Source organism: Vicugna pacos, chromosome 11, assembly GCF_048564905.1.
Source record: "Vicugna pacos chromosome 11, VicPac4, whole genome shotgun sequence".
Classification (NCBI taxonomy): domain Eukaryota; kingdom Metazoa; phylum Chordata; class Mammalia; order Artiodactyla; family Camelidae; genus Vicugna; species Vicugna pacos.
In genome coordinates, this window is record NC_132997.1 from 42,157,987 (window position 1) to 42,230,075 (window position 72,089).

A 72,089-nucleotide genomic window follows, 5' to 3' on the forward strand; every position below is an offset into this window, starting at 1 on the left:
ATGTTGCAGGTGTGCTTTATACACAGGCACATATATGTTCACACACACACACAGACCTCACAAACATACACATATATGTTGGTGGGCATGACGGTGGATTGTGTCAGCTGTATGTATTGAGAATATTTTCTCCAAGTCTGTGTTTTTTTTTATTTTATTACTGATGTCTTTTGAAGAGATTATTTGATTTTAATGGTGTCTAATTCATTGACTTTTTATTTGATGGTTAGTACTTTTTGTCCATCCAAGAATTTTTACCCACTCCAAGATCACGAAAACATTCACCAATGTTTTTATTTAGACTTTTCATTGGGTTAGCTTTCATGTTTATTTGTATTATTATAAATTTATTATAAATATTTTTATTATATTATAAATCTCACATTAATCTTTATGTCTGGTATGATGTACAGGTCAAATTTTTTTTCATACAAATAGTAGTTTCAGTGCCATTTAAAAAAAACGACTATCATTTCCTCATTGAACTACTTTGGAAGCTTTATCAAAATCAATTGACGTTATATGTGCAAATTTATTTCTCTAATCTGTTCTGTTACTGTTTTCTTAACCTTCAATCTAGTATACCCTGTGTTGAGTTCTCTAACTTTCTTCTTCTTTTACAAAATTGTTTTTCACTTTGGTAAGTCTTTTGAATGTCCATGTAAATTTTAGAATTATCTTGTCAATTTAATAAAAGCCTGCTGGAGTTTTGATTGGAATTGTCTTGAATTTTTAGATCACTATTCCTCAAACTTTTTTCATTGTTGCCTCTCATCCTGGGGATTGAACCCAAGACCTCGTCCTTGCTAAGCACGCCCTCTACCACTGAGCTATACCTGCCCCACTTAAAAAGTCGTATTTTCCAATCATTTATTGTTAGTGTATAGAAATATAATTAATCTTACTATATTGACATTATAACACTTGTTGTTACAATCACAATTCTGGTAATAAAACTGATCCATTTTTAATGAATTCCTCCCTGAGGATTTTAAACCTAAACTACCAAGTAGTCAGCAAATAAAGGCAACATCCTCGTATCTATGTGCCTTGTTTTTTGTTTTTTTAGTAACATCTTCCTGAGGGGAGGGTTATAAAGGCTTAAGTGAGGGAACACCTTCTAAAGTGAAAAGTAATAAGAATTTTGTTGTTTTCCCTTTTTAGTCTCCTCTCAACATCAGCCAACACATCCATTCTTGCCTTTTTTCTCTCTTGGGAGCACTGTGTCTACCAGGACAGATGGACTGATTTCTAGATCGCCAAAGGTAGGACCACTAAGGTTCTCCTTCATTAGACGACAGCTGAGAAAAAAAAAAAAGAGCCTTCCCAGCTGGCCTCCAAAAGAGAACACAATAGAAGAATTTGGCCAATTATCACAAGTTTGTGTAAAACAGTGCTTTTTTTCAGGCTGCCTCTGAGAGGGCCCCTGGAGTACAAGTACATTGTAGTTCATAGCCGGAGTCTCTCCCAGTGCTGGTCAACTTTGATATCCCAGGGGGTATGTGAGAAACTGTGGTCCTGGCTGAATTAAGGTCAGGAGAAATGAAAAAATGCAATTACATTGGAGATACATTCCATTTTCTTAACATCTTTTTTTGTGTGTGTATGACTGTGTTCGCTTCAGTATTGTGCAAACTTGATAATTAGTTCCTTTAAGATTTCTGGTACTGACTTGAATTAAACTGAGGAAAAAGCTTTCCTCAAATATTGTCAGATCTGGGTATAGAGGAATGAATGTGTAATACAATGCGAATAAAGGAAAACAGAAGTAAGTGCACAAGAGACTGGAAATAGAATGAGGCAGTGAAAGAGAGTATAGGTAAGAAAAAAAGAGCTGAAAGGAAGTTCCAAAACATATCCTGAAAAATCTGTCACGAATCAGATATTTTATATATTTTTCTTGCCTTTTCATAACCTTTTCTTAACTTAATCAAAGGCAATCCATGTTTATTTTTTAGCAAATTTGTAAATTATGTTTGTCAGTTATAATCACAAAGATAAAAATTGCCTGAAATCTGTTACATCGTAGTTAATATCATGTTGTTTTGTTTTCCAGTTTCTTTGACACGTCTCATATCTATTTCTGCCATCTATTGTTTATCTATGTATCACAATTTAGACCAGAAAGAATAAGTTGTTCTGTATTCTAGATGTTACTTAACCTTATACTTTTAATCAACTCTGTTGAGGTACAATTCATATAAAAATGCTAATCCTTTGAAATGATTTTGAGAACCTTTGAATCAGTTTGCGAACTGATACATTTATGCACTTGTTAACTGTAACCCCATTCAAGATGGAGAGCATTTCTGTCGCCTCAGAGAGTTCCCTTATGGCTTTTGCGTGCAGTCATCCCTAACCTCTGATTCAGGTAAATGCTGATTTCTAAAGCCAAACATTAGTTTTGTACACCAACTATGTATAAATTATGTATAGTTATACATTAACTATACATTTTTATACATTAGTTTTGCAGATTCTACAATATTACAAGTACTCCTGCATGTCTGATTTCTTGTGCTTTGCATACTGTATTTGATATTCATTCATATTCCTCATGTGTGTGTTCGTGTATATTCATTCTTTTTACTACAGAGTGGTATTTAATTGTATGGATATACAACATTGCATTATTTCTTCACCTGCTGATGTTTCCATTTAAGACTACTATGAATAAAATATTTCATTTTTCATCATAAATTTGAAGTTATCTGTAGATATTTTGTAGGCGCCTTTACAAGTTTGAGGAACTGCCTTCTCTTCCAAGTTTGATCAAAGTTTTTCCTTTCTTTCATTTTTCTTTCTTTCTTTTTTGTTTCCAACCATAAATGAGTATTGGGTTTTTCCAAAATGTTTCTTCTGCCTTTGTTAAGATTATTGAGAGGTAATAATGATCATGTAATTTTTCTTCTTTTACATGTTGATGTGGCAAATCACATTTTGATTTCCAAATGTTAAACCAGCCTTGCAATCACAGGGATAACTGTACTTAATCATTTTGAATTATTATTCATACATAAGTCTGGATTTCATTGGTTACTATCTGATCCGGAGGTTTGAATCTATGTTCATGACTAACACTAATAGTCTCTCTTTTCAATAATTTTAATAATTTAAAATTTCCAGGAAATCTTTGTCAGCTTTTGGTGTAGTGTTTTAGTGTTGTTCTCTCTTCATAAAATGATTAGAGAAATATTCTCCATTTTTATTATTATTATTATTATTATTATTATTATTATTCATCATCATCATCATCATCATCATCATCATCATCATCAGAAAGCTTTAAGAGAGCAATCTAACTCCCAGTATGAATTCAACAATTTCTTAGATCTCTGATTTATGGAAAATTTTTATTCTTTCTTGTTTTTATGCACCATTCCTCACACAGTATTCCATGATAGAGGAGAATTTTTTTATACATTGATAAATTATTTTCTTTACAAAAAAGATTATTGATATTAACTTTTTTTCAGTTCTGTATTACTTATAGGATTATTTGGAAGCATTACTTCAAGTTTTTCCCTAATTCCACAATAGGTCATATAACATAAAAGAATGCCCATGTCAAAGACTTGAAGTAAGTCTCTTGATTTTTTTTTTCTCAGAGAACCTCAGTGGATGCATCCTCTGTATTTTGATATGTAGTTTTCTCACAGCCATTTTTTGGGAATAATAAACAATTGCAGTTTGGTTTTTTTAACTCAGGAAAAAGTATGAGAGCTTAAGAGTTTGACCTATAATAGTTTTGCCTTCATGTCCTCAATGGAATATGAACATTAGGGAAAAATTAGTATAGTAGCAAGAATATTGTTGCAATTAGGGCCAAATTTGTGGTGAGAATGCTTCTTTTTCTTATTCGTTTTTGTTTCAAAATCTTGAAACTGCTTAAGAGATTATTTTGAATATCCAAGTGTGTGATTCAGGACAGAGTGAGTGTCCGTAAGGAGGTGGGAGAGACACCTTCTGGATGACATTCTTCTGGATGACGAAGCTAATTTGGAGCCTGGGAAAAGGGGGAAAGATAGCTCTGTGGATTCTCAAACAAAAGGGAGTATATCCCGCTATCTAGCTAATGCTGAAAAAGATTTTTTAAAAGAACTAAAAAAAAGGGTAACTGAGTTTTTTGGCTTTGGCTAAATAGTCTCTCTTTTCAAAAGCAGAGAGCTCTCAATGAAAAATTAGAACCGGGGAAATTGTACATCTCATGGTTGCCAGGCTCACTGATGCCTGAGGACCAGAGTCTCCCCAGTTTATTGAGGATAGCTAGTTCTCAGAATACCATACCTGAGAGCTAGAAGCCCAGCGGGAGATAGAGATGAATGTTTCATTTACCGTGCAGATGAGAGCGGGGGAATCATAGCTAGTTAATTCACTGGACATAAATTAATCTTTCTTGAAAATTTGAAACTAAGCATTGCAATTTATAACCACTATTTTCTTATAATTTAATGAGTTCATTCTGTCATATCCTTTAGAATTTTGTTAAAATTTGGCATGCTAAAGATTTAGAATAATGGATTAAATTCTACCACTTAACTGGTATTTCTGTTCATCTCTATTTTCAACAGCTTTGCTTTTTGTTTTGTTTTGTCCTTTGTTATTATCTTCCTTGTCAAAAAAGACCGTGGCCACCGTGTCTTCACTGTGGATTTTACATTTTACTATATTTACATTCCAGTATTGCGCTTACTAATATAAAATAACTCATCTTGTTTAATGCCTTAAACCCTACTTGTTTGTTCCTGACTGCCCTAAATCTGTTTTTGATCATCTAATATGTCTATACAACTGTTTTTCAAAATTAATAATTCTATTTAAGTGTATTATATAAACAGCATAAGATAAATGTTTTCCATGCAAAGATTACCTTCATCTTAGAAGATTTTGCTTATGTTATTGATTATATTAACTGATAAATAAAAATCTTTTTAAAAAAAAATTATCCTCTATTTAAGGAATCTGCTATCTACAACCTGTGGACCAAGAGGGGTCCAGCACCTGTTTTTATATGAGCTAGAATGTTTTTGCATTTTTAAATAGTTGAGAAAGAAAGGAAAAAGAAAAACTATGTGAGAATGACCATATGTGGCACGTAAAGCTTAAAACATCTACCCAGCTGGTACTTTACAAAAACCGTTTGCCGACCCCTGCTCTGTTTTATTTCCAAACACAGTGTTTAGCAGATGTTATCACGGCCCTACTCATCTTCTCTCTGTGCTTATCCGGCTGCTGGTACCTGTGACTCTTGACTTAGGGAGCAGGGGTTCTGTTCTCCATGCCCAATGACTGGAGCAGGCTATGGGTGTTAAGGAATTAATGCTCCCTGGGAGCACCCTGGATGTCTGCTAGCAGATAAACATCCCCTGTCTCGCTCCTCAGGAGAAAGAGCTCTAAGGTATGCATTCTGCACTAGCCCACAGTCCCCAGAGTGACCAAGTTCTAGGAGATCATGGCGGAGCACGCGTGATACTACGTACTTCATGGCTTCCTTCTGTTCCTGGTCTCACTTTCCCCTGTTTCCGGTCTCACGTCCCCACTCCTTCTCAGCGTTTGCTGGTGTTACCTCTCAAATAAGCTACTTACACTCAATTCTTGTACCATTACCCAAAATAGACTTTGGAAACGCTATCTTCTATTTTTTTTTTTCCTGCTTCCTTGAATTTTATCCAGTTCCTTAATTTCATACATAATGCATTCCTGAAAACACGTACAAGTTAAATGTGTATAATTTGAAACGATAGACTTGCATTTTATAAGTCCTCAGAGAACCAAATATGTCATTTCAAAATTTCTCCTGACAGTAACCTTCAGTCACTAATTTCAGAGGCATATTTTAGGTATCTTAAAGTTGATTTGTAATGTTTGAACTTATTTTTCTTCTCAATCTCTCACACGGTTGACTATGTTCATCCAATGACTAATTGAGGCTAAAGATTCATCTCTTTTAGACACATTTGCTAGTTTTTATCTCTGTCTGAGTTATATTCTATATATTATATTGGTGCTGCCTGACAGGTAACTGCATTTTTAATTTTCTTCCTTTTCTCCATTTTTAATTAAAATAATCAGATCCAATTGAAAGTAAGTTCTCAAATAACTGGGAAAATACTATTCACATAAAACAACAATACTGCTGCTAAAATGTGTGTGTGACAAACAGGCAGTTTCCCCTTGAAATATTTCAATGTTGTTTTTCACCAGATGAAGAATGAAAACCATAATTCACTTGAGAAAGGTATTTCAGAGAGAACAGTGCATTTTTTTAAAGAATGCCATACATAAAAGTTAATTTTTTAAAAAATCAAGAGCCCCCTGCTAGCTTTTTTCTCTGTTTCCTCCAGGAGTCCCTGTAGTTTTATGTTGCAGTAGCTTTTTAAAATTCTAGTGATTTTTCTTGCTCTGCTTATTCTTGCAGAAGGAGAAATTTATTTACCTTGTGTTTATTTAGGGCAGTGGTTCTGAACCACGACTGCACAGTGGAATCTAGGATGCTTTAAAGACAGTACAGAGGCCTGGGTCACACCTCCAGAGATTCTGATTTAATTAGACTGGAATGTGGCCTGGGCGTTGGGACTTGGGAAAGCATCCCGGGTGATTTTAATTCACAGACAGAATCAGCTTGGAGTTCCGGTGGATTCTATTGGACTTGGATGTGTTCTTGTTTGAATCTTTCACGTTACAAGAGGAAAAAGGATGCAGTACGTATATTCAGAGTATAGTCCCAATAGGGGGCTCTGTTTCTCTTCTAAAGTGTTGCTTTCTCGTGTGTTTTATTTGAAGTATGGAAGTTGCATGTTCCTAGCTCTTTGCAGAGTGTGACCTGGTGCTCACCTACTGTGTCTCTGTCTACCAGGAGGATGCTCCTGGACCACCAGCTCATTGCTTGGCACGCCTACTCTGAGCACCAGGAAACCAGCGGCTTTCTGTTGCCACTGCTATACCGTAAGAATTGACCCTATGTCTAGACAGATTCCAAAGGGTTGTTCCTTTAAAGACCTCCCTTCCTCAGGTCTCCCTCTCATCACCCCTTTGTTGTCAGGCATGTCTCTCAGACTGCAGAGCATACGGGTTTTCCTAGACTCATATCCACTTAATTCTTTGATTATCCAAGGCAGACGTGGTCCCAGTGTTTCCCTTTTGGAGACGCTTTGGGCAACCATTGCATCAGAAGGGCACTAGAATCCTTTTCTTGCACCTTCTCGTGTACAGCAAACGTGATGCTGTTACCCACCTCATGTGTTTGAGAGAAGCTGCTGGAGGTTGTCATTATGACTTTGGGGAAAGGTGCAGAACTCCCTTCAATTTAATCTGATTCAACTTTTATGAAATTTTGGTAGATGGCTGCCAAGATGCCCTCATTGCTAATGGCAGTGAAGGTTCTCTTTAACTCCTGTCTTGTTCACTTCAGCGGTGGTCTAGGAGTCAGGAAATACCTGTGGCTGCTCTCTTATGTTACAAGGAAAATGCAATCAGTGACTTCTGATGGAGCAGTTTGGGTGGACAGAGTCCCCTAGTGGGATGTGGTACGTTGCCGACGAAGCCAGCAGACACGGGTTCATCCCACCAGGGTGGTCTGTTCTAAGACCAGAGGAGCTGCACAGTGGCAGCCTTGCTGTGTACGTACATGACACGTACATGTACTGTGTCAGGGATGGAATTTGCCCCCCCACTCCCTGCCACTGCGTCATGCAAATTATTTCATGTAGCAGACACTGCTCTTTCTATCACTATTAACATCTGCCTGAGCAAGATAGGTCAATCATAATAATTCACCTGCTAGACACAGTTCATTGGTTTGTGGATGATCTAAGTTGAACCAATCAGAAGCCTTTGCATGATATTTAAAGAGCTTCAATCCTGGTCTCTCTAGTGATGAAGCTTGAAAATGTAAGACACAGGATTCATCGGTAGCTGGCCTGCCTGCTCTGTGGATGAATACAGTTGACAACTGATACTGTCAAGCAAAGGGAAGGAATGAGGCTCAGAGAATGTCCTAGGTAAGTCAAGTTTCTGAGGCCGGACCACCCCCTTATATCCAGATTTCCATCTCTTCTGTAGCCAGTCAATTCGTTTTTGCCTCAAATGGTTTAAGCTGGGTCTCTGTCGGTTCCAGACCAAAGAGTCCTGAGTAATAACAGGACTCCAAGCTTTAATCAGAGGCTCTGAGTTTGAGACCTGCCTCTAACCCAGGGAATTTATATTATAGGCATTTCTGCAAAATGACAATAATAATGCCAGCACATTAGAGAAAAGATGGGAAAATTCTTGCCTCGGGGTCTGGTGTATATTTACAGAACAGAACAGCAATCGCAAATGAGTTACCTTCCTCTTTCCTTTTCCACTCGTCTCCAACCACCATCTAAAAGAGCAGCAGTGGGGTCCCAGAGAAACCCAGCAAAGTGCCTGTCCTTCCTTTTAATCCCCTGTGAAAGGGTCTGCTATGCATGTTCCAGTCTGGGATCCCGTATGGCTTCACCTTGAATCAAGCCCTCCACTGTTAAAGAAAACTATAAAAGCGAGTCTTTTTGATCATTTTCCTTGCCTGAGAATCCATACATGTCCCTCCTTTTCTTAATGTGCATGATAATGAGCAGATCTGTAAGCCATTAACTTGCTCCCCACGACTGACTCCCTGTTCAGCAGAAGAAACCCTGGCAAAGGCTTAAAACACCCCCAGAAATCAGACAGTGCAACCGTCAACAGAAAAATAAAAGAACATTTCATGTCATTCAATTTCAACAATCTCTGTAAACATCTTGAGGAAGCCAAAGCCTTCTATTGATCAGTTTAGGATGTCATTCTGCTCCAGAGGAAAATGGTAATAAAATGAATGCCATGAAGTGTTCAGAGACCACATCACAATATACTATGTGTGACAGGTCCCTCTGCGCTTAGGGTGTTCCACATTTATAAATGAAAATCCTCCCGTCCGCTTCCTAAAATCGTTTTTTGCTATAAAGTAATATCTGTGTAATTTTATATTTCAAACTCTTATCTTGTTCTCATTTGTGCATTTTCCTCCCGCTTCCACTTTGGTGAGGGTGATGATATATTTCTGTCCTCACTCTGCGCGCAGAGACAGCAGAGAGAATTAGATCAACACACCAGGGGCCTGACAAGGCCATGGAGTCCCTCGCTCTGTTCCTGTACCGCTGCCTTCTATCGCAGACATGCACTTGTCCTTGGAAAAGTATCTCTTTATTTCCTACTTTTGGATACTTGTGTCTTTTTGCCACTGGACTGCCAAAGTTCCGTCAGATAAAAGACAGAAACGAAGCCAGTAAAAGCAACAGACAGGCTTTGGGGTCTCAGAAACCACATAGACTCAGTCAGTTAACATGGAAAGTCATATCTTTGCATTCAAATATAAACACCTGGTGCTTTCTGCCCACTGATCTTTAGAAGTAAGATTACGGGCCCTGTAGTCAGTAGAGAGCCAGTTCAGGTCCTATGTCTGTTGATTTGTCTCTCTAATGAAAAGTAATCTATTCCTCTGAGCACTGCATCTTCGCTTTTTGTAAAATAGGAATAATTGGTTCGAGGCAGGAATGAGACAATGCATGTAAAATAAAACCTAAAGCATTTCGTAAATAGCATATTTACGAGAGTCAAATCAACCCAAGTAAACTTCCCGGAAGGATCATTGCTATTACCTTCGGGAGAAATAGTCCTCACGAGCGTCAAATGGCTTCCTTCTTTTAGGGGAGGAGGGCGTGAGCTAAACCACATAATTAGCCATCCATATTTTTTTGCTACTCAAAAATCTCGCTTTCCACTGACATTTGAATGACCCAAGAACACTTCGGAGTTGCTAATGGCAGAGAGGCACTGAGGCGACTGCGGCAAGAACACCTGCTCGTTTCTCTGCATTTGGGGGCTGTAACAGAACTGTTACTCATAATGACCCCAGAATCAAGAATCGATGCCCCATCTATCAGTCAAATGGAATTCTTACTTGGCGTGGAGTTAACCGAGGGCGCTCTTGAGACTCTTAAGAAACCATTTTAGAATTGATCACATGCAGACTTGACAGTTTGCAACGTGCGACTTCAGAAAGCCGGAGTGATGCTTCTGGGTTCCGCCTGCTGCAGGGGCTCCCCAGTTAGGGCCTAATCCTTCCACAGGATCCCCCAGCTCTTTTCCTTCTGGCTTCATCCCCTCTCCTCTCACACCACCGTCCCCGCTGTAGGCTGGCCTCTCCGCATTTCTATGCACGTCATGGCCTCAGTGCTGTGTGTCAAGGGGGACTGTTTTTGTCACGCGGACCTGTATTTCAGTGTCTCTCACGCTGCCCTTTCCCAGCAGGGAGCAGATAAGTGCTGATGAAGCAGCCTGTAAGAAGTGTATGTCCTATTTCAATGTGAAAAGTACAATCTTCTGAGACAGCAGAGACTTGATGGACCACCTTTTCGCTTTGCTTCGGCTGTGTGGCTGTCAGGAAGGTCATTTGGGCTGCTCCAGCTTCCCAGCTTGCTTTGGAAAGTCATCTGCCTTCTATACCACCAGGCAGATGTCACTGAATCCACAATCCTTTCTTAAGTCGTAATTTTAATTATCCTCACATTGCAAAAGCCAAGGATTTGGATGTTTGACCATCTCATTACCAAACAAAGGCAGGCAGTCATTTATAAAATATGTAAGCCTCTGAGAGTGGCAGGATATGATTCAGAAAAAACATAAATCTTGGATTAAAATTTAAAGCTTGTCATACATTTAAAAAGACAGTAACTCACTGTAGACTCCTTAGAAGTCTCTTTTTTAGGGATAAAAAATTGCAGAAAATACTATATACTGAATCAATATTTCACTAAATAAATAAATGTGAACAGAAAGAACCCCTCAGTAAATTTGGAAATGGTTATAGAAAAAAGCTTAGACTGGAAAAGCTGTGGTCATCATGTTCAAAAAACATCTTTGCCCTGGAGTAGAGATGGGCCTCAGGCTGGACGGTACAGTTAAGCTGCATTTGCCTCAGCAAGCTGCTGAGCTGAAGATCAGCTGTAAATCTAGGATGTGAACATTTCTTCTTCTTTTTTTTGTGGGGGGGAGTGGGGGAGGAAATTGGGTGTACTTATTTATTTTTTTTAGAGGAGGTACTGGGGATGGAACCTAGGACCTTGTGCATGCTAAGCACACACTCTACCAGTTGAGCTATACCCTCCCCCTAGAATTTTTCTTAATTGTATGCAATACAGCAGGATGCTAGCCCCTTCCACATCACATTTTCTGATCTGTTTCAAGATCTTCCTCTCTAGGAGAGAATTTGAATCTATCTATAACTGAAGCTGAGATACATACATATATATATATATATATATATATATATATATATATATATATATATATAAAATCATACCTGGTGGGCTTTTTTCACCAATGAGAATGAATATACCAAAATTGCAGCAAAGTTCTGGATTTAAATACGTCAATGCCCTTCTGTTTGATTAGCAAGAAATGCAGTCTTTCCCTGCACCCTGCTCCGTCGTTTTCCCCCTGGGGAATGTGTGGTGGTGGAGCAGATGTACACCTTTGTAGGGCTCCCAGATGTCCTCAGACCTACCGTGCGTGGGGATCTCTCTGTTCCTCTGGTGTCTGAGGTTCTCGCCCTTGGCTCTGTTGGAGGCTATACCTGGGGTTCCACGCTGCTGGTTGTGCTGTTTTGAGCTGCTGATGTACTACATCCTCCTCTCTGGCCAGCGACATAGCTGTTTGTTTCTCTCCGTCTTTCCAGGTATTGTTTGAATAAGCAACATTTAGGAGCAGGTGCCCATCAGGGAGCTGTTGAACTCGTGGATCACAGGCATCAGGGGGAAGGAGGGATAACGGTGGAACTTGGCGAGGGCCTGGGGCAGGGCGGAGAATGGTCAGAAAAGCTTCCCACTCATCCGAGAGCGCTGAGATTTAGGGGGTTAAGAGCAGGAGCCTCCGAGTCAAATGTCTTAGTTTTAATCCTAATTAGCTAGCTCTATGACCTTGGGTAAATTATAGAATCTCTTTTGTCCTCAAATGTAGAGTGTGAGTAGTAGAAGTTCCTGCCTGATGGCCTAATGGAGAAGCACTTGGCCTTATTATTGGTACAAAGTGAGCACCCTTAGAAAGTCTCCTTAATATACAGCCTTCTAATGTCAAGTGCAGACATGATGGTGTACCTTCGTTTTTTTCCATTCGGGTATAATTGACATGTAACATTATATTAGTTTTAGGTGTGCAACATAATGATTCAATATTTGTATATATTGAAAAATGGTCACCATGAGATGTCTCGTTAACATCTGTCACCATACACAGAAACAAATTTTTTTTCTTGTGATAAGAGGTATACTTCCAGTTTTAATCATTATTAATCCATCAGCAACCTATATTTGATGAACATTTCTTTTTTATTATGGGCCGAACATTGCCTTTCATTAATTTCATTCATGAATTCTGCCACCAATTGTTACGGTAAGTGAGGTTTTACTCTCTTCCACATACTGGTTTTTAAAAAAATCTGAAAGCAAAAATTTGTAGATACTGACAGGCATATGTAGAATAGATAAACAAGATTATACTGTATAGCACAGGAAAATATATATAAAAGATCTTGTGGTAGCTCACAGTGAAAAAAAGTGACAATGAATATATGTATGTTCATATATAACTGAAAAATTGTGCTCTACGCTGGAATTTGACACAACATTGTAAAATGACTATAACTCAATAAAAAAATGTTTAAAAAAATATCTGAAAGCAACTATCCTACCCTCAGGAGTTTTCATCCTTTCAGGGTAAAATGAGCCACTATTTCAAAAGAAAAATATCAAGTCCTAAAGCCATTTTCTCCTCCCCCTCCTCCATATACTTTCTAGTTTATTGGTAACTAATTAAAGTGCATCACCCAGAATATTGCAAGTGTGCCCAAAAATACACAGTGCAATTGAACTTCTGTTAATGCACTTTAATAGCACATTAGTCTCTCCAGCACTCCCAGCACAATGATAATGCAAAGTGAGTTGTACATTATCTAAACCTCTAGAGTTTTTCACATTTGTGTATATCATGCACTTTTGCAACTGATTGTTTTGAAGTTACACACCAGATTCGCCTTGGTTGAATTGCAGTTACCAGATTCAGCTGTTTCTACCTGCTGAGAAATTTTGGATCCCCGATTTGATCATTCACTATGTGTGAACTCTGCAAAATGGTCCTTTTGACTTTCAGTTCCTCTTCCTCATCTCATCCATCTCAGCGGTTGCCCCTCTACTGACTCTGTGGTCCTGAAGCCAGCCTGTCCTCCTCCCCAACGTACACTCCAGTTTATCAGTAACTTGTTAAAGTAAATGACCCCCAAAATTCCAATTCCAAATCAAATCAGTGTTCCAAAGAGCACTTATTTTTGAAGAAATTGAATCAGAGAGGTCTGGATTTGGGAATACCAATGGAAATTAAGGGTGGAAGGGAGGTGACATACTGAAAGCAGAGGGATGCATTTAAAAGTATCAGAGTGAATGATGAAACTATCCCCCAAGGACCATTTTTCTTTTTCTTTTTCTTTTTTTTTGCTCAGATTCAAAATGTTACAGCAAGATTGCTATCTCCAGGCAGAAGATTGGGAACTTCTTTTCCAGAGCACTGACTGTCACAAAAGAAAAAGTTTAGAGACACTGAAACATAAAGCGTCCATTGAGCTTTCCAATGCCTCCCTCAGGTCTGAATAAACAGCCAAGAATCAATAAGTATATAAAGAAATCTACAACATAAAAAACATCTTCTATTATATCTATTTATATTATCTGTAGAGCAATGATAAAATATATTAAATCTGTGAAACAAAAACATATTCATAGACTATGACAAAAGAAATAATTACAAGAAAGAGTTCTTGCAAATTAATATATATGCAAATTTTTAATGCAACCTATGACTTCGTAAAATTAAAACAACTGCCTCAGTCAGTTGCTAGGTGGACAACACTGATGTCACAGCATCTCTGTTTTGGTTTCTCACCTACCTGCAAAATAAGGATACTGGTTTGTTATCACTAACTCGTACATTGTATGAAAGAACACACGCAGGGTAGCTCACAGAGCCCACACCAAAAACATGCATGATTAAGTGCTGCTAAGGTGTATCTCACATGGTAATAGGTGGCTGGCAACTATTACCTACATTCAGTGGTCTGATATTTTTGTTTTCTTGCCGGGCTGGCTTTGTCTTAATACACATTTTTCTTAACATGTATAAACACAGCAAGCTAATCAGTGTAGCTCTTTTGGGGGTTCAGAAATACATTCATAAGGTAATGTTGAAGTCAGCATTTGTAAAGCGAAGTTAAAACAAATCTCGTGAAATATTTAAAGAAGATAAATGAGTAACACTTTAGCTGGCTTCAATTTTTATTCCTCTAGAGCAAAACGTACATCAACCTTCCCATTAAAATTTCCTCTGAGCACCTTATGTATTAGGTCTTAGGAAAATGCAGTTTTTCCTTATACTCTAAATTGTCATGAATATAAATACATATTATTATAAACAGATAGACCCTGGAAATTGACTGCATTTATAAAGAGGGGAAATCACATAGCAATAACCTTCTATTACCATGACTGTGTAGGGAAGAAAATCCTATGTTATTATGGTGAAAGAACAAAAATGTGTTTAGCGATGAAAGATAAGTCAGAGGTGGGAGTCCTGGGAGAGCTGCCTGTCTGTTCCTCTGACTAATGTTCCAACCATATCTCATGCTTGCGTCTTTGCAAGCCGATCAAATTCATTTCTAGCCCATTTCTGCTTCTGAGTTAACATTTTAAGATTGACTGTGGCTTGGATCATCTGGCTTTCCAAATAGATCTGGGGGTGTGTAAGCGCATACCAATGAGGATTTACAGTTCATTTCAAATAAAGCTCAGGGCCATGGCAGTAAAAGTCCAGGGCCATCACGGAAAGTGCCTGCCCCTTTTAGGTTTATTCTCTCTCCCAGTTTGCCTGTATTTTGTGTTTCTCTCCCGAGTTACCGTTAGGTATAACACACAGTCCTAGCGTTGTGGGGAGTTAGAGAAAGAAGTGGCTGGCATGATATTGTGATGATTATAATACAGCCTCCAATTGTTGAGAGTAAGATTTTGATTGGTTTAGCTTTGCATTTAGGATCCCTGTAGCTGCTGTCTTAACAATGAGGACCCTAATGACTCAATGACATACCCAGGAATACTTGTTCTGTGGGGCTTTCTTCCAAATTTCAGAGACTAAGACAATGTCATAGCTGCCTTATTTTGACCATAAAGTCCTAACCAAGCTTTCAGGTTAGATTCAGAAGTAGTGGCATTAAACGGGGAGAAAGAACCATAAATTAAGAGCTAAAAACTGGGTTTCAGTCTTGTATTTCTATGATTTTGGACAGTTGCTCAACTTCTCTGGATCTCCTAGGCTCGGTTGACAGAGTGACTCTCCATTCTGGAGGGGATGTGTATGTACACACACACACACATATATTAGAGAAGTCTGTAAAATATACACAGGCTGGCCCAGTCCCAGATTGGTTGGTGAGAATCTCTGTGGGGGAGACCTGAGAATCCATGTGCTTAAGCATCCCCTGGGGATGTTCTGATGGAAGCCGGGATTAATCCCACCCTCAGGCTAATAACTAAGAGCCTTTCCACTCGCTGTGGGTGGGGGACTTAGTCTCCCTTCACCTTTTATGTCTTTCCACCAGCTCTTTTAGTTTTCCCTTCCACTTACTATCTTTTTCCTTCTTATTTGACTGACTTACCAACCTCAGTTCTAAAGTTTTGAGCTCGTGTGTATGATGTGTGGCAATATCAACCTATAAGGACTGGTAAAATCAGAGAAATTTTCTAAATCAATATTTTCTTCACATGAAGGCAAAGGGCTGAGTTTCCTTCAGTTTCCAGAGTTGAATTCAGTCCCAGAAAAAGCATAGTTATCTGGCAAGTGGAATGGGGTAGACATGGCTCTCATTTGGTCTTTTTCTGAGTCTTCTGATGGAAGAATTTCTTTGGGGAAAAAAAAAAAACAGAGATAACTATTTGATTGAGCAGTTACTTCCTGTTGAAAAATGTCCACAATTCTTTTTTGTATCTTTAAAAATAAATTGCTTTGGTTATACTGTGCTGTTTATGAGCTGTGCTGGTGAAGACCAGAGTCCTCACTTACAAGGGATTTAGTTTCTCCTACTAAAGAAATCCTGGGGCACATACCATTTTATATTCTGATGGTGAGACTCTGAGTTGACAGTCTGGATTAATGCAGCTTTCAGCATCCATCTCAGGAGATTAGCAAATTGTAGGGAGCTGTGATTGGTGGGTAAAACATTGTTATCTGATGTGCTCAAATTGACACCTGGTGGATAGAATTTTTTTTTTCCTGTGTCATTGCTTATAAAATCCTTGTAGATCAAAAACTCTAATAAAGAACTCGCTTTGTTATTTATTTTGGCTTGATTTTACCAAATTTACTGCAACCAGTCATCATCTACTTCATTTATCTCTTTACAGCCTAGAATGAATAACCCTAAATTAATCAACTGATTACAAATTCCTTAATTGTGTGCATCACATTTCTCATTCTTTGCAGTTCTTTTAACTAAAACTGAGAATTAGACTCATGGGGCTGTGCTGTCAGTACCAGCTAGGTGTTAAGTAGAGACAGACTTATATTGTTTCTATGCCTCTGGGAGTTTCCAGGAAAGACAGAATTACATTCACTAAATATCTGAATTACTTGGAAGGAGACAAATTCTGTCGGGTCATCTCCTTGAAAAGTTCACATTTTTATTGCCTCACTCTCCCTCCAGTGGCTCTTTGGGGAGTCAGGAAGAAACCAATATGTCAATCCTTTTTCCTGGTTAAATAATCACACGGAGCACTAAGTAATTATCCCATTCATTTATTTTTTTCAACAAATATCCATGAATGCTGACTGTGTGTCAGGCACTGTCACAGGCCTTAGGGATGAGAAATTGACTGCACAGAGACTTGGCTTCTAGGATTCGACTAACAGAGAAAAGCCAAGTGGCACTAAATACCGTGGAAGAAAATAAAGAGGGTGGTGACAGAGAGGGAGGGAAAAAGTGCTGTGTGGTATCTCCAGAAGTCAGGGATTTCACCTCTGGTATAGTAAAGCTTGAGCAGCATGTGAAGGAAACAAAGAAATCAATCAATGGGAGATCTGGGGAGAAGTTTTCCAGGTACTGGTGACATAGTGTGCAAAGGCCCTCAAGCCCCAGAGTTCTTGTGTTTGAGGAACCAATGAAGAACCAGGGTTGCAGAAGAAAAGGTCAGATGTCCAACAAGGGACAGGTCATCAGGGCCCCGTAGGCCATCACAAGGACATTGTTGTTTGTTCTGAGAGAGATTGCTGAACTCCCGCATTCTCATTGTCAAAGGATTAGTGTGATTATGTGATGAGAATCCACTTTGACGGCAGTCATGGGGGCAGAGAGTCCAGTTCAGAGGCTTCTTTTGTGGGTCAGGTGAGCAATGATGGCGGGTTGCTTGGGAAAGTGTGACGGGGTGGTATCAAGTGGTCAGACTCTGGACTCATTTTGAAGATAGAACTGGGAAATTCAATGATGGATTGGGTGTGGTATGAGAAAAGGAAAAGAAGTCAAGAAGACTCTTAGGTTTGCTCTACAGATCATTGTCTTGAGCTCTAATTGTGGAACCATCTCAAGCTTGGGAGTGGGAAAAGAACAGGATTCAAAATCTTCTATAAACTGTGGAGGATTTTCTTCAGTGTTGTGAGGCTCAGTGTCTCCAAAGGTACCTTAGGAAAGATTGCACTGAACACCTCAATGTGTGTCTTCAGGGTTTACATTAAGTAATAAGCTTAACTGTATTAAATTCTATATTTACGTCTTAATTTTCACAGCAACACTATGAGAGAAGTGATGTTATCCCAATCGTATGGATGAGAAAACTAAAACAGGAAGGGATTACAGAATTTGTTCAACATCATACAGAGTTAGATCTTGGATTTAAAATCAGATCTTTTTAATACTCAAGTCCCCAAACAGTATATTGACGACCATAAAAATAATAGAGATCATACTAATACAAACAGCTAACGGTGTACAGTATGCCCCACCTTTTGTTTATTTCTTCACACACATTATTTCTTTTAATTCTTGCAACTCCTTATCAGGTCCATGAATTATCTTTCTTTTACAAATGAGGAAGGAGAGGCTTGTAAGTGGCTTGTCCATGCCACATAGGCAATAAGCTAGCACACCTGAAAGCCTGGCTTAAAACTCGGGTCAACACTACACAAATTCACTTGCTCAACATTAGCCGAGCTGCCTCTCTACACCGAGGATCAGTGTGTGTTCCTTCTGTAGATGTGGGGGCAGAGGAGTAGGTGGGAAGGCTGAATGAGGAGACTCATAAGAACCCCTGAAGCTCTGAGGAGCAGAAAGTACCTGCCCATAGAACATGCCAGAGCAATAAGCAGGGACTGGCCACTTCAACTCTCTAGCACACTTCTCTGAGGTTACTGTTGCAAGATGTTAGTCTGCTTTGCCCCCTAACCCAGAATTTATTGCATTTTTTCCATGGCTTTTATTTTGCAGAAATGATGAAGTCTTTCTCAGAAGTCACACGTTTGCAATTCATAAGTACTCTGCTTTTCACCAGCAAATCCAATGGTTTCATGTTGAGAGGAAAAAAGAGCACAAGTGAAAATCTGGCTATTGGAATCTTCTTCCCCCTTGGAGAAATGAAAGAAAAAAAAAACCACACCAACTATTGCAAAGGTAAAATCTAACTGCAGAGGATAATAAAGAAGAAAAATCTAATTTATTATCAAGCAACAGTGCTAGACTGGTTTCCTTTTGTTTCAACTTCAGTTGTGATGAAGTCTCAACATAAACCCAGCTGAATGGTTTTTCAGGGGTCTTGTAGATTCTTCTTGCCACAATTTGATCAAAATCTCGAAGGAATTAAACCAGTTCTTTAATAACCTACTTTTAGAAAGGCAGACATTAAGGCAATCTTAGAGACAGCAGTGGACAGAACTTACTACTGTCCTCAATCATTTAAGATGGATAATCCATTTATTCTCATGGTGAAATGCAGCTACAGGGCTATGTCCATGCAGTCTGCAGGACCATGAAAAAGTCTATAAAAGGAATAGGCAGGACGCTTAATAGTGGTTGAGGTAGAATGTCTTGATTTCTAGAGTATTAAGGATGCAAACATGTGCGGAACACCCTTGATATACCTGACCCATGACTAAGCATTCACATATGCTAATTTAAACTTCACAACCACCACCAGAGCAAGAGGGGCCTTCTCCTTCCCATTTCAGAGGTGAGGAAGCAGTCTCAGAGAATTGAAAATGTCTAAAACTCATATGGACTATGAGGGAGCTGCTGGGCTGTACACACCCATGTCCGCATGACTCCTCCCCACGGCTGCTCTGCATTGCAGTCCCATTTCTTAGCATCCTAACCCTCCACTAACGTCTCTGTAAAATGGGAGTGTGTATTTCCTGAAAAGATTAGCTTTAGATAGCATGTGTAAAGTATCCAGTAGAATGCCTGGCATATTTTAGGAAGTTCTGTGATTTTTTATTTTTACTGAGAATACATGACCAGAGTGCTAAAGGGCAAACCATCAAAGTTCCTAATGATCTGTTGACATTGAAAAGTAGAGAATTTCAATTATTAGAGTTTAAACTAGTAAAGAGAGATTAGTTATATATATATATATAATATGTATTTTATATAATGTTTTAACCTTTAAAGTTTCATTTGGTACATGTGCCAGTCAGAGTTGTACAAGAGAAGTAACCAGTAAGATGGAGGTATATATACTATAATATTATACAAATATAATATTATAAAAGATTATAATATTATAATGATATATAAAATTATAATGTTTTGCATATCTCTTAAATTATAATGTTTTACGTATGTATTACATATATCTGCAGTCCATAGGAAGAATTTCTTCTTCCTCGGAGTACTTTACTTTCCCCCTTAAGGGCCTTCAACTGATTGGATGAGGTCCACCGAGGTTACCACAGATAACCTTCAACTGATTGCAGAGGTCAACCACATCTACAAAATACCTTCAGAGCAACACCTAGATGAATTAATAACTGGTACTGTTGCCTATAAAGTTGACACACAAGACTGTCTATCACAGTACTTATTTCCCTCACTGTGCAACAGCAGGAAAGTTGCTTGAATCACTTTATCACACTTGATAATCAAGATCCAGCATGTTAGTATTTTTTAAATTATCTCCCATGGGGGTGGGAGAACCCAATGGAGGAAGAGAGACTGTTTTTCCTTGTGTCCGCACATTTTCCCTATAAAGTAACTATTGTAGTATTTGTTCTTGCTTATTGAATTATTTGCAAAATGCCCTGAACTCAATATTTTCTTGAAGGCAAACACTTGTTAAATTATTCATAGTGCTACTTTCTAGGAATAATTAGATTACCTGCTGCCTACATCAGCTAGGAGACTGTAGAACCAAAATTTGAGATTTACAATGTTTTATGTGCATTTTTCCTTGAGTAATCTAGCCTGTATTTAGAAATGGGAATAGGATAAACTCTGAGAGCAATTTATGGAGTATGCTTTATGCTGATGGGAGCTGAGATTTTAGAAAAGGTAATCAGAGAAAACCCTGCTGACAAATTGACATTTGAATAAACATCCAAAAGAAATGAAGAGGAGAGTCATGTAGACATCTGGGTAAAAAGTATTCTAGGCAAATTTCCTCTGATTGGAGTAGGTCTGGTGTGTCCTAGCAAAAAGGAAGAAATGGTGTGGCTAGACAGGAATTAATGAGAAGAAAGTGGTAATAAATGAGAGCAGAGATAAAGAGAAGCCTGATTCATACAGATGTGTAGGTCTTGTTGTTAATTAGATTATTTTTTGATAATATTCTCATCCTTACTTGCCCCAGTTTTGTTGACTTGGCAATGTAACTGGCATTGTAACCAAGTAAATATGCTGCTCAGATCTCCTTCAAAACAGCCTGCTTCAGCCATCATAACTGGGTCTAGAGCTTCTGGAACTGCCCCTCTGGTACATTACCTTGTTCCCCTAGAGGGTTTACTTCTACTGGACTGTTCTTAGCCAATTACTGAGCATTGCATCGGCACAAGTGTCATTTTGTGGAATGCAACCTCCCTGGTATGAGACCTTTCGCTCAAAGCTTCCATTATTGGTCTAGCTGAAACTTTCTTACGACTGCACTACAATTTGGTACTCCCACTGCCCATTTCTTTTTCTCTCCCTATTCTTTATAAAACAACTTTGCAAGTTTGCACTGTAAATTCTTCCTGCCTATTACTAGCCCCTCAATTTGCCCTTCACTGGCCTCCTCCTACTGAATTTCTTGCATATCTAATCCCTTTATGGCATTTGATTTTTAGTGAACATACTTGACTTGGCTTCATTTTGTTATATTGTACTCCCTGCATCTTGATTTTGGCTTGTCATGGGGCATGCATTGACCAAAGATAAGGGGTATGTGAAGCAGAACTGGACCCAGTCTGTAACTTGAATCAATTGCAGCTGAGCCTAGACTACCACCGTAAAACCACCACAGCCATGAGCATATAGATTAAGCATTGCAGTTTTAAGCCATTGAGATTTAGCATAGTTTGTTACACAGCATTATTGTGACAACAGCTAATGGATACACATAGTAAAATTTTGACGTTTTTCTCTAAATTAGATGGAAAACTATTGGAGAGGTTGAAACAAAAGATGACATAATATGAAAGATCCTGTTTTAGCAAGTTTATTCTTATTACAATGTTGATAATAGATGAAAAGGGATAAAGGGCAGAAACAGAGAAGTCCACTATTTGGCTTATGAAATAATCCAGTCAAGGAATAATGGTGGTTTTGACCAAGATGGAGAGAAGTGGTAGAAATCAAGATATTCTTCAAGGATAGGAAAGACAGGATTTATTGATGGGATAAAGTGTAGTGTGCAATAGAGAGGAGAAAATGATGACACCTTGGGTTCTGACCTGAGCAATTGGAGTGATGGAGTAGTCTTAACTGAGAGAAGAAACAATATGAAATCAGGCTTTACAGATCCTTGAACTTTTCAGCTGCAATCATCTGTATTTCCATCACACTTCAGCCACCCTCTCCCACGGTTATTTCCTGGGCCTGTCACCACCAGTAAATATATCACGTCTAGAATCTAGATTCTAGGTATGCCCCACTCTGGTAACTATCTCTTCTTTTTCAAGTTTACCAAATCCAGTAATCCACTTTGACGATGTTTCACTGTTATCAGGAATTACAAACTTTATACTATCAATCTCATAATTTTTTTCCCTTCTAACATAGGACACCATCCTTATTTACTATAAAGACTTCTAATATTCATATCCCTCAAGAATACTCATCCACTTGGTAAAAACCAATCCTGCTTAACTGTCCACATTCCAAGGCCAGCTCCTTACCCACGCTCAAGCCCCTATTACTCCTGCAGTTATCCAATCAATCTACCAAATGACCAGCTTCTGCTTCACTACTAAGTCATTTCCATCAGCAGGTAAGTATGCCTACATAGGTCTAGTATGAACTATCTGCTCCTCTTTCCACCCAGCCAGGATGCCTCATGATGGAAGACAGAGATCAGACTAACCACATGAAGAAAACTGGCCACCAGCCAGACAACAGCCTGAGTCTCGTGAGTCCTGGGTATTGGGACTCCCTCAACTTCATTCACACAAAACAGCCCCAGCTGCCATCCAGGGGCCAGTGACCCCTGTTGCCCAGGCAACAACTGGGTGTTACCGCTAAGTCACTGCATCCTTCGAGTCAGCTTGTCACAACACGGACGACTGTGGCTGTGCTGGATGTGCGCCCAGAGCTGCGATACTACGTATTGATGGCATAGCTTATTGGAGCTTCAGCTATCAGATCAGTAAAATGGGAATGATAATGTAACCTAATCCAAGAAACAGCTGTGAAAATTAATTGTCCTTATGCCAGGAATAAACTCTTATTTTATTTTAGGAACATCTACAAAGAATTTACAATGTTTAGATAGCACCGGGAGACATAACCAGTAGCTAAAATGATCGTGTGAAAAATACATTCAGCCTAAATTTGGGAAACATACTGAAATAGATCAAGGTAAGATAGACATAAAGATAGCAAATGAAATATAGATATATGTAGTGACAGATGGATATTCTAAAATAAAGAACCATCTCTCAGGAAACATCTCATTGACATGTTATCAGACAGAAATTAATACATGGATCCAAATAGCAATTATGCTTCTGTTATTTGGCCCAATATAAAAATGTGTAAATATCATGACCAGCAGATGAGACTCATGGCATCTATAAGAAAATTTAGGACCAACAGCCTAAAATAATAAGACCCATGGAATTAGAGGTTTGTTTGTATTGGGGTTTCATGGCCCAATTTAATTCATTCACATATGAATGCATTATTTAACATTAGAAATGAATTAATATAATTCATCTCAATAATAAATTAACAGAATTTAAAATAATTGAAGAGGTTTATAACTTTTCCAACAGGCATTAAAAAGGCATTTGATAAAAATCAAATTTCTACCTTAAGGAGGACTAGAACAGAATTCCCCTGGCATTATGATCTACGATAAATTTTATGCCTAATTTTGAAACTGTAGAACTATTCTACTTTGGAAAACAATTTAGTCATTATCTTAAAATAGAAAATTGAAAACCTATCCTAAAAGCCATGCACAACAGTGGTCACTGCTTCTTAATATTCTGCAAAAGTTAAATGCAGTATGATAGGTTCGCATGATAAGAGTACGATGCATCTCAAGGAGAGCAAATCTCAAGACACAATTCTAGGGGAAGAAAGAAATTTAATCAGTTAGGTCCCAGTGCAACATCAGTGTTGCCAGGCTAGTTTTGAGCATCAGAACCTTACTACTTAAAACAAAAAAAAATGATTTAAAACTAAGACTATACATTTTATTTTATTTGGAACTATGATAAATTTATAGTGCCATATACAAATCTAAAGAGAGATTTTATATATGGCAAATGTGGAAGGTCTTTGAAAAACTTTTGATGTATGTAACATTCTAGAAATAAGATTAACAAACTTTTCTGTAAAGGGCTAAATAGTAAATATTTCAGTCATTGTAAGCCACAAATGAACTCTATCGTAAATTCTTCTCCATTATTTTTTCATCCAGCTAGCCTGTTAAAAATTTTTTTCTTAGCTCTTTTATCTGATCCAGTGTAAGGACACACAATAATCCATTAGGTCAGTTGGGTCCTTGAAGGGAACATTCAGCATACTTAGTTACTGTGATTGTTTTATAGGCTTTATTCTTATAAAAATTTCTGGGGTTTAAAATAGGAGTTATTCATAAAAAAAAGTCTTCACAGAACTTATGTTCAACACTCACAGTAATTCCAAATAAATAACTATTGTTCCTCAGTGTCTGATATATTGTACAAAATGCATTTGATTTCAGAAATTAAAGTCTGAAAAGTATAAGATAAGTTTTTAGAATGCTAAGCACTGCAGTGGCTTCACCCCTTTGGTTTCTCCTTCTCCACCAAGCTTTGTTCTTCGAAAACCCTTCTGTCTGCCCAAATTTAACAGCGCTGGAAATTTCCTTACTTGCATCATTGCAATCTGTTTTTTATGTCTCTTCTCCAACATTTTAATCATAAAAGAGAAAAACCAAATAATGATGGTGAGAAAAAAGTATAGAAAAGGTTTGGGGATTTGTTATTTAAATGATATCTTGTTGGCCATCAGCACATTGCCACACCAGGAACAGAAATGATTTATTTTCTCAGTGGCGAAAGAGAGTTATATTTAATACCTACCAAATATTTCAGGAGATTTATATTTGAATTCTCATTTTGCTGTAATGAGAGTTCAGGACTTTGATACTGTTGAGGTGTGCCATACGTGACTGCTGAGGAAACTGAGTTTCCAGGAGGTTAAGGAACTTAATGGAGGTCTCTTGGCCTATCAGGCTCCCCTTGCTCCTCAACTCAGCATCAGCAAAATGTTCTGCATCTAATTGGAGCTGAGGAGATGGAGATAGGGGTGTTAGTGCGGTGTGGGCCAGGGTACCAAGCTCAATTCAAGACTTTTTAAAAATAAAACAGGACAATAATAGAAGACAATATTTTTCATTATGTAAGTTGCATATTAAGTCAATCAATAAAGATGTAGCGTGTTTCTACTATATTCTAGGGCAATGTTAAGTTCCTTGGTGATGGCAAACACTGTCCCTGACCTCAAGGAGTGTATACATGATCTGGTGAGCAAAGACCAATAGACACAGTTAATAATTCACAGCAATTTAATTGATAGATCCACCTGATTGGACCTAAAATAAATGTTGTATGTTCAACTGGGATATTTTACAAATTCCCCATTGAGAATAAGCCTGTCACATCACTTGCCCTTTGCTGTGCCAACAGACATGATAAAATCTGAGCAGAGGCAAAGTAAGCTAAATGATTGACATTCAATTAAAGAATAAAAACAGCTCCCTTTGGAAACAGTAAAGCATAATATTGCTATTCAGCTATGTGTTTAGGAAATATTAAATAGTTGATGCCTTCGGGTTTTTTTGTTTGTTTGTTTTTTTCTTACACCAACCAGTCCTCTGATTCCCCAATGAGCATCTAACAATTCAATTCTGACACTAATTATCCAGCATTAGCCCAGCCCCTTTGGGTTAAGGCTCAGTCCCATAAGCCTGCCCTTCATTTCAAACATCAGCTGCAAATAGGGTGTCCAGGGTGCCCACTTTTGTACCTCACCAACTACAAATTCAGGGGTCCCCACAACACCCCTCAGGTTTGATAATTCACTAGAATAACCCAAAGAATTCAGGGAAGAGTTTTACTATTACTATTTATTATAAAGTATACAATTCAGTTTAGTATCAAGGACACAGTACAACTTGTTATAAAGGATACAACAGCCAGATGGAAGAGACGCACAGGGCAAGGTACAGGGGCTGGGTTAGGGGTGTGTAGCTTCCACGCCCTTTCTGGGTGCACCACCCTCACAGCACCTGGATAGGTTCGCTGCCCAGAAGCTCTCCAAACCCCATCCTGTCGGTGCTTTTCTGGAGGTCTCATTACATAGAAGTTCTTGACTAACTCATTGACATTGGTAATTGAACATCACCTCCAATGAAGGTGGGAGGTGGGGCTGAAAATTCCAACCTCTAACCACATGGTTGGTTCCTCTAGGGATCAGCCCCCTTCTAGTGCTAACTAGGGTCCACCAGTAGTCACCTCATTGGTATAAACTCAGGTATAGTTGAAAGGGGCTCATTATGAATAACAAAAGATATTTCTTTCACTCAGGAAATTCCGAGGGTTTTAAGAGCTCTGTGCTGAGAACCAGGGATAAAGACTAAATATTTTTACTATACCACATGACTGAATAAAACATCTTTAGACCAACTCTTTATTTATTGACAAGATTATCAAACAATGTTTGAAGAAATAACTACAACATATCATTTTTGATAGCTAATAGAAAGAAACCCCTGGCTCTTCTGCAGCAAGCATATGCGTTCAGATTTGAGATTGAGAACAGGGCTATGCACTCCCATCCTATAAAATTCAATATGTGTCTGGGCTAATATATACATATATTTTCTATGAATTACAAAAGGGAAACTTTTTTTATTATTAAGTTTCTGCCTCTGGGCAATTTTCTCTGAGTGGAAAGTTAAAAAATAGAACTGATGAATCAAGAAAATTTATGTGCTACAATCTGCATGCTATCCTGGATAAATCTCTGCACTTTTCTCTTTGTTTCTATGCTGAATTGAGCACAGATATTCTTCACATCCTTGTAGACTGTTAAGTCTACCAAATTATAATCAAAAACTTTCCTTTTTCCACTACTGACAAGTACCTAATTGATAAAATCTTTTTGCTCCAGAATAGTGTTTGAGGTTTGTATTAAGAGGGTTTTTTTTTTAAAGGCAAAGAAATCTTAGGGTCACTAAATTTGTGGATTTTAAAAATTGCTTTCTCATTACCATTTTTATGGATTTTTCATCATGGGAGTCTCATATTATAAAACAGGTGGTCTTGCATAATGACCTTAATAAAATTCTTTCTATAAAGGTTCATGGATCCTAGATTCAATTAAAAATTACCTATTATTTAAAAAATGACCTATATCAATATTTGATTTTATACTTTATCCAAATAAAGTATACTTTATGTAAAAATTTCATAAATCTCTTGAAAAATGCCTTCTTTGGATGTTTGGTGCTTGCAGCTTTGAAGGAGGTTTAATTTCTAAGATCAGATTGTCCTATATCGTGAAAGGAAGAGATTTTATGATAAACCTAGACGCATGGCCAGGTAAAGAGGATGATGAAGTCCAGGAAAGAGACAGACTTTGAGCAGGACTGGGAGCTGTGGTTTAGAGACTGAGCTTCTGGAAGCTGAATACAGAATAGTTTGGGCTAAGATGGAGTCCATGGGAAAATAAGGGAGGGGAAGGGGTTTAATCCTAGAATTAAACACATTTAATGAGAATTTTAATTGGAGTTAGATCTATCCTAGGAATTTCATGAGCAGCTTTCAAAGCTGAGAAGCCAGGAAAACCAGATCTATTAAAAATCGGAGAGAAGCAGGGATATGCAAGATGTTTCAGAAATGACTCTCAGAGATCTAAACCCCCGCTGACAAAGCTTCAGAAACTGGAGTCACGTTTTTGTTGTTGTTGTTGTTGTACAAGTCCATGAATTGCAGTAAATTCATGGATTAGCATAATCACCACCAAAGTCAGGGTACAGAAAATATCCATCACCGCTCTTACTTCAATTAAAAAAAAATGCATGAAAGCTCAAAAAAACAAAAACCAAAAAAACCTCTCATACTGCTCCTATGTGCTCAAAAACTCTCAAGAAGAAATTTAAAATCTGAATAGCTCTGTATCCAGTAAGATATTGAATAACAGAATTTTATCCTAAGGAATATTCCATATATAGGTAGATTTCACCAATAAATTCTAAGGAAGAAATGATGCTAATCTCATACAACCTCTTCTAAATAAGAGAATAAGAAGGTTCTTGAACTAGTTTATGGAGTCAGGCTAACCTTGGTGGCAAAACCTCTCAACATTGCAACTTAGGAAAATTGAATGAATTTTTGCTGTAGAATATATGTAAACAGCACATAAACATTTTCATCACCCCAAATACAAATGATAATAAAAGGATAACATACCACAACAAAGTTGGGTTGATTCCAGTAAAACAAGTTTGGTTTAATACTTAAGAATAAAATTCACCACATGAACAGGATAGAAGGGGAAATAGTATAAATCTTGTTAGTTGCCCTTACAAAAAGCATTTGATAAAATTCACCGTTAATTCATCATTTGAATTCTTAGCAAACTAGGAAACTAGGAACAGCAGAGAACTTTCCTAATTTGATTAAAAATATCTATAGAAAGTATCACCCTTAAACTTGAAATGTTGAAAACTTTCTCTGGGAATTCAGAAACGAGCCAGAAAACACATTTTATACATTTTACCACTTTTAAACAACATTCTCTTGGAAAACACAGGTGGTACAATAAGACAAGAAAAGTAAACATTTTTAAGAACTAGAAAGGAAGAAATGAAATTCTCATTATTTATAGACTATGTAATTGAGTATACCCAGAAAATCCCAAAAATCAAATATAAACTTATTAAAGATTAATCATGAATTTATCATGATCTGTGGATTGAAAGTCATACCAAAATCAATTATATAGCTATCTAGTCATCAAACATTCCAAAAATACTTTAAAGTGTTTTTGTAGTTATTAGAGTCTGCTATAATTAAAATATAGAATTCTGTTTGATAATATCTAGTAATGTGAATAATCATATTCCTAAGACCCAGAAATTATGCTGCCCTTGGGAGTTCTTCATGTCCCCTCAGGAATCAGTATACTGTTTGAGGAAGAATAGCCTAGGGGATCTACTGGGAAGCCTTTCTGAAGTAACCAGCACTCTAAAACCAGCCTCCAAGAAACCCTGGCAGAATAAGGGAAACGGGATACCGAGCTTTTACAGGGAAATAGCGCAGGACTGAATTTTGAAAGATCAAGTTTCACAGCCATCCCATGTGACGTCTGTTGACAGAAGTGGAGTGACCAGAGTCCCCAGGAGGGTCCTGAGATAAACATCAGAGTGAGGCATTGCTATTTTTGTGGTTTTAGCTACAGCATCCTTGAACTCAAAATATAAAAGGGAAATAGGAATACGGAGTCAGATTGGTTGAAACATCCAAGATTCAGGCCAGTCCCAGAAAAATCTTGCACAATTTCCCTTTATCATCTTCAAACATTGCTGTCTTTGAGTATGTCTTCTAATTAAAAAAAACAATGACCTGAGAAATTGGGTATCCCCTGAAAGTGAGAAAAACTGTGCCTTCCTCCCAAGGGGCTATAGGATAGTAGAGTTGTAGTAGTAAACAGAATGGCTAGTGAGGGTTCCCAGGCCAGCCCTGTCTCATAGGCTGCTGTATCACTCCAGCTGACTAAAGCTCTCATGAGCATGGGCCTTAATGCATGCCTCGCCGTATGAAAACATTTGAATTTGTTTCTCCTGCATTCAAACACCACTTCACCATGTGAAGTACGTATATGTCATTTCATTTGCGATGTCTGTTTAAAAGGGCATTTTAGATGTTTACTGAGAGCAAATAAAATCTATTTCATATAATGCCAACTTTGCTCATCTATTCATTCACCAAACATGAATGGAACACCCACATTGTGCCAAAAATTAGCAATGAAAACAAAACAAAGACACTGCCCCTTAGGGAATTTACATTCTAAGTTTGGTGGGAGACACCAAAGAAAAGAAAGAAATATGTAACATACTTACTATATTAGTTGGCAATAATTCTGTATCACTGTGTAAGCAGTTCCTACAATTCACTCCTGTGGGAACATTGCTTCCAAGGCAGATGCAGTCCAATTGAACCTTGAGAAAATTCAATCACTATGACCTAAAACAAACAAAAAAAAGCCTAAGTATGCCATAGGCTCATACAATTTATTTGCTTATGTCAACCATCAAAATTCAGCACAAGGATCATCGGGGACATTATAAGGCTCATAGATTAATTTAAAAAGTGAATTTTATAAAGTTAGTACCTAATAAATAAGCACAAAACCATGACAGAAATGCCTATGAGGAAGGAAGAATTTGACAAGAGCACACATTAGTGTGGATATACAATGAAGACAAAATATGAAACTGTAGAATTCTACTTTCCTCGTGTATGAATTTCCTTGGGACAGGAATATATATATATATACATATATATATATATATTTTTTTCCTGTGAATTACAAAAGGGAAACTCTTTTTTATTATTAAGCTTTTTTTTTTTCATGTTAAAAGTTTGTATGATCTTTTCCTTCACTGTTTGTGCCAACCCTGATTGTTCAGCCGTGGCTCCCTGCAGGACTGTGTTTGAGGAATCCAGCTCCTGTTAAAAACCTATGTGTGATTTTTTTTTCAGGCCTGACTACGGGCAATACAAAGGCTTCACCTGGCAGACCTCGCAGGGGCAAGCTGCCCTCCAGTGCTATGCTGGGTGCACGCCAAAGCACTGCGGTCTTTTAAGTGAGGTGCTGTCAAGGACTCAGACCCTCAGGCTCTTTGCATATTTGCATTCATAGCCCAGTCATTTCCATTCCTTGGCCTCTCTCTCCCCGGAGCTTTGGGCAGATTCTTCTTTAGGGGCCTCTGCTGAGATGTCCTTATGGGGGCCGAGGAGGGGAGGAGAACCTTGGAACACTTATCCAAATTCTAACTCAGTACCCAGTACCTTTCCACTGCTAGCCTGATCCCTCTCCCTGTCTCCCCCGGCCTCTGCTCCAGAAAACTGCAGGGACTTCTGTTTGGGGCTCTCTCAACAGTTAGACAACCCCTGCCTGACCCTCTACCGGTGAGCCCTTCCACGGAGGAGAATAAAAGGGGAAAAGTTAACGCTTTCTCCAGTTAGTCAATAGTTTACACCTGCGTCTCTGGGAACCTGCAGGTTTCACACCTTGGGGTTTCGCATCCGCAGATTCAATAACCACGGATCCGCGGTTGGTGAATTAGCAGATGCGAAGCCGAGGATACTTAAGGCCAACCGTAGATTGTTAACTCTGCTTTTTTTCTGTAAGGGATTTGCGCATGCGCAGGTTTACATCCTTGCGGGCTCCTGGAACCAAGGCTCTGAGGGACGACCGTACCAAGGCAGTAAGTGATGAAAAGCTTCACCTTTATTATCATTTTGGCTCGTTGTTGCTGTAATAGGCGACTTCAACACCTAGCAGGCTCTGCAGAGGCTCACTTTTGCACTTAGGAATATCCTTTCACTGATCCGCGGCACCTGCCTGAACCAAGTCCTGGGCGGCCAGCCCCGTCATACTGGGCTTACTCTGGGATCTCCAAAGGGTGGCGTGGGAGTCAGCCCTCCGTGCAGGTCAGGTTGCCAGGTGCCACTGCCCCCCCCCCACCCCCGAACCCCAGCTCCACCTTGACGCCTTTTATGTGCGAATTGTTCAGGTCTCGCGGGAGTTCTCACCCAAAGTTCCTCAAAGCTCAACCCTATCCAAAGACACGTTCTCCTCGCTTGGGGTGGGGGAATATTTCGAAAACAACTAGCAATAAAAATGAGCGAAAAGTGGTGTATCAGGGAACTATAGTTGGCCCTTGAGCAACGTCAGGCTCAGGGGCACAGCCCCCTTTACCCCTATCCCCACTGAGAAATTAAAAGGAAAAAAAAGAATCCCTGAACAGCTCTCTCTGCCTCAAAAAACAAAGGAACTGATAAATGAGTCACCTGAGCGCAGGAGGCTGAAACAATTTGCACGAAATTAGGACTCAAACCCTAGTTCTTTCGATTCTACATATTGTGATCTTTCATCTAACATATTTCCTCCCCTTTAGTTAAAGACCTGTAAAATGAGAATGCAGGCACTCTGTTGAAAAACAAAATCCACATGTAAGTGGACCTGAGCAGTTCCAACCCCTGTTGTTCAAGGGTCAGCTGTGTCCTGTGTGATATCAAGCTCATAAAAATGGCATGTGCTTCGTCTGTATCTGTAAAAGTGATTCCAGGCTGCTGATGGTCGGAAGGAGAATGAGTGAGTCTTTGGTGGTTTGTAATGTTGCTGAAGATTTAGTGGAAAATCTGAGAAAGTTTCATTTTCGCAGAGAAGCAATGCTGCTATTAAAAAAAAAAAAGAAAGAAAAAGAATGATTCCACAGTGTCACATAAGATCGCACAGGACGTGAGTTTGTGGCTCTAAAGTGCTTTAGGCTTTGTTTAGATTCTAAGGTGTTTGTAGCCCTTGTTGGTAAAGCTGTCTGCTGAGAAATCTAGGCAACCTGAGAAATCCCATCATTTTCTGAATTTCCTACATCTCAGGCAGATTTCACAAAATAGAACTACTAGAAGGCGATTGTGTAGATGTGGGCTGTGAACCTTCTATAATGATTGTGACTGGAGTTGAAAGAAAAAGAATGACTTCATTAAGGAGACTCCATTGGCTTTGGACTCAAGACACCTAGACTGAGTTCCTGGCTCCATTCCTAGGTTGAAATGTGACTTAGGCAAATTGTTTATTGTTTCATAGCTGCAAGTCCTCATTTCCATAACAATTAAAATGCCAACAGGACCTAACAGGGTTATTGTGGTGATTAAAGATGTTAATGTATTTAAAAGTTCTAACCCTGCAAATGGCACAGAGCAGATACTCAACAAGAAAAGGGCATCTTCTCCGCCTTAGAGAAAGATGAATATGGAAGGGCTGTGGCTGGTCCCTGGAAGAGACAGCTGAGGAAGCTCAGTTCATCTGGCAACTCTCAATAGAAATGTATTGATTTAGGATAGTGTTATCCTTCATAAACCAAAAAATACACTGCAGCTAGGACCCAGGAGGGATTGAAACAAAAATAGAAAGATACAATTTACAGGCATACCTTGGAGGTAGTGTAGGTTTGGTTCCAGATCACTGCAATAAAGCAAATATTGCAGTAAAGTGAGTCACAAGAATTTTTTGGTTTTCCAGTGCATATAAAAGTTATTCTTACAGTATACTGTAGCCTATTAAGTGTGCAATAGCATAATGCTTAAGAAAACAATGTACAAGCCTCAATTAAGAAAAACACTGTATTGTGAAAAAATGCTACCCATCATCTGAGCCTTCAGTGAATCGTTATCTTTTTGCTCGCGGAGGATTTGAAATATTGTGAGAATTAACAAAATGTGACACAGAGACGCAAGTGGCTCAACACATATACAAGTAAGAAATCTATATTCTAGATGTGTATATGTATGTGTATAGAATAAAATCATATAAGCATACATCTTAATTTCTAAATATAGGCTTGAACTATAAAATTTAAGGGAACTTTCCAGAAAAGAATGTCAAATACATGGCAGTTTTAAGGATCTAAATCTTTCCTTGGTGTAATGAGATTCTTGCATATTCTTTTATTATTAGTTAACTAAATTTTTTTTCATGTTAAAGGTTTGTATGAACTTATCTTTTCTCTTAATTAGCCTTGCAAGTGATTTTTTTTTTTTTTTGGTTTTCCCAAAGAACTTGTTCTTGGATATTTTAAGTTACTTAATATCTATTTTCTGACTTATTTTGTTCTGCCTTTATCTTTATTGACCCCTTTCTTTTGTTTTCATAAAATTGTTTATTTTTATTTTACAAAAGCTTTGCATCAAATTTTATTTTTCTTGTTTAATCATAAACCATTTATATGTATGGATTACCAGCTTAAGAAGACTTGGCCTACATAGCTTACATTTTATGTAGTATTTTTACTGTGTTTTTTAAATATGTTGTAATTTTTGTTTTGATTCTCTTTTTCCAAACTTTACTTATGTGATATCTGCTGAAAGAATCATAGCAATCAAATTTTATTTTAATTATTATATCATTCTTAGTTTTATTACATTTTGAGCATTGAATATGGTTCTAAAATTTCTGTTTAATTATATTGATTGAGATTTTTTCATGTCTTAATACAAAATTAATTTTGTTATATATGCAACTGGACAGTGAAATACATATAAAAGAGGATTCATGAAAAACGTGGTAACTTGCATGACGATCCTTTTAACCTGAAAAAGTAAAAATCATCCAAAATTGAGAAAGAGAAAAAAATCAGCCTTGTTAATCAGACTGTAGCAGATACAGAGAAGACCACTGGCAAAGCCAACATAAAACAATGTTTCTTCTAAGACCACATGGCCACACTATTGTTGCAAATTCCTTTATGAATGTACCCAGTTCAGAGCTGATCATTGCTTCCCTTTTTTTGGAATCACCCAGCACAAGTTCAAACCCCATAAAAATCTTCTTACTCCTTCCTAGTGAGTTGCTCCATCTTTCCCTTTGTCCACGCTCTCTGTTACAGCAACTTCACAGACCCAACTCTGTTGGACTGTGTGACCAGAAGTGTGTTCCTGGTCTCTGATGGCTTTACTTCCTCTAATTCCATAGGTGAACTAAAATTACATATACTGAAATTATTATACTATATAGAAATATGAGAAAATCTCTGTGAGCACTCAGTCTGATGTAGGGTACCAGTAGGGTCTCATACATTTTAGAAATATTCTGTTATATGAAGTGCTGGTGGAATTAAATAGAAGGAAGACAGTGTGGGCAAGTCAGTAACTTTCCTTGGTGTTTCCTTTTGATTTCTCTTTGGGCCTCGAGGAAACCCTGTGCAGTGTGACAAGGTGGCTTGCTTCTTTGTCTGAGCTCCAGGTGTACCTCTCTCTCTCTAAGTCTCTTGTAGTTGATTTTGAGCTGTTTCATTTATCTAGTGACTGAGTGACCATTTCAATTTCTTCAGAGTAAAGAGATCATACCTACCTCTCAAGAGAGTTTTAAAATCAAAAGAGTGAACTCTGTTGAAGGAAATGGAAACCTTTCCATTGTTGTCAGGGAAGGAGGACACCCCCCACCCCGACCCTTCTTAGTTCTTTCAGCTGATCGGATAATTAAGTCGATGCAAGAAAGAGTAACAGGAGAAATTAACAAATTTAATTCAAAAGGTCTTTTAGAAATAGAACCCCTGAAATGACCAAAGTAGGCTGTTGTTGATATATTATTTTTAGATAAAGGAACAATTACTTGTGAAGATTTAATGAAACAAAGGGGTTGGTGCTTGGAGTAGCAAACTAATGAAGAAGTAACAAAGTTTGTTTATATAGCTTTCGGAGCTTTGAGTTCCCTGTCTCTGGTGATAAGGATGCTTTGTATCCTGGTAAAGAAGGGATACCTTCCCATGGAGGATTTATTTCCCGCTCTCGGTGGATAAGAAAGGTTGTCAGAGTGGTTTTTTAAATCTTTTTTTTTCCCACCAGCTGTTTCTCAACTAACTTTAATTCAAAATAATCAGTATACCATTGTGGCATATCTTGGGGCAGCCTGACCTGAGCCCCCAACACTATGCAACAAGTGTACATCATTATTATTATTTCTATCATTTTTTAAATAAAAAAATTTTTTTAATTGAAATATAGTTAGTTACAATGTGTCAATCTCTGGTGCACAGCATAATGTCCCAGTCACATACATACGTACATATATTCATTTGCATATTCTTTTTCATTAAAGATTATGAGATATTGAATATAGTTCCCTGTACTATTTTTATATATAGTAGTTAATATTTGCAAATCTCGAACTCCCAAATTTATCCTTTCTCACCCCCTTTCCCCCCTAGTAACCGTAAGATTGTTTGCTATGTCTGTGAGTCTGTTTCTGTTTTGCAGATGAGTTCATTAGTATCTTCTTTTGTCTTTTTTAAGATTCCACATATGAGTGATATCATGTGGTATTTTTCTTTCTTTTTCTGGCTTACTTCATTTAGAATGATGATCTCCAGGTCCATCCATGTTGCTGCAAGAGGCTTTTATTATTTTTTATGGCTGAGTAATATTCCATTCTAGAAATGTATCACAACTTCTTTATTCAGTCATCTGTTGATGGTCGTTTAGGTTGTGTCCATGTCTTGGCTATTGTAAACAGTGCTGCTATGAACATTGGGGTGCCTGTATCTTCTTGAATTAAGGTTCCCTCCAGATATATGCCCAGGAGTGGGATTACTGGATCATATGATAAGTCTATTTTTAGTTTTCTGAGGAATCTCTATACTGTTCCATGCTAGCTGCACCAAACTACATTCCCACCAGCAGTGTAGGAGGGTTCCCTTTTCTCCACAGCCTCTCCAATTATTTCTATTATTCTTATCTATCTAAATGTTATAGATAAAGGAGTTGAGGTCCAGAAAGGATAAGTGTCCTTCTTATTTCTATTATTTACCAATAGAGTGACCTTGGGAGAGTAACGTATTCTCTGAAGATAAGTTTCCTTACCTCTGAAATGAGGAACACAGTAATCCGTAGCCCATGGGACTGTGAGAAGGATGTTATGCACAGGAGCTGCCTGGGCCGTTAACATGTGCTCAGTTTCCATTAGCTGCTGTCGCTGGGAGGGGCAGCTTAGAGCCAAAGGTCCAGATTTGGACCCCAAATCTTGTTCTCTTATGCTAACCTCTCACTTGATCTTGGCAGTAAATGGGAAAAGGCAACATTTTAAGTTTGCTTTGTAAGTTGTGAAGCGTGCCGCCCTGGGAGATGTTGAACTATAGCGTGTGAGATGGCATCTTTGCTATTATCTCAACATTTGTTTAGACCCTACCCTTCATGTTTAATTTCCTTTTCTTTCTTGAGAACTAATTTTCAAGTTAAAAATAGTTTTTTTTTCCATTCACATCAGACACTTGTTTAGTAAGGACAAAATACTCTAAAGACAGCTTTTATCTTCAAAACTTTTACACAGTCTCTATTTTGGTTGTCTCTGAATGTCACCTCTGCTGCCGTGGGGACGTCTACACATCTCCTCGAAAGTTTTATAGTGAATTTCCTAAAAGTGATTCTCTAGTGGTTTTAAGACTGTATCTAACAGGTTGTTTTTTTTTTTTTTTGTAAAAAGTCAAATTAGAGTAATGCCAGCATCAATAGAAGAAAAATATTTTTTGCTCCCAAAAGGCAAGATGTTAACCATGTAATTGTTTTGAGTCAGGACATTTGTTCTGGTTTTGCCCCGTATCATAATCCCCTAAACATTTAAGGGGCTCTTGTCATTCAGATACATGTTTTGCTTTAAAAAATATCTTGCCATTAAACATCATTTAGGATCCTAAATTTTCCTTCCGTGACGCACATGCCATGAGTCATCTGGATATTAATTATAAGCCAGATAAAATTCCCCTTGCCTGAGCCTCACTGAGCAAGCAGGGAAGCAGGAGGTGTGCAAAAAACACACCAGCCAGGAACACACTTTGGGTACATTCAGCAAAACGGATCCCTTACCTGGGATACCAATCTGGCAAAATAATTTTGGCTTCAGTGGCCTTATGAGTTGCAGATGTTCTAGGATCCTTTCCCTGACAATACCAGAAGATACCTTTTACCTGGAAATGCTAGACTAGAAATCCAGTTGTTTAATACTTGAATCAAAAGTAACGTGATGAATGGATGCAATCAATTTCAGTTAACTTCTGCTTCAGCAATGAATAATTAATACAGGGGGTGACCGTGGTATTAACTCCAATCCTACCACACTTAGGGATCCTGGAGTCTGGAGTACCGGAGGGACCTTCCTCTGTAATACTTATATTTGGATCCTCTTGTCAAAACCAACTCAGTGTACTTCAAGGCCATCTCAGGGATAAATAACAGGCTATTAAAAATTAAAACTCCTGAAATACTTCCCTTTGAAATTGAGCAATCTTTCTGCCTACCAACATTGTCTCCAGGCTACACTCACTGTAATCACTGCTACATTCAAGGCTTAGACATTGTCTTAGTTCCATTAATTCCCTCTCAGGCCCATTGGGTTTACTGTCTAGAAGTTCCATCTCGTCTCCATATGTGACTCCAGCCGTATCCCTACTTGGATAACTTTACCTTTTCAGACTTTTCAGTGCACCTGTTATCTCAAAAATCCAGGGATGCAGAAAGCACTGTTTGCCTTTGAATGCTGAGCCTCTTAGCAAGATACCTGCATTAGAAGAACTGCTCAGTAAATATACTGAATCCATGAAGGTAGCGATGACTGTGTGTTATTCCCCTGCTTATAAGCTTTTGGTAGCACCCCATCATTCTAAGTCTGTAAACATGGCCTACAAGACCCTGCCTTGCTGGGGCCCTGGGACCTCCCAGATCACCTTGTACTATCCATTCATTCATTCAGTCAGTCAAGGAATATTTCTCAAGCACCTGCTACATGTCAGAAAATACTATATACCCAGAAACTGGGTGTAGAAATGTGTAAAGCAAAGAAAGCTATTTCCTCACAGATTGTAATTATAGTCAGTAAGGGGAAACAGATAGTGACATATATAACAAAATAATATATGTAACATGTTAATGGTACCATATGTTCTGAAAGAATAAACCTGGAAAGGAGTTTATAGCACGCAGACCTCTTTGTACCACCCTCCTTTCTCAGGGGACCCCTGTAGATGTCATTTTCTTTCTTTGGAATCTCATTTTCTGCAAAACTTTGCCTAGTTTTCCTTCTATTGATCTTGCATTAGTTCACCTCAAGTGTAACTCTCTCATTTCCTTGGGCTGCCCTTCCCAGACCCTCTGCCTTCCCATCCTCCCTGTTGCTGGAGGACAATTTCCAGTGTGTTCTGTGCTTCCCTGAGCTTTTAGTAGCACCCCTAAAAGCTGAGCTGTACTTCTTTCTCTCAGAGGACTTTTCTCAGTTTGGAATTATCACCTCATTGTGAGATCAGTTATGTACTATGTGTACTCTCACTAGAATGCAAGCTTTCTGAGAAGAGGACCAACTTGGAACAGTGACTGGCAGGGGGCAGGCACTCACCGATGTTCAGCAAGGAGGGCTGGGAGGAGGGCTCACAGTGATGCTGTGCAGTAACCATGGTGTCCACGTGCCAAGAGTCATACGCGCATCAGTAATAAGGCAGCAGAACAGGGGCTACGCACAGCTTTAAACCCAGCTTTATTTACACCGCAATTTTGCCTGAGGTCAAAACTATTGCTGGTGATAGCACAGTGCTTTCAGGATAGACTTTTTGAAATTCCTAAGCAATAATCAGTAAGGACTCAGGAAGTGTCCTACACTTACTCCATGGAGCCAAGAAATGAGATCAAGTAAATATGACATAGCTCTTGCCCTCAAGAATGAAAATTCCCTGCACAAATGAAATGTTCTTACACATACTCAGCAAGTCCCTGACCTTTCAATTTTATCAAAATGACTAAAAAGAGCTGTAGACTTGCCATATGGAATTCTTGGCTAGTTGATGAAATTTTGTTTCGTTTCATGGAAAAACTTTTTCCACCCTAATCTGTGCCTCAGTGAACCACTGAAGTTGAAGGATATGTTGTGCCTTCTGCTGCATTATTTCCCATCTTCCAAATCCTGTCTCCAGGATAAACTCTCTATCGGATGCAAACGCTTTGGGAGCTCGAGGCGAGCTGGCAGATTTGTGATCTGTGCAGTGGAGGGAGTGGCCACCTTGCCCAGGTAGGACAGCAGCTGCCCTGGTTGCTGAGTTGCCGTGGCACCATCTGCTTGGCTGACCCACTCGTCTGCCAGCCAGTTTTTGTGAACACCAGAATTACTCCCCAGTGGAGATTTCTTGAAACATCTCTTACATCAATTAAAGACTAAAGAGCAGATGGCGATTTCTTGAGACAGTGAAGGGTTTAACGGATTCATTACTCATGTAGCGAAAAGTGCTAACAGCCAATCCGGCATCGTCCGCTTTGGCTGACTCTGCCTTGAGATAATCAGTTTCCAGTATGTTAGGAGGTTTTGATGCTTTAAGAGTGGAAATCGGCTTCTCTGCTTCAGAAGAGAGAGACGTCTCAGGATGCCCTAGGAAGTCAGCAAGCACAGGGGTTTGTCTCAGTGTGGTCAAGGTCAGGCCTTAATGGAATGACAGTGGTGCTCACCACCTCTCAGGTACCAGAGCAGCTCCAAGGAGACCCGTCCAGACTAGTGACTGCAACAGAATTTGACAACGTGTGCCAAAGCCTAGCGCTGTGCCTGGGACGCAGAAAGAACTCAGCAAACTGCAGCTGACGCTGTGCTTACACCACCAGAAAACCTAGGGATTTAACAGCAGTTTCTTTTAAGCTAGTCATTCATTTTAGCATCCTGTTGAAAGAACGTACCCATATTTCTCTAATAATTTTACCGTATTCATAACTGTGTTTTTCTCCGACCCTGCCCCATTGGTTTCTGTAGGTTTTCTTCATTTCTCTCTCTCCTATCCATCTCTCTCTCTCCCTTTCGCTCTGTATCATTTACAACCAAAATTCTCCAAGAGAGAGAATCTGATGAGACGTGACTCACAATCCATTGTCTGAGCACACCCACTGGGCATTTTTGTGCCAAACTACTCCTTAAACTGCCCCTTAAAACTGACCAGTCACTACTCTTGGATCCCAGGGTAGAGCCCTGATGCAGTCTATCCCAGCCATGTTAATAGGGTCGTAGGATGGAAAGAATGGAGTACTGTGCATTAGAGTCACCCTGAGGCACTCTGTTGAGAAGGAGACTGGGGATACAGCCTACTTCGAGTTTCATAGATTATTAAGTACACTAGTAATTCATTTTTCTTTTCTTCTGGAAGCTGGTAATAAGTTGCTTTCTATATTGGGCTCAAACCTTTAAAAAATCTGTCAAGGAGTACAAAAAAATGTTGCTTAGGAAGTAGCTAAGTGCCAACCTCTGTGGACCTGGGGAGCTGCATGAAATATCGGTTAATGGTTCACAAGATATCTTCCCATCGTGTGCATTTCCAGGTGCCCGGAGCCTGGCTGGACCACATCAGCTCATTTTGGAAGCAAACTCATGACTAAGTAAATCCTCCCCAATTCCTGGCAGAGCAAAATAAGGCATCAGGGAGGTCAGAAGGCAGATACACTTTAGTTCACATCAGTGTTCTGTCAGCAGTTAGCTCACCTGTCACTCAGTTAGCTCACACAGCAGTTAGGCTCCCTGGGGTGCAGTTGACTCATCCTTAAAAAGTAGGCTGTTGTATGGCTTACGTGAGAGAATGTATGCAATATACCTGGCAGAGAGCTTGAAGCAACACACGCTGACTCTTTTCCTCCATGAGCCCTATTCTGCACATGCTTAACAGCTCTGCTAGTCTCTCTTTGCTGCTCAGGCACAGTGGGTCCTTCCCATTTTTGTGCTGACCAGGTTGGAGCTCTGCTGATACTCTGTAGTGTGATAGGTACTCACACTCCCCATGGAAGGGCTGGTGGTGCAGCTTCTGCTGGTAGGAAGTGGGCAGGCAGAGCCGTGGAGGAGCAGACTCTGAGCGACTCCTGTGATGGGTGGATGTGAACCCAGGTGGAGCCCGGGCCAGGCCTGGTGGGGTCAGGACCTGGACCAGACATGATGCCGCCATCGATGATGTGGCGAAACCCAGCCTAAAAATCACAAGAGTGGAAACCACGGCCTTTCCACTCATGCTCAGAACACTGTATCCCACCTTGATGCTGATCCTCCAGGCACAGACTGTTTTGAAGCCTTACCCTCCTGCCCCTGTGTCTTCCCTCTTTAGGCCTAGGAACACCCTCTTTCGCTGAGTGGGTCTCAAAAAGAAGTAACATGCGTAAATCTTGTATGAGTATTACTGACACCATCAAACCTCTATGTAGCATAACTTTAGGGATCGTAAGTTCATACAGCATTCCCAAGTGTCAGCTCCAGGTGTTAAGATTTTGTCATTTATTTAATTCTTTTGGGGAGAGGTAATTAGGTTTTTATTTATTTATTGTAAGAAAGTGCTGGGGATTGAACCCAGGACCTTGCACGCGCTTGGCACGCACTCTACCACTGAGCTATACCTTCCCTACCAAGATTTTTTTTTTTTATTTAAGCAGAGACAGACTGCTGGGACTTTGGCTTTTACAGACCCAAACTCCTATTCGAATATGGTTTATACACATTCCAGGCTAGGTTTTATTGGTGTACAAGTAGAAAAATAAATTCAGAGGAAAATTTGTGAGAATGTCCTTTTTAATTTCCTTATGAAAATATGTTTCTTGAAGAATGAGATGATTTCTTATTTATCTTGTGGATTTTTCACTGGTGCTATCACAAAGACTGGAAGATATTAGGTTCTTGACATAGATTTATTTCATGAGTACACATTGATCGTTTTATTAAAATGATGTTTTTGGCCATTCCTGGTGTTAATAATCACCCCAGAATATTACTCCTACACAGCACCATCTGCTTAGATCACGAGACATTCTGATCACTTCTCTCTGGGTCATCCACCTTCAGATGTTTATGAAGATTTTAAAGTACTTGTTCTGCCCCAAATTGTAGGCATGCCTACTCACACCTTCTCTCTGAACCCAAAGTTGCAACGCGTTCTCATAAATTTTAGAACAGTGAGACTAGCCTAAGAAAAATAGTAGGGAGGAAATAGTATATTTTAAATGCAGATTATCATAAAAGGAAAAATATAGTTAAGGGTATAGATGAATATAAGTACTACTCATTTGCAAAACTGAATAAACTAGATATATGGCAATTCTTTAAAAAAACAAGCAGCAACACAAAGAGGAAATACAAGTGCCCTAAGGAGGCATAGTCAGCAGACATAAAGCAGATGAAGATGAGATATTTCCCAGTTCCTTTCTAAAGAATGCTAAAATCCAAAATGGGATAAAGAGAGCATAAAATAAGAAAACCCAAGACCTGAGTCCTTTCATGTCAAGACCCTAAATCTTACATAATTAACTATCAAATATTGTCTAGGATTATATTAAAAGAATAATGACAAATACAGTTTATTCCGAGAATGCACATATGGTTTGACATTGGTTATTCTATTAATATAATTCATCCCAGTTAAGAGTTAAAAAAAGCTAAAGTTATTTATAAAACCCTGGTGTCAGAAAGAAATGTACTTTACATTGAGAAATCACAGCTGAAGAGTCTAAGAGACTTGACTACATACAAGTCTAAAGCATCCATATGTTATCCTGGGGTAACTGCTGACATCAATTTGTTGTGTATATTTTTAGATAACTTTTTGTGCAACATGTGTCTACCTACATATGTACATGTATCTGTAGCAATATATGGCGGATTGTTCTGTAATTATTTAGCTTTTGCTATGCAGCGAACCACTCCAAACTTAGTTGTTTAAAATAGTGCACATTTACTATTGCTCAGGAGTCAATGGGTCCATGGTGGATAGGGTAGGCAGGACTACTGGACCCAGGGAGACTTTTGCATGTGTGGGGGCTTCCTGGCTCTAGACTGGTCCAGATTCTCTTCCTTGTGCTCACACACACACATTTTTACTTTGCAAGAGGGATCCACACAGGGATGGGGAATAATTGCAGCTATTTTTTTACAAGCAATATATTCAAGATCCAAGAAAGTATACTGTATCATAGCCATGTGTTCTGATAAAATTTAATATGCCCATAGGAGGAGGAAAACATGTCTAGTGGGCCAGGAAGAGAAGTATCTCCTTGAAATGATAAAAGATACAAAACTCATGCCAATAGCCAATAGCATATTTAATTATAAAATATTTCATGAATTCCTACTAGGATCAGCTTAAGACAGGGCTGCATTGTATCACGACTAGGGAAAACTGGCCAGACCAATAGACTGTCGGGCACCCCCTGCTCTTGCCTCTCCTCCTCTCACCCCATTGATTAATGGACCACAATTTCAACAGTGTATCTCCAGTGCTCCTTTGACTAAAGAGTGTGAAGGAGGTCTCCTAAGGAGTGAGTTATTAGGGAGATGCCAGGAAACTGGAATGGTTCCTGGGGTTGATTCCGGAGGCAGAATGGGAACTTGGTGCTAAAGGCATCAGTTTCCCAGCACTGTCAGCAGTTGCTTCAAACAGAAAATTAGTCAAGTTAATTCTAAGGATGGTTTAAATTTTTATTAAGTACACTATGTCAAAGGGAAGTTTGTAGTTTTAATTCCTTTAAATTTGAAACGCCTGGTATTATTGTTTATACTATTGCAAATGAAGGTTAAAAAGTCCTAAGTTGAGGATAAGATGGCTTTGTCTGTGTGTGTGTGTTAACGAGGTAAGCACAAATTTTGCTGGCAGACAGTATTATGGTACAGAGAAAGCTCATACCTAATTGAGAAACCTTTGGAGCAAAAACATTTTTGGAATTAGCTATGGTACCATATAATTCATAATTGTATCCGAACAATCTTTTTGTACCAATACAAATGAAAGTTATCATTGTAGAAATTTATGTATTTTTATATATGCACACTTAAAGTGATGTTAAAAATGTCATGATGATACAAATGATGAATCAAGAACATACATGAACACAGCAGTACGTGATTTCTGACTTTGCTGCCCATTGTCACCAATGTGTTAAAATTATTTGAACCCATAAAATTCAACTTTGTAAACCAACCTCAACTTCTTAAAATGGTATTAAAAGATTTTTGTACATGAGTTCCCTAAACTTAGGTTGAAATTTCTTTAAAATCTGTGGACATGTTTACTCACAGAATATAATAAATTATATATTCATCCTATTTAGAAAGCCAAACAGTATACAAAAAAAAAAAGAAAGAAAGAAAAGAAAAACCAAACCTAGATCAACTGCAGTGATTTCATTTTGTTTATTTTTTAATTAAAATAATTAACTTCATTATTTTATTTTCTGCTTCTTGCCGTAATAAACGCTCAGAATTATATTTGCAAAAAACTTACCATCTGGGGGGAGGGTATAGAGCCTGGTGGTAGTGTGCACACACTGGGTATGATCCTCAGTACCTCTGTTAAATAAAATTAAGAAATAAACCTCATTACCTCCCCCCCCAAAACAAACAAACAAACAAACAAATTTAAGAAAACTTACCATCTAAATATGAGAGAACAATAAGCATATTCTTCATGCACATAATACCACCTAAATTTTGTCACAGAGACACCAAAATAAAAAGCATTATTAGACAAAATGACTCCAATTATGAGAAAAAAAATGATGAGTGCTAGTAAAGAGTTGGGAGTTAATATAATCAAACAATAGTAGAATTTATTGCTGTCGATAAAAAATAAGAAAGAAATGAAGAAGAAAAAGTACCATATTTCATGGTGTCTAAGATGAAAATGTTCACATATCAAATTTTCTGAAATTTAAATGTCTCATGATCAATTTTGGCCAAGAAACAGCCACGACAGGGTCGTCCCTGCTGGTTTCTGCTCAACCTGAACTTAGCTCTTCGTGCCGCCTTGTTATCAGTTTAACCTTGTGCATTATTGATGCTGCGTGTTGGGGAGTTAAATTGTTGTTTGGAGTGACTTCAAGCAGGACTAATATGATTTTAAGTTAAGATGAAAAGTTGTTGTATTCAGAAAGGTGTAGAAATACAACATTAAGTTAGAAATTGGATATTGTGAAAGCAAATATCTGTCGTGGGAAAACGGACAATCTCATACTTTCCTGGTTCAAAGCAAGAGCTTTCCAGGACATAAGAAAGGAAGTTATTCACTAGTAAAAGGAGCTACATTCCTCATTTATTTATTATTCTTAAGACTTTTTTTATGGCATTTTTATTACCTTTTGTTACTGAGATGTATGCAGAAGTAGTGACTGTTACAAGATTAGCATGCCGCGAAAGCCTGAGAAATTGTCAGTTCCCTCCAAATGTTGAATGGAATTTCAGATCTCCGAGGAACACTGAAGAATTATCAAAGGTGTTGTTGTAGATTAATTGGCGTCACTTTTAAAAACATTTTGAAGGAGATAAAACAATGGTGTATTTTAGATTTTATGTAAAATATATTCATAACAAACCAGGCCAAAGTTTAGGCAATAATAGTAAAAGGTAGGGCAGGGAGAGGGTGTAGTTCAGTGGTAAAGCACATGCTTAGCATGCATGAGGTCCTGGGTTCAATCCGAAGTATCTCCACTAAAAAATAAATACCTCCACCCCAAACAACAACAATGACAAACAAACAAACAAAAATTGCTAAAGAAAAAGACTAAATTAAAGGTAAGAAGGCAATACTGCTGACTGTAGAATATTGGAGGTGGGGAACGGTAGTCTTGACTGCGTAGCTATTGGTAAGTTTAATATATGAAATGGACCCATAGAAGAAAAACCAAGTTTTGAAGTTGTTTCAATTTTATTAAATTCTAAATTATTTTCAAATTTTACATTTTTTTCCTCCATGATCCCTTAAATATTCAGAATTGTGGATTTTACTGTATAAATGTATGAGGTTGAATTGGCCAGTATTCTAACTGCAGAGGGATCACTCAGAGGAGGTGATTGGAGAAAATATTTAGAATGTGTGTTTTGAAGGTAGGGCCACAGGATTTATTGATAGATTGGACTTAAGTTCTGAGATAAAGGAGTAAGAATAAATCTAAAGCTATATATTCCCAAGCAAGTAAAAGGATGGAGTTGTCCGTATGCCAGAGGGTGAGGGGTAAGAGAGGGCAAGTTTTGAGAGAAGATGAGACTTTCAGTTCTACATCTGCTTAATTTGAGATGTCAGCTAGACATCTGGGTAGGTATGTTGTAGGGTTTGGATGCAGGAGTCTCAAGTTCGGGAGGGTACTTTGAGATGACATAACCTTTGGAAGCGTCACCATAAAAATAATATTTAAAGCCATAAGAGTAAATGAGACCACCCCAGAAAGAATATAGAGAAAGAAAAAGTTTCAAGTTGAAACCATGGATCATGCCAGCCTTTTAAGTCGGACGGAACAGAAGTGAGCAACAAAAGCGATTGGGAAGGCGTGGCCAGTGCGGCGGAAGGCAGACCAGGGGAGTCTAGGGAGAACTTCAGGTAATACAGACAGACAATAATTTCTAAAATTTTCACTTTAAAAGAAGAGACAAAGTAAGGAAGTAGCTAAAGAGGTAGGTGCTCAGAGAAAGTGTTTTGCTTTTGTTTTTGTTTCTGTTTCTGTTTTTTAAATGAGAAAACGGTAGCATGCACGTACGCTTCTGATGGAAAGGAAAGAGTAGAGAAGAAAGAAATGGGGGTGCAGAAGAAAAGAGAAAATCTGCACAGAACCGCACCGAATGTGCAGGTGAAGAGGTTGGCCTTTGGGAAGATGGTGTATAGATCTTTGACAGTTACAGGAATGAAAGCCAAGTGTGAGCACAGACCCCTGTGCATGGGCAAAGGCAGAAGTGGAAACCTGGGGAAATTCTTACGGCTTCTTTTTTCTTGCGAAATAGAAAGGAATGTACCTGCTGAGAGTGAACATGGGGACATGAGGGCAGATCATTCTGTTCCCTACAACACGTGCTTGAAAAAGAATGTATTCTCTTGGTGTCTTCTCAGTAATGCCCTATCTGTATGTATTACAGCGAGCTCGCTGATTGTGTCTTAGCGTTTATGTATTTGCTCCTTTCCTTGTCTCATTCATTGTTCCCTACGTCTGTAAAATGGGGATAATAATACATATCTTAGGATTTTGTTGGGATGTGCAAAGTTAATTTAAATGAAAATGTTGAAAATGCATAAAAATAGCTTTAACTTGGGCTGCATGATGTAACAATGAGATATTTTTCTTTCTTCTTCTTCTTCTTTTTTTTTTTTTTTTTTGGCATTGAAGTCAAGAGGAGGTCCTCTCTTTAGAGGAATTTATTTTGTCTTGTAAAATCTTCAGTCTGGGGCCACGTGAGCAAATGAGGACTCATCCTGGTTGTTAATTAGTGATGCGCATCAGGCCAGTTATAATTAAATGCGTCCCGTCTGTCATTTGCAGGTTAAATACATGGTTCATGGCATGAGACAGGAGAAGCTTTATGAATGGTGCTCTCAAGTGTAGTCTGTTTCACAATATAAATGTACTGCTAGGAAAGAATTGCTCTTGGTAAAATAATTGTAGGTTAAAAAGAACTGAGGGGGCAAATAATTCAATGTATAGCATGTGCCATGACTGACACCATCAGGGGGCGACAGCCTGGCAGGAATCCACAGTATCAGAGTACCATGACCTCTGATGCTAGCCTTGTCTCCATCATAAATTATTTCACCCACAGTGATCAGGGGATTGATTTTTTTTAACCCATGAACCTTACTCTTCACAGAAGGGTCCTAAAGTGAGGAAGATGAATCCCTAATTCTGGAAGAAAAAAAAAAGCATTTTGAAATACTGCTATTAGGGCCCTCTCCCTACATCTGAAACTTAGCAGTGCTTCAGAGAACTTCCATCCCCCAGGTCACAGGTACTGGAGAGCTAGAAACTGGAGAGGAGGTACGCATATGGGGAGAGAGAGTTCCCCTATACACGCAGGTGATGGGAGCATGAAGAGGGGAGAAGCAGCAGAGGACCCCTTTCCTGAGACTGAGTATGTGCAGAGGAACCTCTGCAGCCTCTAGGGGACAAGTACGAGAGGAGGAACCACTGGAGACAGTGACAGCCCTGGTCCAATAAGACAGAAGAGTAATTGAATCAAAGCTTCATTTTACAGGCTTATGTCAAGAACATGCATGAGCAGAGTTCTGGACTTTCTAATAAGGGTCTGTTTTTCTGGATGGTGGGCAAGTAATTAGCATATATGACACCCTTACCCAAACCTCAGAGTGGCTCGTACTCCATCCAAAACATTATTTCCTTTCTTCTCTTATGTGAAACTTGGGTTTTTTCCTGTTCAAAGCATAGGTGGTGATGCGTACAAGTCTGGAATAGTCAAGTAAGGAATAGTCACCATCCAAATCTGTTTCAGATACTTGACACCAGGTAGTAACTTTCAGCCACTGTGAAGTACATTGAATAAGACTAGAATCCAAGCCAGAAAAAGGACCAGTGGTAGGACTTACGTAGGTGGAACTGATGGCTACGAGAACATCTCAAATGATGATGGCCTAACTCTGTGAGCTCCTGGAGAACACTTTTCCTGTATGCTTCTGCTTCTGCCATATCTTTGTGACACCTCACTGCATTCCAGTAGCATTATTTTGATTACTTTTCCCCCACGACTTCTAGACTAAGTCTAAGAGAAAGGATCATTCAAAACATCTTTGATGACCTCTAGTTTTAGGTCTGACGTGTAAGGAGCTTGGTAGTCATTACTCCCATCCTTAGAAGAAAAAAACTGAGAAAACTGAAAACCAGAATTTTGGTTGGACCCATCAAAGAACTGTCATTGCAGAGGGAGCCATTACCCTCAAGTCTGAAGAGAGAGTCTCATCTAGAGTGACACAACAGAGACCTGCCTATCTAGGGCAGGAGCCCCTGGCGCCGCAAATCCAGAGAAACACTTAAATGTCACTTTTAATGAATTACTGGATGTTGAGTGTAATCTGAGAAGAGAAACTCCTGGGGAGTGCAGTCTTGGGAAGGACTTGAGGAATTTACTTCCAGGAACCCCACCGTGATCTCACACTGGAGATCTGAAGAAGATCCCTTTGTAGATCTGATAGGGAGAGGGAAGAACAAACATTGTGAAATAAGCCTGGGGTATTCTCTATGACAAATGCCTACTGTGCAGGGGGCAGACACTTACCCAACCTGGATGAAGGGCAATTACCCTACTCGAATCTCCTCGAAACTTCCTTGGTACTTAAGAAGGAAGTGGGGGTGGGGTGCAGGAGAAACACTGTAAATTGCAGCCCAAGGCCAGCAGCCCTCTAAAGATGGAATTTAAATCACAAAGTCACTTCCTCCCCCAACACAGAACCACACAAATCTCCAGCAGAGGAAAACAATGTGATATAGCCAAAGAGTTGCAAGGTACAAACTCTGTATAAAGAAGAATTCTCCAGGAAACCCAAACAAAAACAAGTACTTTTGGAGAATGTCTTCCCTCCACTCACAGGCTATCGATTTAATATCCAGAACTCAACTCCAATTTTTATGTCGTTTCTTCCTGAATCCTTAGCCATGCATCCTTTTCCATTGTCTGCCTTTCCATAGTGCTTGCAAGTATCTCACTCATTAGCCTCTGTGTATTGACTTTAGTTTTTACTTTTATTCTGTATACATATTTGTATTTTTCCCAACTAAACAAAACCCCTAGAGGAAAAGAAAGTTTGTGCTTATACGTCTCTGAGTTGTTCATAGCGCCTCACCTCTAATAGACACAAAAAGTTTGGGAGAATGTTGTTTTAAATATAATCTCACTCCCTTACACTTCTGGCTGTATGTGAAGAATGTTTCAATGGCTCCTGGTGTGATGATCTGTAAGTGGAAATTTCTGGCCCATGAATTGCACATGTGGATACCAGCTCTGCCCTCCGTCCTTGCTCCAGTAAACATCACAATAGGTGTGGATTTTGTCTTTTTTTTTTTTAAATCTTGAAAACTTTTTTTTTTTTATATCTACTGAAAACTTTTAGTGTGTGTGAATGATCAAAGGTTTTTCCAACATGACTTTTATCAGAATATGTGATTTTGATTTTCTGGATCAGAGATGAATCATATTCCATAACATGACACAAAATTGTCTCAATATATAAGATCAGGTAGGACTGCAAAAGATATATTACTTACTGCCTAGAGTCCCCCCAAATCTGACAAATGAAGGACATAGCAAGTGACAGATTAGTTAACGTTGTGACAAAATGGAAACCTCAGATGGGATGTGCTTGCCGCATATAGTCATGCTTCTTTCCAAGTTCAAAACAAAAAAAGAAAAAAAAAATAGGGCGATGCCAAGGTGTTTAGGAACTGGAATGCGGAAATGAGCCTTCATTAGAATGACAATATTAGCATTTGCAGCATGAAACGTTATTAAAACCTGATGTTGCCTTCATAGTCCAAGTTGTGAAGTCTTCCCAGCAGTGGCAGTGCATTAGCAAACAAAGGGAAATGAACGATATGATAATGTTGGAATGGTGGGCTTACTGCCAACAAAAGTAAAACAATCTCAGAGAAAATCACCCAGAATAAGGAGACCAGAGAAGACAGATATGGGTATTGAACTGAGGAAATCTAGATAGATCAAATACAGATGTGGCTCCAAAGAGAATGTTCCCTCAATTCTCAAAGACCATCCAAGCAGGGTTTTGTTTGTTTGTTTTCCCATGTGGATAATTGGGAGAAAAAAAAAAATTTAAGGCCTGGGACTCTAAATAAACCCTTAAGAAGAATTAAAATGAAAAAAGTGCATTCTGTGAATTGAAAACATTAAAGACAATGTGGATGTATTGCGTTTTATTTTTGGCTACATGCATTACCTGAATACACCTGGAGCAAAGTGGCCAGGTGAGAAATATATGGACTTTGGTGTCAGATCTCATTCCAAGTCATGATATAAAATGTAATTAGTAAGATAAAATCAAGTCTCAGTGTTCTCATCCTTAAAATGGAAATAATAACTATCTTATAGGGTAGGGCAGAAGTGTCTGAAAATGATGCAGTATAAGAACTGTATCAAGCCAGGTGCCTGGCACCCAATAGGCAGACACTAAATGTTAGCTATTATTTTATTGTTTTTAGTACAAAAGCATAGCCAAAGAAAGAATAGTAAAACAAACAAACAAACAACAACAACAACAAAAATTAGCAGACAAAGGAGTGTAAACAAACAAAATACTTCCACTGGCCACCAAGCCTCTCTGAGTGCTCCATGCTATCCCACTGGGAACGCGTCCTCTGGAGCTAGACAGCCCTCGAGGGACCAAAGCTGAGCTATGCTGTTTTGTGAACTGATGCCTCACTTTGTCCGTGTTGTATCTGGAAATATTTGTTAGTGTTGTGCTGCATATGGTATTGAACATTTAGGACACCAGTGCTTTAATATTCAAGTTAAAACTTTGCTTACCAGGTAGGGGGAGGATGTAGCTTATGTGGTAGAGCACATGCTTAGCATGCACAAGGTCCTTGGTTCAATTCCCAGTATATCCTCTAAACATAAATAAATAAACCTAATTACCTTCTCCCCCCCAAAAAAATAAATAAAAAAAATTTTAAAGTGCATGTTATGATATTAAAGGCTCTGAGAAGTCCTGCAGGAAAGAGACCATTTTCTGACCATTTTCTGACTTTATATATCAGATCACTAATTTGATCTTAATTCACTTTCAACCTATTATTATGTATTTTTATTGATTTCAAAATGTTATTTTTTTAATTCCACAGACTCTAATTTTTGCTTTTTATTATTACTTTTTTGATAATATTATTACTCTTTATTAATTTAATACCTTCTGTAATTTCCCTGAGGACACCAAGCAGAATTACTTAAAATTCCATGTGTTTTTAGCAGAATTTCTTGTGTCTTCCAGAGTTACGTGTTGGCTTGTTCATTTTGGTTCTTCTCTTTTATTTATGTATTTCTTAAATACCAATTGATCCTTGATTGATTTCTTCACTAATCAGAAATTCTTCAACAGTTTTTGGGTTTTTTTTTTTTCGGTTTTCTAATGATAATCTCTCCTTATTTTGACACAACTGTGAATTTATTCTCTTTTTCAATAACTTTTTTTGTGATCCAATTTGATTCGGGGAGAGAACAAAGTTAAACTTGTATGCTGAGTTCACCGTCTTGATCAAGAATTCTGCTTTTGACTCCTTTGGGGTAAAATTGACGCTATGTTGTAGCCCAGGATTGTCCCCAGCTGACTGATGATTCCAGCCCAGTGGTTTAGATCACAGGCCTGGATCACCCAGTCATCATCTAGCAAGTTAACTGCTGGATTCTAAAGAAAAGGGAGCATCTGCCAGTCCAGTTTAGTGACCCCACAAATGTCCCAGGATGTGTTCCTCTCTGCCATCTTCGCACACACATTTACCCACAGAACTGAATCAATGCCTGTAACTTAATGCTCCTGTAGCCACTCTGGTTTATATTTGAATGATTATTTTACTATCTTTCTTCATTGTATATCATTCACTGAGAAGAATGACGCCCTGACTGTGCCCTTTTTCTTGCTTTGTAAATATTGGTTTCTTCCTGGTGATATGAAAAGTGTTGAAATGAAAGTTTCAGGTTTTCCTGGGGAGAAACAAAAATAACAGTTTTCAATTACTGTCCTGCTTATGACAAAAGCAGTTTCATTTGCCTGATGGCTTCATTGACTAGTGTCAGGATAATGCCAAGTAGAATGTTTTCCTGGCTTAATGCCACCCACAGAGCTAAACAAAATACTGTTTTTCATGTACTTTACAAAAATAGTAGCTATTAATTGTGCTGCTGAACCATAAGCTGATCAAGCTGGGGAAAACAAGACATGTGGCATTTACAATTTAGGAAGCTACTTTCCTCAGATTTCTAGTGTCATTAATTCACGGTTTAAGTCTTGGACCTAGGAATATTTACCAAATTCTTTTCAGTCTCCTGATTTACTGAATATTTATTCACTGCATGATTCAAATCTAAAGAGATTTGAGGCCACTGACTGAGATTTACTACATCAGTATGACTTAATGTGTTGTTGTACTGTAGTTTAATATATTAAAAATTAAAATAAGAGCTGGTACACAATTTTTAACTATGACTGGACATAGTTATAGATAGGTTTTTTCCAACAAGCATTTATTGGTGCTTATGCCACGTCAGACACTGTTTTAGGCACTACGGAATATAAGATGGTAATTTCAGAATTGTGTGTGTAGGTTTTAAAGAAAGACCAGAATTTAAGGTGCAAGGAGTATAATAGTAAAATTTTCTAGAAAACTGGGCTGGGACTAGATGGTGAAAAGCCTTGAATACAAGCAAGGTCAAGAATGTGGACGCAGAAGGAGCCACTGTAGACAGTACCCAGGAAGGTGACGTAATACTCTGTCTCTGCTTTAGAAATGTCATTTTGGTGACCATTCAAATGATGCCCAGATATGGGATGAGACTGGATGCAAGGGTTGCAGAAGTGCGTCTGCTACCGTGGGTACAGGACAGAAATAGTGAACATGTGGATGGAACACAATCACAAACATTAGAGGCAGTACCATTTTGCAACGGATTAGTGGACTGAAACAGAAACAGAAGACTAGATTATGGTCTGGAATTACAGTGATACATGTGACATGTCTCTTGGGAAGTCATTACAATGAAACTTTTACAGTCAAACTCTCCCTTCAATACTAAAGGCTGGTCTTCCATGTAATAGAATGGAAAGATTGACAAATATGGTGGTTATCTTTATAAAAGATCCTAAAAGTAATTATAGTGTGGTGGTTAAAAAGTAACCGTATAGAGACCTCAATTAAGATTAATATCTGTGCCATTACAAGTCATATGACCTTAGGCAAGTTTCTTCATCTTTCTAGCCTCAGTTTCTTCACTTCCTAAAAGAAAGATATGATGACAGCATCATAGAGTTGTTATTAAATTTAAATGAAATGTCATACGTGGAACACTTAAGGCAGATTCTGGCAAATAATCGTTCAAAATTTTAGCCCTTATTGTGTCAACAAATGATTTTCAGTCATTTTATGATACCCTATTTTCAATGCAACTCTTACACAAAATTGCAGTATATAAAACAGATCGAAGTAAAACTTAGTATCTATTTGTTTTGTAAGTTCAGGTGCATGATTTTTTTTTTCTTATTAGTGAACAAGTTACTAGAGACAGATCTTAATCCATATAGATTCTAATATACTAACATTTAGTGGAGTCTGCTTGATTACATGAGGTTTTTTTATTAACGTTTTAAAACATAAATAAAAATACTGATAAATAAATGAGGTAAAATTCCAATAAAATGTTTGCGGAATCCCAGAAGCATCTCTGAGGAATTCCAGTCTTCTCTGGAAGACAGTTTTTTAACATTTAAAACACATGAATGTAGTACAAGCCCCATCATCTTCATTTTGCAAATGGGAAACGCCCCAAGAAAGAAGAAATGATGTGCTCAAATTGACAGGTTGCTGGTAAAGCCAAGCCTTCTTCTGCTTTGTTCTTAGAAACGTGTAGCGCGTAGAGCAGGGTGACACAGTACGCTTCTGATAATTAAGACACGCTCCTTCAAGCAGCGCCTTCTCTGTCCTCTCAGTTTTGTTCTCCAGACCTCTCAGTTGCTCTTCTCTCCATTTCATCTTCTTTGTAAAGCTACGGAGGAGACTGAGTAACTGAGCAAAACCTACAATCATGGAAGCTCCCAAAAGGCAGGATTTTATGTGTTCTCTTGACTCCTGAATCTCCAATGCCTAAGACAGACTCTGCCTTATTACCAAGTTCTTATGTTCGTGGAGCGAATGCCCGTTTTATAGACCGTGATTGGACCTGGTGGATGGGTATAATTTCAATTGAAATAATAATGATAATTAAGATAATGATCCTAATTTTAAAAGATTAACTATTGGCTAAGCAATATTTGAAGTGCTTTATAGCTAATAATTTTTTAAGCCGTCTCAGCAGACCTACTGGGGAGGTGTTGTTCTTATCTGCATTTTGCAGATGAGAAATGTAAGGAATGTGAAGTCTAAATCATTTTTGAAGTTGCACAACAATTGAGTGTCAGAGCCAGTGTGGGAACTAAAGAGTTTAGCTCTAGAGTTTGCTCTTAAAACCACTAGAATAGGGCAACAAGATGAAGCCTGGAGTTTCATTTTCCTTCTGCACGTTTTCTCTTGTTTCAGAATGAGACCGTGCATGAAGTTTCATATTGACATTACAGCCAGAGGAAGTAGGCTGTCTTCTTCCGGTGGAGGGGGCCAGTCCCTGGAGGAGGGCTTCGTGAGCACGGCAGGACTGGTAATAGATCTGGGCCAGGGCCGGCCTGCAGTGGGCGATTATCTGGCTGTGATGGTTTTAAGCAAATTACCACACATTATTTGCTGCTTCTCCCTTTCAAGAAGTGGAGCTTTCTTGTGCCCAGTTTGAATGCATTCGGGACCTATGACTCACTTCTAATAAATAGAATACAGCCCACTAATGGTATGTCACTTAAGAGATTCATTTACAAAAAGACTTTGGCTCATGCCTCGGGCTCTGTCTTGGATCACGTGCTCTAGGGAAACCAGCTGCCATGTTGTGAGGAGCCCTGTGGAGACACCTACGTGGTAAGGAACTGAGGTATTCAGCCAGCAGCTGGTGGGGACCTGAGGCCTGCCTGCTACCACTGGCGTGAGCTTGGAAGCATGTCCTCCAGCTCCTCATGACCACAGGCCTGGCTAACAGCTTGACCGTGACCCCATGAGGGACCCTGAGCCAGGACTATTCATCTGAGCAGCTCTCAGACTCTGGACCCACAGAAACAGTGAGACAAGCAATGTGGTATTAAGATGCTAAGATTTGGAGTCATCTAGAGAAGGAAATGTGTAACAGGAATTGAGAGAAGGCAACATCCTTTGTAATCATGAATAGTGAATTTTTTTTACCTCCTTAGTAAATGTAATCTACATCATGAAGTGTGACCGTTCACTTCTTAGAAGGGATCCTTACCAGGCTGCAGTTACATAAAGACCCCCTGGGAGGGTCTTTATCCATGCCCTGTATATAGTTTGATATGGGGACATAAGAAGCATTTTCTGCTCCATTTACTCCACTGAAAACTCAGAGGACCCAAACCATGCCCATCTTAGTAATTATTTTTCCATTGTGCCATTAATAAAGGCAGAAAGTGCTTGCTGGTCTGGGAGAAGACTAATTGATTGGGAGAAAAGAAATAAACAAATTAGAGTTGGTAATTCTATTGTGATAAAATGTCTTAATGCTAAAATAACATTGTAAAGCTGGGTCGTATAATTTCTGAGGGAGGCTTTTTAGTGTACATTGCACATTAAAATGCATTTGTATGTGCATTTTAATTTGATGCATGGTGACACCTTCCCATTCAAAATGCCAAGTAGTGGTTGACAAAGAGTTCAAGAGGGACTAAAGCAGAGCAAAAGGGAAAAAGTCAGTGCGGAAAATTGTGATCCCCCATCAGAGCATGCTGGGGCCGTGTTCAGAAACCCTGACTAAGGCATCAAAATCAGCAATGCCCCTAAAACCCTACGTCAGGCATTATGAATTTTAGGTATGCAGCCATAGAGAGAACTTTTTAAATCTTTAAAATATTGTATGTTATTAAATTTGTACTGGCATATTTAGGTCCTTGTTGTTGGTAGCAGAAGGAAGAGAAAGTATTTCTTTTGTTTATGGTTCCATTTGCACGTGATGGTACGGGCTTGGATGAGAGCGGTAAGTGTGAAAAGTGAAAAAAGGTTGATACTAGGAGGTTCTTGAAAGCAGGTTTGACAGGCTCGTTGATCTGATATGGAGAGTGAGACAGACAGAAGAACCAAGGTGGGAATCACAGTTTGGCTTGAGGAGCAAGACAATCAGTCGCGCTGTTACCTGTAGATGAGAACACTGGTGGGGTAATGGGCAAGGTGATGGTGGTGCTCAGTGAGTCAGGAATTGTGTTGAAATTTTATTGCTTATTGACAGCTAAGCATAGATGTCAAGTATACAGTTGGATTTACAAATCCGTAATTCAAAGGAGAAGTTGTCATTGGAAAGATACATTTGGGTACCATCGAATTATAGATAGTTGGGTAGCCATCCTCTACAGCGGCCTCAGATCATTCCCACCCTCCCAATATCCATGGTCTTGTTGGTCCTCTCTCTCATTTTATTAGGGTTGGTCTGTGTGTCTAATGGAATATGCAAAAGGATGAAGGATGATTGCCACTTCTGAGATTAGGTTATTGTTTTAGTCAGTGTTCTCCAGAGAAACAGAAGAGAGAGGTTGATTGATTCATGTAAAGAATTGGCTCGTGCAGTTATAGAGGCTGACAAGTCCAAAATCCCAAAGAGTGGGCCAGCAGCTGGAGATGTAGGGAACAACTGATGCTGCTGGTGTTGCTGTTGAGTCTGCTGGCATAATTGCTTCTTGCTCAGGAGGGGTCAGTCTTTTGTTATATTTGGGCCTTCAACTAGTTAGATGAGGCCCACCCATGTTACAAAGAACATCTGATATACTTAAAGCACACTGATTTTTAAATGATAATCTCATCCAAAAACACCCTAAAAAAAATCCAGCATACTGTTTGACCAAATATCTGTATCCTGTAGCCCAGCCACATTGACACATGATGCTAATTATCGCAGTTACAAAAGACATATGGCTCCTTCTATACTCTCTCTTGGGTCACTTTCTTTTGGGGAAGCCAGCTGTCATGTTATGAGGATACTCAGGCAGCCCTGTGAAGATGTGCACGTGTGGGGAACAGAGTCTTCTGCTACATACATGAGCCATCTTGGGAGTAAGTCCTTCAGCCCTAGTTAGACCTTCAGGTGACCCCAGCTGCAGTCAAGAGCTTGAGCACAACCTTGTGAAGGAGCCTGACTGAAACTGCCCAGCCAAACTGCTCTTGGATTCCTAACCCTCAGGAAATGTGTCATATCATAAATGTTGTTTTCAAGCTACAAAATTTGGAGGTAATTTGTTAATGTAGCAATTGATAATTAATACAGATTTTAGTGCTGGAAGTGTTTAAGTATTAACTAATACTTTAAAATGTAGGAGTGTTTTGGAACAAGTCAGTGAGTGGACCTGAGAAACCCTGATGAGGGTGTTTATAAAAGCCTGAAGATCACTGAAGAAATTTTGTAGGAACATCGTGGCCCTTGAGGAGGCTGTGATTGATGGGAGTAAGGAAACTCTTTTCTGGAAACTGGAGCAGAGGAGATCCTTTTATGGGGCCGCAGAATGTTTAGCTACCATTCCCTTTGTTAATGAGGAAAGTAGAAAAAGTACGTAATGAATTAGACGATGTAGCTAATGAGATTTCCAGCGTGAGTGTTAGAGGTACCACTTGTTTTTATCTTGCTGCTTGTAAGTGAAATGTGAAATGAGAGAGAGAAACTAAAAGAAGGACTGTTAAACATGAAGGAGTTTGTACTTAATGGTGTTGAAAACGTTCAGGTTTTCCAGTGGGAAAATGATGCTAAAATTAAAGATGGCTTCTAAACATTGATCAAAACCAAGGCACTGCTGGGAAAACATGGACAAAAGATAAGGCATAAGGTGTGACAGTAAAATCCTCTGTTAAGACCTCAGAAAAATCAAAAGTGGTACATCAGAGTGTCATCCTGTCAGACAACAGGTCCTCTAAAGAGTGCGAATGTGTAGCTTCCTAGATACTTGTCATCAAACAACGGAGTTTCCAAGAAGCTCCAAGAGCATTGTTCCTCAGCTGACTCAGGACAAGTCCAAGTAGAGAAGAGCTTATCTCAATGAGGTATAGGTGTGTCTTTTGTCTAATACGTAAGGCAGCTGACTTATCTCTTTAGTTTCCCAGGTCTTCAAATTTAGAGAGGAATTGCACTGGGGGAGAGGTACTTAAAGAATTAAATTTAAAGAGCTCCATTTATACGGGGCTGATCTCTGCCTCCTGGCATTCACACTCTTGTGTAGACCTCTCACACACTGTGTGGCCAAGAGGAAATGACAGAAGTCTTGCTGTGTCACTTCCAAGGCTATGTCATCTGTCATTGTGGCTTCCGCCTTGTTCTCTTGGAATACTCACTCTACATTGGAGCAGCCCCATTGTCAGGAAGAACTGAGGCCTTCTGCCACCATCCAGGGAGAAACAGAGGCCTACTTCCAATAACCACGTGGAGAAAACCATCTCAGAAGCAGATCCTCCATCAGCGTCAAGGCTTCACCACAGCTGACAGCTAGACGGCAACTTCAGGAGAGACCTTGAGTCAGAACCATCCATCTAAGCCACTGATGAATTTCTCACCCTCAGAAACCATGTGAGATAATAGATATTTGTTGTTTTAAGCTGCTGAATTTGGGGTAATTTGTTACACAGCGATAGATAACTAGTTCAGTGGTGTTTAAAGCCATCGGTCTGGGGAGAGCACCTAGAAAGTGAAGGTGGGCAGGGAAGTGTTGTTGTCAGGGACCTGGTGCCTGAAACCTGCTCATGTGTAAGTACCAGAAACGAGGGGAAAGACACAGCTCTATGATTTTTGGCAAAATACTGGCATTTATTTTCCGAATCTATCAAATGAAGAAAGACTAGCCTACAGGGATGTGGGCGAAGATTAATGAGATAACGTTTGTAACGTGTGTTGTAGTGTCTGCAACATTATAGAGTCTCAATTGGTATTTTCTGTCTTCCTTATACCCTGTGTACCATAGCTTTAGGTTTTCATTATCATCAATGGGACAGGATCTCAGCTGCTCAGAGGAGCATCATGAAGTCTGTAAGATTTTCAGAACTATTTTCAGATGAGGTTGATCGTGCACTTTGTAGATATCTTTCTTTCCCTTCTAAAATCCATTTTCCAAGGTCAGTGAAAGAATCTTACCTTATCCCAGCATGCATCTATATCTTTAGAATTATATGTAAGAAATATTACTGGTGAAGAAGCAGGTCAAGGGATTTAGCTACAGAATGATTTAGGTTTTATTTTTAGTTTTATTCATGTTTATTAATATTTTGTCTGACTGTTGAGAAACTTCTATTCAATAGTATATATTTTCTCTAGGTATAATAGCCTAGGAAATTTTTTTTAAGCAATGAGAAGTTAGAAGGTATCTATTCAAAGCAGATGGGTAGAAAATTTATTTTCCTCAGAAATTATTTAATGTCACATTGAGAAATACTGTACAGATGAAATACGAGATTAGCCATCAGGCATCTGACAATTTTCATCCTTATCTGCCACTCAAATGCTTCAAAAAGACTTAACGATCCTGCATTTCATAGCGTACTGGCAAAATTAGATTCTTGTTGATGGGGGAACATGAGGGGGCAATTATTTACTTTCGTTTGACTCCCTGAGGTTTTTGGAATGAAGCATCTATAAAACTCATTCTTATGTTGTTGTGAAATAATCGTGATGACCAGCTCACAAATTCCACTTTAGAGGATGATGCTTATGTTTTCAAAAAAAAAAAAAAAGTGGGCTCAAAAAGCATTTAAAAATCTTTTGCTACAAACCTGCATAGGAAGATAATTGTAACCTTGTCAGGGTAACCCCAGGAATCTTAAACAGTGAGTATATCCACCACACACACGGGCACATTTGCACTGCCAGCGTGGATGTTGGAATTACTTTTATTACCCTTTCCCTGGTGCTTTTCTAGTCCTTTATCTTCTGCTCCTTAGTGGTACATTAAGCATGTGGAAAGTATAATTACTCACTCTTTGCTTCCTAGAAGATAAATTTCATTGTTAGGAAAAGTGTTTAATGAGGGAAAAGGATGGTTTCCTTTCTTCAGTGTTTCTCCATGGCCTAGGTCTAGTTTCCCGAAAACAGACTCTGGGATGAAGATTTATGTTCAGGAAGTTTATTAGAGATCTGAAAGTGCTTGTAAGAAGAAGGGAAACAAGATTGGGCAGAAGGAGAAGTTAGGCTGGTGAGACAGTGTAGCAGACGCATTTTGGAGCTGGATTTGACCTTTGTATTTGTCCCAATACCCCTTCATTGGCTGCTCATTGGATGCATGCTGCCCCCAAAGAGGGAGGTGTACAGCTGAAAGCCAGTGGAGTGATGGAATCTGCTTGCACTGCCTCCAGAGAGCCAGCTGCTAAATATCCAAGGATTTTGCAAATGGGTTATTAAACTGTTGATACCCTGAAATCAGTCATGATGGGAATATTGGGTTCAGGGCTTTGCTTTTAGAGCACCAGATAACCAGCACAATACTGGGTGCATCCTTGGGCAAGGTGGTTTCACCCTTCGGCAGAAGGTAATGCCCGGAGAAGTACTTAGCTGTGAGCCATTAGCAGGCAACAACACCGGAAGCCAAAGCAATGCGTATCCTGGTCCCTAGAGAGGTCATGAGGGCATCCAAATGGATAACCTGGGTGCCAGAATTAGTCACCCCTGACGCTATAAGCCCTACCATCTACTGCTTGTCAGGATGAATTACTCCTGGAAGTATGTGGACTCCTTTCTTTGCCTGTGGTCTCTTGGCTCAAAGGACCGGAAGTGAGGAGATGGAAGCCTGGAAATAAAGTTTAATGAAACTCTAACTATGTCTCCTAGTGGAAGTGTTATGCCTTTGGGAACTAGAAGTTCTAGATCCTCAAAGTCAAAGGTTGTGGAGGATAGATACACAACTTCCCTACATGGGTTATTGTGAGTGATAGTAATTAAGACTATTCATATTTCCCACCCTTAGCTCCTGGATTCATCTGTTCTACTAATTGGAGACCTTACATGCCTCTGTCTTGAGGCTGGTACTCCAGCTGGGTCAGGGCAGCAGCTTTGGAGTAGCATCATACATCGTGTGATTCCCATGGTCACCTGTCCACCGACATGTCTTCATGGGTGTGAAGGTGATCTCTTGACCTATGGTGTTGTTATGCAGGATTCTGTGTTTGGGCATCAGATATTGTGAGTATCTTTGGACAGTGTGCTAGCTAGGGCCCTGTTGGCAAGAAAGGAAATACTGGGCCAAGACATACTTGGAATATATGCTGATTCCAGTCAAGATGCATAGCTGTATTCTAAGGTAGGAGGAATCCAATGTGACAAACTTGCCACCAAAATGTCTTTTTGGTGGATAATATCTTATTAAGGTGTAGCATTGGTTTGTGTTGTGGCAGGTTCACCATTTGGCAGAAGCAAGAGCTCTATCAGTTTTAGTGAGTGGGAACACATTCTACTGGGACCGCATGTAGCTTCCATCTCTGACCTAATGGCAGATCCATTCATGAGCTTATTGAGGAATGGGGAGGCAGATGACAAGGGCTGGCTGATGGTAACATGCAGAGCTGCTCTGACTCTTTGCTAGTTCCGTACTTACTTCATTGAGTATGTGTTGAGATGGGCATCGGGCATCACTGTACAATACAAAGTCTTCAATACTGTGACCACTTCCATTGGTACATCTGTATGAGTCTCTTCCAACTTTCTCCTTCCAGGCCTGTAGAAATTCAGCCAGTCATTTGCCATTTCTCATTAGTACCTTTGCCTTCTTATCTTGGGCTGCTTCTTTTTCCACACAAAGCAGATAACCCGCTGTCTGAAGCTTGGCCTTTTTTTCCCTCTATCATATAGTCAAAAAAAATTCTCTCATGTGGTCCTAGGTAGGAGCTGAGGGAGAAGCACAAGTGCACTATTAGTAAATGATATGGAGTTAGGAGCTCTCTGCTTATGCAGGGATGCTGCCGTACTTATGCTGTGTCTGAACACACCACTTTCAAATTATAGTGAATTGCCGTTGGACTGGTCCAACCTATGACTTCATGAGTTTGACAGGACATCGCTATGGCCACGTGGTCAAATGATGTCCATGGTTAGACACCTTATCAGGGTGCAGTAGGAGACCAGTAGCTGTTTGTCAAATGGTATATAGTTATTCCCTGCAAAGTAGGGACTTCCTGTAGATCCCTGGAGGTGTGATTGTGATTCTTCTGTTCGGGGATTTAATAAATGGGACATGAAGTCTTTACCGTGAAGGTGGTATCCCCTAGGATTTTAATTGAGTCAAGTCATGTACTGCAGTAGTTAAGAGTTTGTGATTTGGACTATGGTTGACCTTGATTGAAATCTTAATTCTACCATTTTCCAGTAAGTTACCTTGGGTGCATCCTATGAGCTCTCTAAATCTTGATCATTTCCTTTCAAAATGGGGAAGAAGACCATTATCTAATAAGGTACGTTAAAGATAGCCCAGGATACATGCAAAGTGACCTAATGTGGAGCTGGTTCATAGAAAATGCTTAAGTAGTGGGATTCAAAATGTTATAATAATCAGCCATGTTATCATTTAAAAATTTTACCTGAAAAGCAGGAACATGTGTCCAGTAAGTTTTCAGATGTACATCTGGCTGGCCTGAATATTTCTGTTTGTTAATAAGTGTTAGGGTGAGTGTGTGTGGATGTCTTATATTCATAAGTAAATACTCATCTGTGTCACCTAGATCAACGGAATGAAAAATAGTGTGTCCAGGCAAGAACAAACATCTGAATGTTGAGATTAGGGAAGATGAAATGTTCATACCATAAATACTTTATTCATAATTTATTAAATAAACACAGAAGCGCACAAATGAGTTGTCGCACCAAGAAATTAAGAGAACACAAAAGCGTGACTTGTTAAAATAGCTATAAGGGTACTGCTGAATTCCAAGAAAATATATTTTCTATTATTTTTTCCAGTTCATCATATATTCAAACTATTGGCTTTCAAATTTCTTATCAATTATCAGTAGAAATTAAAGAGAGGGTCTAGAAAGATATTTTTCCTTTCTTCCTTCCTTGCTCTTTTATTATTGTGTTTCCTTTAGCTAAATGTAAATTGTGATAGTTTAATTCTGTGTTCCAATTTGAGATGAGATGTGTTCCAATTTTCAAATTGTGTTCTGATTTGAAAATTACTGGGCTTACATGGCAGATATAGGAGAAAATCTCCCAGTTAAAATTTATATCATAGGATAACAACATAAACAAAGCATCTAAGCATATGCTTCCCTACCCTACCCCCATTAAACTCACCTATCATTCAATAAAAATTGTATACCATCACCGGATGTATTGTGCATGCCAAGACATCAAACACTTTATTATTTAGACCAGAGAATCTTGGTATGGTTTTTAATCTAGAGGGAGGGAGCTGATCGAGGGGGCAGGTGGAAAGACTAGCCCTTGAGATCCCTCTTGACACTGCTAATGGGTAACACTCATGAGTCCTTCCTGTGGGGCAGCCCAGGGTTCCTGCTGCACCTTCAGCCACAGGAAGCCGTCCTAGGATGGGGATTCCCTCTCAGTTGTGGCAGCAATTGAACAGAAGAGGTGCTGTGTTCCTAGTCAAGCAAAAAAAAAATTCATGTACAGAAATCATCCCAGCCTAGAGACTTTGCCCTGGCTCTGCTGCCCTCAGCCTGCTCTCTCAGCACACTGTTTCTGGGGCTCAGGACTCAGCATGTAAGTGTACATCTGCCAGCTGTTAAGCTTAAGGTCTGATCAAAGGATGCTATCAGGAATCAAGCAGTACTGAGGGGAAAAAAATGAAGGAAATGAGTCCACCCAACTTACGGACAGATATGTGGGTGATCTTGACGGATATCCCTTCATTCAGAGTAATTATGTAAATAAAAACTAGCGTTAAGACACATGGAGAAGTCCCTGTCAGTAAGGAGGAAGACAAATATAACTGCCAGATTCCAAAGAATAGATCCATCCATATGCATCGTTATTCTGTATCCATATCTATATTTATATGTATATTTAATGTATATCTATCTACAGCTATCTATCTATAAAAGTTACTTGCCTTATTCCAATTTGGTATGCTGGTGAGATTTCTCAAGCTTCACTTTATTAGAAAAGGGTATAAAACGCAATGTTAAGATTTCTAATAAAAGATACAGAGACACACAGATCAGCATCAGACAAGATGCTCCTGGGGGACGTCCCGGTGGGTTCTGTCCTTACAGGAGGCAAGCAGCCAGCTCACGTGAAGAAGCAGTGTCACACAGGTCTGTGTGTGTGTGCATCATGTATGTGTATGTATGTACATAGACCACTACTGTTTATTGCCCAGATCAGTCATATGTGATTGTCCACAAACTATAAAAGTAGACCAGAACGCCGTTTTCTCCTTGACTTTTCCTTTGTTGTGGAGACATATTTTAGGACAAGAAATGGCTTCCCCACAGGGGCCTCTTGCAGTTAGGGCTTTTCTTGCAGAGATTCAAGAAAGCATTGCTCTTGCAACAGGCATTTTTTTTTTTTCAGTTTCTGCTTGAAAAACAGTAAAGAAAGGTCAAGTAGCCAAACGTGTTAACCCCTGCCCACTGCTGTGTTTGCGCCATACGTGGATTTTCTAAAAGCAAAATGTAAAAGTGTCCCATGCCTTTAAAGCAGGGTTGGCCAGTATTTTCTGTAAAGGGCCAGACAGTGAACACTGCATGCTTTGTGGGCTGTGTGGTTTGTGTCACGGCTGTCCACTTGGCCACGGCGGGGCAAAGCTATTATGAACGAGTGCTGCTGTGCAACAGAAACAGGCAGCAGGTGATTTGTCCCTTGGCCCACAATTTGTGGACCCTGATTTAGTGAGTGTATCAGCCTAAATGGACCTTATGGTGCTGATAAAAAAAAAATGACAGAATTAAAAGACACAGTTTTGTATAGAATTGAAGCTTTTAATTTGAAGCTTTTTATACTGGGACAGAGGGAGGGAAATTTACATGGTTACGGAAGAGTACTATATTCCAATAATAGAATTATCTTGAATTTTTTTTCTGTAGAATCTCTTCAGAACTGAGACTTCAGGGAAAATAGCCATGTTCCAGCAAGAAGGCCAACTATGTTCTCCTGTATCAAAAACTTGAATATGCTGAATATTTAAAAATACATAACAAGGCATTCCAAAACCAGCAGGAGGGGGAGAGAGAGAAGAGAGTCTCCAGTTGCCAGAAACAGAGAAAACGGAAAGCAAAATAGTAAGTGCGTGACCTGATACTCCACCCGGGGCTGATGTTTGGTGGGATTTGCGCGCGCGTGTGTGTGTGTCTGTGTGCTGGGGACACACACTTTGGGAAGAACTAGAAATTGGAAGATTCTTTTTCTTTTTTTTTCCTAATACTGAGATTTGAAGGACTATGAAATATTTCAAACATACAAATAAGTAATAATAACTCGGCACAAGGCACATCGTTGTGGCGGATGCTGTGATGTGCTGCACGGATTTGCCTCGCAGGACCAAAGCAGTGCCCACATCCCCCCCACATCTGAGGGGCTGAGTTGTGCATCCCTCCAGGGACTGCTGAAGCCAGTCGCCTGGCCCAGACTTTCACTCCTTCCCAGGATTAGCCGATAGCCTATCACTCGTCAAAGCAAAGGTCTCAACACTGATCACCCTTGTCTAAATTTGGGAACCTCTGGAGAGTCCTCCCCACTCCAGACATCCCCGTGGGCTCAGAAGGTGTCCCTGTTATAACTGAATTGCAGTTCATTTTTCCCTCCACCTGATCCTTCTTTCCTCACTTCTTTTTAAGAGTTGTTCTCAAGTGTCCACAAATCACTGTCTCAAATTCTATTCCCAGGGAAATGGACCTATGACAATCATCACTCAACTTTATAAATTAGCATTATTTCTTACTTGTTTCAGACACTACTTCCGCTTTCACCGAGGACTTAAAAATTATAGACACAATTGAAAACATGTCCTTCCCGTTATCTCTAGAGAAATCCACAATCTACAACTCAGTACTTACAATTCCTATGAACACGTTTGTATTTTAGCATATATTTTTGAATCTAGAAACATTATATAGTAATTTTTGCAGGTCTTTGAACTCCAAATATGGTACCATAGAATACATTCTGCAACTGGATTTTTGTTTGTACTCAAATTGTTTTTGAGATATATATTTGAGATATATAATTAGCTCTTTAAAATCTGATCTAAAGCAAATTGCCAAACGAGTAAGAGCTGATAAGTTTCAGATAAAGACACATGCGTATCTGGTGTATCATTTCCTGTACACTTCTCTATATTGAATGCTTCAGGATTAAACATTAAAAAAAAACTAGCTTAATTCAAAGAAAAATAAAAGCATGGAGACCTATTGTGTTTCTCCTCCACACCCATCTAGTCAGTAGAGTCCAAGATGTATTGCCCTAGAGCTTTTCAGAGCATGATTCATAGAAACCTAACCAGCTCCATCAGCATCTTCATGCTGTCCTGCTCTCTTGCTCTGGCCCATCAGTTTCAAAGGTCTGCTCCCCAGAAGGACAACCCTGAAAAATGCTCTCTAGTCAAATATTCCATTAATTATGCAAGCTATAGACCTGTCTTGGAGGTACATTTGCTTCTCAATATTAAAAGCAGAGATAAAATTCTGCAGTAAATAAATCTCTTCAATTTTTGTTTAACTGGTATTCCCCAATTTTGTTTTCTCATGTAATTTTTCGCTTACAGAGCTCCCAATAAACTTTACACAGAACCAGTGTGCTGTGGACACACTTCAGAATCCCCACTCTGGTTGTATTTGGTGTGGTCGCTGTCCGTCCTCAAACGGTTGATGAATTATTGTGTCTCCATGTTTTGCACTGTCACCCATGTTGAGTATGTTTCTTTCATCCATCCAGTGCAAAGCTTTCTGCGCTCCTAAAGCAATTTAATGTGTCACCTCTGTTGTGTGGACTACCCAAGGCACTTGCACATCCACTAGGGAATATCCTCATTAGTTAGAATTAGCTCCTTGAAGACTGGGCAGCATTCGTCCTATTCGCTCTTAGTGACTGACCGGTACATAGATGGAATTCAGTAAATGTGTGTTGAATGCCTGGTGGGTGGTTGGGTGGATAAATGTGTGTTCTCATAGAATTCTTGTACAATTATCATATCATATTAAAGTCATTTGTTTATACGTCTCTCATACTAGACTGTACGTTCCACAATGACAGGAATTATGGCTGATTCACGATTGCATCTGCAGTGCTTAAAACCATGTCTGTTACGTAACAGCTGCTCAAGAAATACTGCTAAGAATTCTGGGGGAAAAGAGAGAAAAAAATGTAGAAGGAACTCAAAAAATTGATGTGGAAGTCAAACTTGAAATAGTCTCCCAAAAACATAATGGGGAAAGAAAAGAAAATAGGCTAACAGAACAGTAGCCTATTTAATTATGCTTTCCTGCAATTTTCTTTGTCTCTCATTGCTCTCATTTTTATAAGGGGAGAGAGGAGCTCTTAAAGGTAAGTTAATCAGGGGTCTAAGTGCCAAGTCTCAGAAGACACGTTATGAAAAACAATTAGTTTGTACAACTTATAAGCAGCTTCCAAGGTTTGTGACACGCTGGCCTGGCGCCAAATCACACCCCGTCAGAGGCACAGTGTACTCAGGGCGTGGATGACTTCCAGAGAAGTGAAAATTCCCCAGCCTAGCAGTGAACAGGAGCTAATGAGCTTAGAACTTTTGTTATTAGCTAATCTGTGATTGTTCAGATTGCCATTATTCTTGTTTAATGGTCCTAGTCTAAGGTATCTTGGTTCAAATATCCTCTCTAATTACCTCAGCTTCATCACACCTAATAATTCTTCCTTCTTATCCAGCCATTTGACCCACCACTTTTGAACCTGGAACCCACTATTGCGTGGCAAATGTGTTCTCTTGAATTATCAGTCTTCTCATAGGATTGTCCCTATAACTCCATGTCTTTAGAAAAACTCTTCCATGGAAGATGCCATTCCCCTCCTGCTTTTCTCAAATAGATCAGAGGCATATCACGCTCCTGAAATAACTCGAGTAAAGAAGTGAGTTTGGCACCTTCATCCGCTGTGCTGTTTTTCTGGACCACGTCTTTCCTCACATCGTGCAATGCTCTCTACTGCTTGAGGTTCATGCCAGCCAAGTAGAGCAGCGGCTACCTGTCTGTGCTGAGGCCATCTGCTCCCTCCCGTCTGCTTCTCTCCGTCTCTTCTTCCTCTATCCCTGCCTGTCCCAGAGGCTGGAGTAGGAGCTCTTCCGATGTGGTCTTGTGGAACCTTGTCATTTTCCAGGAATGAATCAGCATATGATTCTGCATCTACTTGTATGTATTCCTTAGTAGAGTGTGTGACTCCCTGAGAGTAAATATTGTCCTTTTTTTCATTTTTTCACCCTAGTATTTGGCACAGTGCCTGCCCCCAAATTTTACCCTGCTAAATGTTTGTTGTAGAATGGAATGATTATGGAGTCCAGCAGGCCAGCGAGATTCAGGGCTCCCTCTCAAACACATCATTAATGTTGTTGGCATTTGTCACCAGGGATCCTCAGGTCTCCATCAAGCACTCTAATTACCACTGGCTGCTGTGTTTGCTGGGCTTTTGCTCATTTATGTTTCTCAGACAGCTTGTGGTTGTACATGGCTTTTTGTTTTTCTTTTTAGTGATTTCCTGGTTCCTGGTTCACGTTCTATGCTTTATCTAACATGAATGGTCAGTACTCAGAAGTTGGGTTAACGGAGAGTATTTATGTGGATAACTGTTTATTCACCTTAGAGAGGATGTATTACCCGGTAATCTAGAACCTTTTAGCTGCCCTGACCATAATGGGGAGATCTTCAAAATTGCTACCTACTAACCTCACCCAACTCCAATACTTAAGCATCTACACGCCATCGGTACACACGTCACTTTACCTTAAACTTAGATGCTTACGGGATGCTTGTGTCCTAATTTGGGACTGGATGAATATTCAGCAGAGATGGTCCCATATTAAGAAATGTGGTTCATAAAGACTGTTAGGTGTCTTCCTCAATCTCACTGCTCCTGTGAGATACCAAATCCACATAACTTTTAGAATTATCCGTATTACTTTCTATAAACTTCAAAGTCTTACACTAACTTCCAGTTTGCCCTGCTCTGTTCCTCACATCTGCATATTCCGTGTTGAGTAATCAAACTGTAAGGTCACCAGAGTCCCTGCCAAAACTTATTGTTGATAAAGTCTGCCCAGTGAAGCATCCCTTCCTCCCAGTAGTCCATAGATTTCAAACCGTGTCCTCCTTACCTGAATTTTGCTTTGGTTCTGCCAGCCCTGGATTAGACTGAATTTCAGTTAGAATCCTATAGCTCGGCATGACTCTTATTTATAAATTTTTTTCCTAAGATTTGTAAATCAATGTAATCAAATTAAATCAAACATCCTTAAACTGAAGCTGTTCAAATAAAGAAAAATTATAGAGACACAAGGAGCCTGATTTATCCTCTACTCCTGTCTCCCCAGGTGAGATATAGGCCCCATCTTCACCTGCCCCCTCTAAAGACATGACAATAAATATTTTAATTCTCTTGACCTATCCCTGACCACACTGTGTCCATCTGGTCATTTGTCCTGGAAAAAACTAAGGAGGAAGGAAAGTGAGCTCTCAGTTTCCTTTCCAAATGAGCAGTTTTCACAACTGTCTTCAGTTTTATCTCGCTGTATTCGGCTTCCCAGCTAGACACTGAGCCATTCGCCACTGCCCTCACCCACTCTGTGGGATGGAGCTGACAGTTTTTATTGTGTGGTCCATGGCGAAGGATCCCTTGCTACTCCATTGCAGTAATCTGTCTTTATTTTCCAACTCCAGCAGACAGAATCCGAAGCCTCTTTAGCTTAACTTAGCTCCTTCATCTTAAAAGACCATGTATGGATCATAGCCTCGTTTGTCATCAGTTGATTGACATGTTTTATTTACAGTGCCATCTGTATGTGGCACATTTTTTGCTCTCTACACAGAATTTGGCACAGGATGATATTGTGGTATATGTTTTTCTACACATATCACATGAGGATACAGTGTATATACTGAGAACCTGTTCTAGTTAATCAAATTACCCCTTTATACTTCCAGAGCTATGGACCATGTTTTCCTGAATCCCTCCCTAAATTACTGGGCTCTGGCTTTGTACATTCAAATGGACCCTCTTTTGGAGCTTGATGGACTCAGTCACGTATTCACATTCTGCTCTACCCCCTAAAATGCCAAGTGCTGGTCTATAACATTTCTCCATGAACTACTTGTTCTCTGATTCCCAGAATACCAACCTGATAGTGTTTCAGAGCTGGCTAGGATAGAAATGTGCATCACTTATATTCTTAACGAGCACCACTTGTAACAGAAGGGCTTTAAATCATTGTCAGGGGAAAGGAGCTGCTATTTCAAAGCCAAACATTTTACTACTTAGTAAATTTAAGCATTCTCTATGGCTCTTATGATGACAAAAACATCTTTGGTCGTAAAAAGATGTTGGTGTTTTTAACAATCTATTTGTCGAAAAATGTACCTGGACAAATCATAACAAAAACAAACTAAAAAGAGAAAATTCCATTAGCAAGACCTTGGGTGTGTATGGAGTGTGGTAAAATTCATACATTGCATCTCAATGCAGGGAGTAAGGACAGTGTTTTTCACAGGAAGCCATGTTAATTTGAACTCAGTTCTGGCTTTGAATTCTGGCTCTCTAGTTAATTATGTGACCTCAGGAAAGTAATTTAATGTCTTCGACCTATAAAATAAGAAGTGGTTAGTTTGTTAAAAGTGTAACTGTTGATGTGGCTATCGAATAAAACATTCTGTGAATGAATTTAGCAGGGTAGCTAGCAAGTGTCAGGTGATCAGTCATCATTAGCTTTCTATAGTACATTAACTGCACTATATATATTTTCTTAGAAGCCATCCTTATTAGGGAGAGAATCACAAACAAT

At 39.1% G+C, this 72,089-nt stretch overlaps 1 long non-coding RNA gene across 1 annotated transcript; it reads left to right on the top strand.

The window, feature by feature from the left end:
• The first annotated feature begins 6,796 nt into the window (after positions 1-6,796).
• LOC140699780 (uncharacterized) lies at positions 6,797-18,676 on the top strand. Its single transcript, XR_012078018.1, has 3 exons — positions 6,797-6,945; positions 7,874-8,000; positions 18,569-18,676. It is a non-coding gene; the product is annotated as an uncharacterized lncRNA (long non-coding RNA).
• The last annotated feature ends 53,413 nt before the right edge of the window (positions 18,677-72,089 follow it).